Source organism: Silene latifolia, chromosome 1, assembly GCF_048544455.1.
Source record: "Silene latifolia isolate original U9 population chromosome 1, ASM4854445v1, whole genome shotgun sequence".
Taxonomy (NCBI): Eukaryota; Viridiplantae; Streptophyta; class Magnoliopsida; order Caryophyllales; family Caryophyllaceae; genus Silene; species Silene latifolia.
This window is the reverse complement of record NC_133526.1, coordinates 117,238,114-117,310,202: the sequence shown is the minus strand read 5'-3', so window position 1 is coordinate 117,310,202 and position 72,089 is coordinate 117,238,114. Positions and strand designations below refer to the sequence as shown.

At 41.3% G+C, this 72,089-nt stretch overlaps 4 protein-coding genes and 1 long non-coding RNA gene across 9 annotated transcripts in view; 2 read left to right on the top strand and 3 right to left on the bottom strand.

The window, feature by feature from the left end:
- The first annotated feature begins 36,672 nt into the window (after nt 1-36,672).
- LOC141608616 (uncharacterized) lies at nt 36,673-41,674 on the top strand. 2 transcript variants are annotated; one of them, XM_074427959.1, is made up of 9 exons: nt 36,673-36,943; nt 37,034-37,109; nt 37,631-37,710; nt 38,558-38,652; nt 38,725-38,907; nt 39,680-39,808; nt 39,985-40,071; nt 40,294-40,338; nt 41,220-41,674. In XM_074427959.1, exons 1-9 carry the CDS (start codon nt 36,829-36,831, stop codon nt 41,355-41,357), a joined length of 948 nt encoding a protein of 315 aa, XP_074284060.1. In that variant the 5' UTR covers nt 36,673-36,828; the 3' UTR covers nt 41,358-41,674. The 2 variants fall into 2 exon arrangements, with proteins under 2 accessions (XP_074284060.1, XP_074284066.1); XM_074427965.1 differs by having other exon boundaries at nt 36,676-36,943; nt 38,558-38,660; nt 38,751-38,907.
- A 94-nt stretch (nt 41,675-41,768) lies between these two features.
- On the bottom strand, nt 41,769-44,630 carry LOC141608630 (ubiquitin-like-conjugating enzyme ATG10). 3 transcript variants are annotated; one of them, XM_074427982.1, is made up of 6 exons: nt 44,292-44,630; nt 43,829-43,879; nt 43,661-43,744; nt 43,164-43,254; nt 42,903-43,000; nt 41,769-42,149 (listed from the first exon to the last, which is right to left on the bottom strand). In XM_074427982.1, the coding sequence occupies exons 1-6, from the start codon at nt 44,469-44,471 to the stop codon at nt 41,952-41,954; spliced, it is 702 nt and encodes a 233-aa protein (XP_074284083.1). In that variant the 5' UTR covers nt 44,472-44,630; the 3' UTR covers nt 41,769-41,951. The 3 variants fall into 3 exon arrangements, with proteins under 3 accessions (XP_074284083.1, XP_074284076.1, XP_074284089.1); XM_074427975.1 differs by having other exon boundaries at nt 43,661-43,879; nt 44,292-44,628; XM_074427988.1 differs by having other exon boundaries at nt 41,769-42,129; nt 43,661-43,879; nt 44,292-44,628.
- A 16,654-nt stretch (nt 44,631-61,284) lies between these two features.
- On the top strand, nt 61,285-65,146 carry LOC141601439 (uncharacterized). Its single transcript, XR_012524357.1, has 3 exons — nt 61,285-61,408; nt 62,181-62,238; nt 64,619-65,146. It is a non-coding gene; the product is annotated as an uncharacterized LOC141601439 (long non-coding RNA).
- A 755-nt stretch (nt 65,147-65,901) lies between these two features.
- LOC141608608 (rhodanese-like domain-containing protein 4A, chloroplastic) lies at nt 65,902-68,529 on the bottom strand. Of its 2 annotated transcripts, XM_074427950.1 has the most exons (3): nt 67,850-68,529; nt 67,250-67,352; nt 65,902-66,362 (listed from the first exon to the last, which is right to left on the bottom strand). In XM_074427950.1, the coding sequence occupies exons 1-3, from the start codon at nt 68,434-68,436 to the stop codon at nt 66,219-66,221; spliced, it is 834 nt and encodes a 277-aa protein (XP_074284051.1). In that variant the 5' UTR covers nt 68,437-68,529; the 3' UTR covers nt 65,902-66,218. The 2 variants fall into 2 exon arrangements, with proteins under 2 accessions (XP_074284051.1, XP_074284055.1); XM_074427954.1 differs by lacking the exon at nt 67,250-67,352.
- Nucleotides 68,530-71,264: 2,735 nt separating this feature from the next.
- Nucleotides 71,265-72,089, bottom strand: part of LOC141601341 (replication protein A 70 kDa DNA-binding subunit B-like) — a 1,146-nt gene continuing 321 nt past the window's right edge. The window contains exons 2-5 of the mRNA XM_074421636.1: nt 71,977-72,079; nt 71,770-71,894; nt 71,602-71,680; nt 71,265-71,530 (exon numbers count right to left, since the gene is read on the bottom strand). Coding sequence (XP_074277737.1) covers nt 71,338-71,530; nt 71,602-71,680; nt 71,770-71,894; nt 71,977-72,079 — 500 coding nt within the window. The 3' untranslated portion in view covers nt 71,265-71,337. The remainder of the gene's footprint in view (nt 71,531-71,601; nt 71,681-71,769; nt 71,895-71,976; nt 72,080-72,089) is intronic.

The window sequence follows — 72,089 nt, the reverse complement described above, 5'->3', positions numbered from 1 at the left end:
TAAGGGCCTCCGTAGAGCATCTTGATGCTCCAACATCTTAACTATATCGTCAACGTTCATGCACTCAGCTCTCGCATATAAAGCGGTTTTCTTTGGCGGCATCTTGAAACTATATATAAGAAAAGGGTAGATATAAACATAAATACTATAACTCAAAACACGAAAACAAACTGCTTTAACCCACTCAATCGAGTGCCAAAACCCACTCGATCGAGTGGACGCTACTCGATCGAGTGCCCCACGTACTCGATCGAGTACCGACGACTCGGACTCCAAAACGGACCTTCGATCTCTAACCTACTCGATCGAAGTGACAAGCCACTCGATCGAGTGCCCCCTACTCGATCGAGTGCCCCTATGTACTCGATCGAGTACCCAAAAACACGGTTCTGATCATAAAAACGTCAAATACCCACTCGATCGAGTCAGACTCACTCGATCGAGTACCTCACCCACTCGATCGAGTGCCCCACTCAATCGAGTCATCTTTGACTCGTGAATACTACCCGCATGTTATCTCACACACCTCAACATACTATGCATTCATTATTATCTCAACATTATAATTGCAACTACGCATGCAAATATACGCAATTCCTCATACAATTAACAAAATAATCTACTTCATGTTATCAAGTGACACATTATAAACAACCATCATGCTTCTTTTTTCAAATCAACATATAAACATACTTCACCGACTTTTCAACCAAAATTTCAATTCTCCACTCCCAGCATTCAATGATTCTCAACATATATCGTTACGTACTCATACAAACCAAAAGACAACACATACGACTCTGACATATACCCCCCATGTGACCGGTTCAAAATTTTAGGGCGAGTTCGCGACTTTAGGACGTCTCCCAAGCCTTTGCATTAGCTCCTACAATATTTACCCCGGGTTCATTTTATTTGACTCCCTATGTTCATTAGATTCATTAGTTACAGGTTTCAGGATCGTCGCTCTGATACCACTTTGTGACACCCCCATACTCCAAGTGCCTTACCAGGACCACTAAGGTATAAAGCTGTCACCATCTCGGTTTCCCGATGCAATGATAATCAAAAGACAATAAAGAAACAACATTTAAATAGTATAAAGTTTAAGTGAGTAAATACAATCCAAAACCAACTGCCAAAATACGATTTACATGATCTCAAAACAACTGTCTAAAAACTATCAAACTACAGCGAAAGACTCTATCATCTGACGGCGACACATCCCAGCTATCCCATGTATCTCGACTCATACCTGCTCAACAACTGCTCACCATCCCCGAATGGATCACCACAGTTTTTAAAACAATAAAACGGGTCGATACTAATCACACAATTTATATAACTCAACAAAACAACACACAACACAACTCAATCGTCACAGATATACTCCGAACTCCATCACCAACTCCACAATATTGACTACACACTAAAGTGTGTAGCCCGCTGAGTACCCATCGCAACAGGTTACTCCTCGCGCCGAGTGGGGGACCGCGGCCGTTCCCACCTAAGCCCCGCTCATCTCCATCGAGCGATAAACCCAAATCCACTAATGTGCACATCCTTTCGTATTGGGTTCCATGAAGGCGAATCATGGGCGTGAAGCCACCCCTCCAAGTGACTCCACTCAGCCCGGGGACGCACCCCGAAGAACACAGACAGATACAATCAATCACAACTACTAATCAACAATCAAACCCAACAACTGTCACAATACTCGTACGATAAAACTCAACAATCACAAAGAACAACCAACACATCATGTGACTAAACCGAGTAGGGAAACCCTACCGGAATGCAATACAATCGACAATCTCAACAATTTGTTATCAAAAAGCCTCCTCTACGAATCCTTCTCCTAACATATGATCACATAATTACTAACAATCATAAAAACTAACAAAACCCCCAAACCCCCAAATTAGGGTTTAAACAAACTTAATAAAATACTATAAAATCGGTACGTAGATCTTACCCTCGACGCAAGGATCACAAGAATGTAAAGGATGATGAATTCCGACCTCTCAAGCTCCGGGATTTGTCAATAATGCGAAAGATGCGGAGTACGTAGGTTGAAATCTCTTTTGAAGTAATCAGGTTTGATAAAAGTGTATTATGAAAGTGACGGAAAGGTTTATATACTAATTCGCATTATTAACAAAACCTGACAAAACATTACCCGTAAATCGAGCTACTCGATCGAGTAGCTGACGTACTTGATCGAGTGCCACTTACTCGATCGAGTACCCAAGATGCTCGATCGAGTATCCTCTGGTAACATTTCTTGTTTTAAAACCAAAACACCCTTACTCGATAGAGTAAGGCCCACTTGATAGAGTACCCAGAGACTCATAAAACCGTAGTATTACAGTCTTCCCTCCTTAAAAAGAACTTCGTCCCCGAAGTTCAAACCACAACAAAACAAAAACATACCACCACACTCCCGACACAACAACCAACATAAAAACATGCTACCAGCCAAACTTAACCCGACTTTAAACCACTACAAAACATACCGACACAACACAAAAAGGGTGTAAAAACTCTTTGCGATCATCTCCTACCCCCTAAAAGAAACAAGGTTACGTCCCCATAACCATACATACCTGATCAAAAAGGAAAGGGTAACGCTCTCTCATGGCCCCCTCTGCCTCCCATGTAGCTTCCTCTACCTCATGATTAGACCAAAGGATCTTAAGCAAAACTGTCTCACCACTCCTAGTCTTCCTAACCTTCCGGTCAAGAATCTGCTTAGGCACCTCAAGATAAGACAAGGACTCATCTAGCTCTATGCTCTCTACTTCTAACACATGTGACGGGTCACTCACATACATCCGCAGCTGAGATACATGAAACACATTATGCACTCTCTCCAACGCTTTTTGGTAAAGCCAAACGATAAGCAACCTCTCCAACCCGGTCTAAGATCTCATAAGGTCCTATGAACTTCTGACTCAACTTGCCTTTCTTCCCAAATCTCATAACCCCACGCATAGGAGACACTTTTAGAAGAACCTTGTCCCCAACCTGAAACTCTATATCCCGGCGATGTAGATCTGCATAACTCTTTTGCCTATCCTGAGCCGCTCTCATCCCTCTCCCGATCATCTTAATCTGCTCAACCATCTCATGTACCATCTCTGGTCCTAGAGCCATTGCCTCAGCACTGTCTTCCCAACAAATCGGGCTCCGACATCTCCTTCCATATAAAGCCTCAAACGGTGCCATGCAATACTGATGTGATAGCTGTTGTTGTAAGAAAACTCAATCAAATCTAATCTCTGTTCCCAGCTACCGCCAAAGTCCATCACACAAGCTCGTAACATATCCTCAAGAGTCTTGATTGTTCTCTCAGTCTGACCGTCTGTCGCAGGATGAAATGTTGTACTCATCTTCAATGTCGTTCCCAAAGATTCCTGCAACTCTTTCCAAAACCTTGAGATAAATCTCGCATCTCTGTCAGATACTATGTCCTTAGGCACTCCATGCAATCTCAACACATGCTTCCGATAAGCCAAAGCTAATTGTGCCTTGGTCCATGTATCTTTCATTGGTACAAAATGAGCTGACTTGGTCAGTCGATCCACTATTAACCATATCATGTTGTTACCCTGTTGACTCTTTGGCAAACCCACGATAAAATCCATAGAAATTGATACCCACTTCCACTCAAGTACCTCTAAAAACTGAATCTTACCTTGTTGTCATCATTTGTTCCCCTTTAACTCTCTGGCATGTCAAACAACGGGCCACAAACTCATCTGTCTCTTTCTTCATCCCAGGCCACCGGAACGTGTTCTTTAAATCCTTGTATAGCTTGTCACCACCTGGATGCACTGAATATGGTGTACAATGTGCCTCTGTCATGATTGTCTTTTTCAGCTCCTCATCATTAGGGACACACCACCTCCCATCAAACCTCAAACTACCATCCGAATGAATGGAGAATCTAGACATGTCCCTTTTCTACTCCAGCTCTCCACTCCACCATCTTAGGATCTAAAGCCTGTTTACCTCGATTATCATCATAAAGATTAGGTTGCTTTGTCAAATCTCCCATGGCATCCCCTCTCGCATCATATGTATCCCAAACTTCCCACCTCATCTCTCAACCTCATCAAAGATAAAGCTGTACACAAAGAATGTACACTCTTTCTGCTCAAGGCATCAGCAACAACATTGGCTTTCCCTTCATGGTAGATAATATCCATGTCATAATCGCCAATCAACTCCATCCACCTCCTCTGTCTCATGTTCAACTCCTTTTGAGTGAAGATGTACTTGAGACTCTTGTGATCAGAAAATACCTTAAAGGTCGCCCATAAAGGTAATGTCTTTAAATCTTGAGAGCAAACACCACTGCACCCAACTCTAGATCGTGTGTAGGATAATTCTCCTCATAAGGCTTCAATTGCCCAGAAGCATAGGCAATCACTTTACCGTTCTGCATCAACACACATCCCAACCCATTCTTTGAGGCATCTGTATAAACCTCAAAGTTCCCACTCCCTTCAGGCAATGCTAAGATAGGAGTTGTGGTCAAACGCTCCTTTAATGTTTGGAACGCCGTCTCACAACTCTCATCCCAACGAAACCTGTTCTCTTTCCTCATCAACGCTGTCATAGGTCTAGCAATCTTGGAGAAACGAACCGTCTGTAATATCTAGCTAAACCCAAGAAACTCCTGATCTCAGCAACATTCTTTGGTGCTTCCCACTTGGTCACTGCCTCAATCTTTGCCGGATCCACAGCTACCTCATCCTTAGAGATCACATGCCCCAGAAAAGCAACTCTCTATAACCATAACTCACACTTGGACAACTTAGCATATAACTCGTGTTCCCTCAAGGTTTGCAACACAATCCTCAGATGCTCCTCATGTTCCTCTTTAGTCTTGGAATAGACTAAGATATCATCAATGAACACCACCACAAACTTGTCCAAAAACTGGCTGAAGATTCTGTTCATCAAATCCATAAACACAGCCGGTGTATTAGATAACCCAAAAGGCATCACCACATAGTCATAATGGCCATACCTTGACGTGAAGGCTGTCTTTGGTATATCCACCTCCCTAATCTTCACCTGATGGTACCCCGACCTCAAATCAATCTTGGAAAAGACTGATGCACCACTCAACTGATCAAACAGGTCATCTATCCTTGGCAAAGGATACTTGTTCTTCACCGTCACTCGGTTCAGCTCCCTGTAATCTATACACAACCTCAAGCTCCCATCTTTCTTCTTCACAAAAAGAACTGGTGCTCCCCACGGTGATACACTAGGTCTAATGTATCCCTTCTCTATCAGATCATCTAACTGTTTCCTGAGCTCCTCCAACTCCTTAGGTCCCATCCGTTATGGTGCCTTAGAGATTGGCCCCGTCCCCGGTTTCAGCTCAACCGTGAAATCTATCTCCCTCTTCGGCGGCAACCCCGGAATCTCCTCTGGAAAGACATCTGAAAACTCACCCACCACTGGTATCTGATCAACTGTCGGACTCTCTATCCGGTCATCTCTCACATGGCACAAGATCAACGGGCACCCCTTCCTCAGATAAGACTTTAAGGTCACAGCTGCAATCAAATTAACTTTGGGTTTGACCACAAACCCACGATAAGACACACTAACGCCCTTAGGACCTCTCAAAGACACTTTCTTTTGATGACAGTCTATCTTAGCTTTGTACTTTCCTAACCAATCCATCCCGACTATCATCTCAAAACCGTATAAAGGAAACTCTAGTAAGTCTACAGGTAGATCAACTTGCCCAACTATCATAGATACATCCATATACAACCTCCCACATGTTACAGACTCTCCCGAAGGTATAAAGACTTTCTCACTTACAAACTCATATGCTCTCAACCCTAACTGTTTAACATGAATCGAAGATACAACGGCTGAGACGCCCCCGAATCAAACAAAACAAAGGTATGAATACCATTAACAAGAAAGGTACCAGTGATAACATGTGCGTCGTCCTCAGTTGCTTTCTTTTCTATCATATACAGCTTTCCACTGGTCTTCTGTCCACCTCCCTGGACAGTACTGGCTGAAGTAGTCGGCTTAGCACCCGACCCTTGATTGTTGTTGTTGTTCGTAACTGGTTTCTGATAAGAATTACCACCATTGCGGTTACCTCCACCCTGGTTGCTCTGACCTCCCCGGTTGTTCCATGACCCAGCTGGTCTGTTGCTCGCATAACTCTGTGCCGGACCCTGAGAATAGCTCCAATGAGCCGATCTCTGAAAAGCTCCCGGTACACTCGTGCACTCATGTATCTTGTGGCCTACACCGCCACAGCCAAAGCAAGTCATCCCCCAACTACTACTACCGCTCCCACGGCCACGCCCAAAGGAAGCCCCAGCATTGAACCCCGAACCAGAAGAAAACGCTCTAGTCTAATTGTGGTTGCCTTTCTTGTAATTAGATTGGCCACCACCCTCACACTCCGCCTTTCTTTTCTCACCTCCTCTCTCCCGGGTCATCTCCACCAACCTCTCAGCTCTCCCAGCCCTCTCATAAGCTTCCTTAACATCAGTAAGGATTCCCACGGGTAACTTTTCCATAATCCTGGGGGTCAACCCCTTCTCAAACCTCAGCGCTTGGTTCTCATCACTCAAACCCATGTCCTCAGCATACCTAGACTTCTCATTGAACTGCCGGTAATACTCAGCTACCGACATATTAGATGTCATCCTGAACCCATTAAACTCCTCCCTCAGCTTACTCCTCACATGCTCAGGTACAAACTCTCTCCTCATAGCTCTCTGAAACTCTTCCCATGGTATAGCAGGCAGACCCTGCTTCGCATACATCTCCCTAGCACCCACCTTCACCTTATCCCACCACTCACCATTCGCTTCCCTCAAGTAGAACGCAGCTTGTTCTACTTTCATCTCCTCAGGACAATGCACTAACTCCAGAATGTTCTCCATCTCACGGTGCCAATTGTCAAGAAGAATTGGCTCCCCGGTCCCCTTATACTCTTTTGGGTTAAACCTCGCTATGTATAGACTGATCTTAGAGTGATCAACCTCCTTATCTTTCCCCACTCTCTTAAGGGCCTCCGTAGAGCATCTTGATGCTCCAACATCTTAACTATATCGTCAACGTTCATGCACTCAGCTCTCGCATATAAAGCGGTTTTCTTTGGCGGCATCTTGAAACTATATATAAGAAAAGGGTAGATATAAACATAAATACTATAACTCAAAACACGAAAACAGCCTGCCCAGAACCCACTCAATCGAGTGCCAAAACCCACTCGATCGAGTGGACGCTACTCGATCGAGTGCCCCACGTACTCGATCGAGTACCCCGACTCCAGACCCAAAACAGACCTTCTGATCTCTAACCTACTCGATCGAGAGCTGACAAGCCACTCGATCGAGTGCCCCCTACTCGATCGAGTGCCCCTATGTACTCGATCGAGTACCCAAAAACACGGTTCTGATCATAAAAACGTCAAATACCCACTCGATCGAGTCAGACTCACTCGATCGAGTACCTCACCCACTCGATCGAGTGCCCCCACTCAATCGAGTCATGCTGACTCGTGAATACTACCCGCATGTTATCTCACACACCTCAACATACTATGCATTCATTATTATCTCAACATTATAATTGCAACTACGCATGCAAATATACGCAATTCCTCATACAATTAACAAAATAATCTACTTCATGTTATCAAGTGACACATTATAAACAACCATCATGCTTCTTTTTTCAAATCAACATATAAACATACTTCACCGACTTTTCAACCAAAATTTCAATTCTCCACTCCCAGCATTCAATGATTCTCAACATATATCGTTACGTACTCATACAAACCAAAAGACAACACATACGACTCTGACATATACCCCCCATGTGACCGGTTCAAAATTTTAGGGCGAGTTCGCGACTTTAGGACGTCTCCCAAGCCTTTGCATTAGCTCCTACAATATTTACCCCGGGTTCATTTTATTTGACTCCCTATGTTCATTAGATTCATTAGTTACAGGTTTCAGGATCGTCGCTCTGATACCACTTTGTGACACCCCCATACTCCAAGTGCCTTACCAGGACCACTAAGGTATAAAGCTGTCACCATCTCGGTTTCCCGATGCAATGATAATCAAAAGACAATAAAGAAACAACATTTAAATAGTATAAAGTTTAAGTGAGTAAATACAATCCAAAACCAAGCGCCAAAATACGATTTACATGATCTCAAAACAACTGTCTAAAAACTATCAAACTACAAAATAAAGACTCTATCATCGACGGCGACACATCCCGGCTATCCCATGTATCTCGACTCATACCGCTCAACAATCGCTCACCATCCCGAATGGATCACCACAGTTTTTAAAACAATAAAACGGGTCGATTACTAATCACACAATTTATATAACTCAACAAAACAACACACAACACAACTCAATCGTCACAGATATACTCCGAACTCCATCACCAACTCACAAATCGACTACACACTAAAGTGTGTAGCCTGCCAGAGTACCCATCGCAACAGGTTACTCCTCGCCGCCAGTGGGGGACCGCAGCCGTTCCCACCTAAGCCCCGCTCATCTCCATCGAGCGATAAACCCAAATCCACTAATGTGCACATCCCTTCTGTATTGGGTTCCACAGAAGGCGAATCATGGGCGTGAAGCCACTCCCGCAAGTGACTCCACTCAGCCAGGGACGCACCCCGAAGAACACAGACAGATACAATCAATCACAACTACTAATCAAAGCAATCAAACCCAACAATGTCACAATACTCAAATGCGATAAAACTCAACAATCACAAAGCACAACCAACACATCATGTGACTAATACTGAGTAGGGAAACCCTACCTGGAATGCAATACAATCAGACAATCTCAACAGCTGTTATCAAAAAGCCTCCTCTACGAATCCTTCTCCTAACATATGATCACATAATTACTAACAATCATAAAAACTAACAAAACCCCCAAACCCCCAAATTAGGGTTTAAACAAACTTAATAAAATACTATAAAATCGGTACGTAGATCTTACCCTCGACGCAAGGATCACAAGAATGTAAAGGATGATGAATTCCGACCTCTCAAGCTCCGGGATTTGTCAATAATGCGAAAGATGCGGAGTACGTAGGTTGAAATCTCTTTTGAAGTAATCAGGTTTGATAAAAGTGTATTATGAAAGTGACGGAAAGGTTTATATACTAATTCGCATTATTAACAAAACCTGACAAAACATTACCCGTAAATCGAGCTACTCGATCGAGTAGCTGACGTACTTGATCGAGTGCCACTTACTCGATCGAGTACCCAAGATGCTCGATCGAGTATCCTACAGGCAGAACACTGTTTTAAAAACCAAAACACCCTTACTCGATAGAGTAAGGCCCACTTGATAGAGTACCCAGAGACTCATAAAACCGTAGTATTACAGTCTTCCCTCCTTAAAAAGAACTTCGTCCCCGAAGTTCAAACCACAACAAAACAAAAACATACCACCACACTCCCGACACAACAACCAACATAAAAACATGCTACCAGCCAAACTTAACCCGACTTTAAACCACTACAAAACATACCGACACAACACAAAAAGGGTGTAAAAACTCTTTGCGATCATCTCCTACCCCCTAAAAGAAACAAGGTTACGTCCCCATAACCATACATACCGATCAAAAGGAAAGGGTAACGCTCTCTCATGGCCCCCTCGCCTCCCATGTAGCTTCCTCTACCTCATGATTAGACCAAAGGATCTTAAGCAAAACTGTCTCACCACTCCTAGTCTTCCTAACCTTAGGTCAAGAATCGCTTAGGCACCTCAAGATAAGACAAGGACTCATCTAGCTCTATGCTCTCTACTTCTAACACATGTGACGGGTCACTCACATACATCCGCAGCTGAGATACATGAAACACATTATGCACTCTCTCCAACGCTTTTGGTAAAGCCAAACGATAAGCAACCTCTCCAACCCGGTCTAAGATCTCATAAGGTCCTATGAACTTTTGACTCAACTTGCCTTTCTTCCCAAATCTCATAACCCCACGCATAGGAGACACTTTCAGAAGAACCTTGTCCCCAACTTGAAACTCTATATCCCGGCGATGTAGATCTGCATAACTCTTTTGCCTATCCTGAGCCGCTCTCATCCTCTCTCGATCATCTTAATCGCTCAACCATCTCATGTACCATCTCTGGTCCTAGAGCCATTGCCTCAAAGATCTTTGTCTTCCCAACAAATCGGGCTCGACATCTCCTTCCATATAAAGCCTCAAACGGTGCCATGCAATCGATGTGATTTTGTTGTTGTAAGAAAACTCAATCAAATCTAATCTCTACTCCCAGCTACCACCAAAATCCATCACACAAGCTCGTAACATATCCTCAAGAGTCTTGATTGTTCTCTCAGTTTGACCGTCTGTCGCAGGATGAAATGTTGTACTCATCTTCAATGTCGTTCCCAAAGATTCCTGCAACTCTTTCCAAAACCTTGAGATAAATCTCGCATCTCATCGGATACTATGTCCTTAGGCACTCCATGCAATCTCAACACATGCTTCCGATAAGCCAAAGCTAATTGTGCCTTGGTCCATGTATCTTTCATTGGTACAAAATGAGCTGACTTGGTCAGTCGATCCACTATTAACCATATCATGTTGTTACCCTGTTGACTCTTTGGCAAACCCACGATAAAATCCATAGAAATTGATACCCACTTCCACTCAAGTACCTCTAAAAACTGAATCTTACCTTGTTGTCATCGCTGTTCCCCTTTAACTCTCTGGCATGTCAAACAACGGGCCACAAACTCATCTGTCTCTTTCTTCATCCCAGGCCACCGGAACGTGTTCTTTAAATCCTTGTATAGCTTGTCACCACCTGGATGCACTGAATATGGTGTACAATGTGCCTCTGTCATGATTGTCTTTTTCAGCTCCTCATCATTAGGGACACACCACCTCCCATCAAACCTCAAACTACCATCTGAATGAATGGAGAATCTAGACACTGTCCCTTTCTCTACTCCAGCTCTCCACTCCACCATCTTAGGATCTAAAGCCTGTTTACCTCGATTATCATCATAAAGATTAGGTTGCACTGTCAAATCTCCCATGGCATCCCCTCTCTGCATCATATGTATCCCAAACTTCCCCACCTCATCTCTCAATCTCATCAAAGATAAAGCTGTACACAAAGAATGTACACTCTTCCTGCTCAAGGCATCAGCAACAACATTGGCTTTCCCTTCATGGTAGATAATATCCATGTCATAATCGCCAATCAGCTCCATCCACCTCCTCTGTCTCATGTTCAACTCCTTTTGAGTGAAGATGTACTTGAGACTCTTGTGATCAGAAAATACCTTAAAGGTCGCCCCATAAAGGTAATGTCTTTAAATCTTGAGAGCAAACACCACTGCACCCAACTCTAGATCGTGTGTAGGATAATTCTCCTCATAAGGCTTCAATTGCCCAGAAGCATAGGCAATCACTTTACCGTTCTGCATCAACACACATCCCAACCCATTCTTTGAGGCATCTGTATAAACCTCAAAGTTCTCACTCCCTTCAGGCAATGCTAAGATAGGAGTTGTGGTCAAACGCTCCTTTAATGTTTGGAACGCCGTCTCACAACTCTCATCCCAACGAAACCTGTTCTCTTTCCTCATCAACGCTGTCATAGGTCTAGCAATCTTGGAGAAACGAACCGTCTGTAATATCTAGCTAAACCCAAGAAACTCCTGATCTCAGCAACATTCTTTGGTGCTTCCCACTTGGTCACTGCCTCAATCTTTGCCGGATCCTGACTACCTCATCCTTAGAGATCACATGCCCCAGAAAAGCAACTCTCTATAACCATAACTCACACTTGGACAACTTAGCATATAACTCGTGTTCCCTCAAGGTTTGCAACACAATCCTCAGATGCTCCTCATGTTCCTCTTTAGTCTTGGAATAGACTAAGATATCATCAATGAACACCACCACAAACTTGTCCAAAACTGGGTCAAGATTCTGTTCATCAAATCCATAAACACGTAGGTGTATTAGATAACCCAAAAGGCATCACCACATAGTCATAATGGCCATACCTTGACGTGAAGGCTGTCTTTGGTATATCCACCTCCCTAATCTTCACCTGATGGTACCCCGACCTCAAATCAATCTTGGAAAAGACTGATGCACCACTCAACTGATCAAACAGGTCATCTATCCTTGGCAAAGGATACTTGTTCTTCACCGTCACTCGGTTCAGCTCCCTGTAATCTATACACAACCTCAAGCTCCCATCTTTCTTCTTCACAAAAAGAACTGGTGCTCCCCACGGTGATACACTAGGTCTAATGTATCCCTTCTCTATCGATCATCTAATCTGTTTCGAGCTCCTCCAACTCCTTAGGTCCCATCCGTTATGGTGCCTTAGAGATTGGCCCCGTCCCCGGTTTCAGCTCAACCGTGAAATCTATCTCCCTCTTCGGCGGCAACCCCGGAATCTCCTCTGGAAAGACATCTGAAAACTCACCCACCACTGGTATCTGATCAACTGTCGGACTCTCTATCCGGTCATCTCTCACATGGCACAAGATCAACGGGCACCCCTTCCTCAGATAAGACTTTAAGGTCACAGCTGCAATCAAATTAACTTTGGGTTTGACCACAAACCCACGATAAGACACACTAACGCCCTTAGGACCTCTCAAAGACACTTTCTTTTGATGACAGTCTATCTTAGCTTTGTACTTTCCTAACCAATCCATCCCGACTATCATCTCAAAACCGTATAAAGGAAACTCTAGTAAGTCTACAGGTAGATCAACTTGCCCAACTATCATAGATACATCCATATACAACCTCCCACATGTTACAGACTCTCCCGAAGGTATAAAGACTTTCTCACTTACAAACTCATATGCTCTCAACCCTAACTGTTTAACATGAATCGAAGATACAACGGCCGAGACGCCCGAATCAAACAAAACAAAGGTATGAATACCATTAACAAGAAAGGTACCAGTGATAACATGTGCGTCGTCCTCAGTTGCTTTCTTTTCTATCATATACTGACTTTCCATGGTCTTTGTCCACCTCCTGGACAAGATCTTGGGCAAGTAGTCGGCTTAGCACCCGACCCTTGATTGTTGTTGTTGTTAGAATCGGTTTTCGATAAGAATTACCACCATTGCGGTTACCTCCACCTGGTTGCTCGACCTCCCGGTTGTTCCATGACCCAGTGGTCATTGCTCGCATAACTCGTCGGACCACGAGAATAGCTCCAATGAGCCGATCTCTCGAAAAGCTCCGGTACACTCGTGCACTCATGTATCTTGTGGCCTACACCGCCACACGGCCCAAAGCAAGTCATCCCCCAACTACTACTACCGCTCCCACGGCCACGCCCAAAGGAAGCCCCAGCACTGAACCCCGAACCAGAAGAAAACGCTCTAGTCTAATTGTGGTTGCCTTTCTTGTAATTAGATTGGCCACCACCCTCACACTCCGCCTTTCTTTTCTCACCTCCTCTCTCCCGGGTCATCTCCACCAACCTCTCAGCTCTCCCAGCCCTCTCATAAGCTTCCTTAACATCAGTAAGGATTCCCACGGGTAACTTTTCCATAATCCTGGGGGTCAACCCCTTCTCAAACCTCAGCGCTTGGTTCTCATCACTCAAACCCATGTCCTCAAAGCATACCTAGACTTCTCATTGAACTCGCTAGGTAATACTCGCTCTACCGACATATTAGATGTCATCCTGAACCCATTAAACTCTCTCCTCACTTACTCCTCACATGCTCGGTACAAACTCTCTCCTCATAGCTCTCTGAAACTCTTCCCATGGTATAGCAGGCAGACCCTGCTTCGCATACATCTCCCTAGCACCCACCTTCACCTTATCCCACCACTCACCATTCGCTTCCCTCAAGTAGAACGCAGCTTGTTCTACTTTCATCTCCTCAGGACAATGCACTAACTCCAGAATGTTCTCCATCTCACGGTGCCAATTGTCAAGAAGAATTGGCTCCCCGGTCCCCTTATACTCTTTTGGGTTAAACCTCGCTATGTATAGACTGATCTTAGAGTGATCAACCTCCTTATCTTTCCCCACTCTCTTAAGGGCCTCCGTAGAGCATCTTGATGCTCCAACATCTTAACTATATCGTCAACGTTCATGCACTCAGCTCTCGCATATAAAGCGGTTTTCTTTGGCGGCATCTTGAAACTATATATAAGAAAAGGGTAGATATAAACATAAATACTATAACTCAAAACACGAAAACAGCCTGCCCAGAACCCACTCAATCGAGTGCCAAAACCCACTCGATCGAGTGGACGCTACTCGATCGAGTGCCCCACGTACTCGATCGAGTACCCCGACTCCAGACCCAAAACAGACCTTCTGATCTCTAACCTACTCGATCGAGCTGACAAGCCACTCGATCGAGTGCCCCCTACTCGATCGAGTGCCCCTATGTACTCGATCGAGTACCCAAAAACACGGTTCTGATCATAAAAACGTCAAATACCCACTCGATCGAGTCAGACTCACTCGATCGAGTACCTCACCCACTCGATCGAGTGCCCCCACTCAATCGAGTCATGCTGACTCGTGAATACTACCCGCATGTTATCTCACACACCTCAACATACTATGCATTCATTATTATCTCAACATTATAATTGCAACTACGCATGCAAATATACGCAATTCCTCATACAATTAACAAAATAATCTACTTCATGTTATCAAGTGACACATTATAAACAACCATCATGCTTCTTTTTTCAAATCAACATATAAACATACTTCACCGACTTTTCAACCAAAATTTCAATTCTCCACTCCCAGCATTCAATGATTCTCAACATATATCGTTACGTACTCATACAAACCAAAAGACAACACATACGACTCTGACATATACCCCCCATGTGACCGGTTCAAAATTTTAGGGCGAGTTCGCGACTTTAGGACGTCTCCCAAGCCTTTGCATTAGCTCCTACAATATTTACCCCGGGTTCATTTTATTTGACTCCCTATGTTCATTAGATTCATTAGTTACAGGTTTCAGGATCGTCGCTCTGATACCACTTTGTGACACCCCCATACTCCAAGTGCCTTACCAGGACCACTAAGGTATAAAGCTGTCACCATCTCGGTTTCCCGATGCAATGATAATCAAAAGACAATAAAGAAACAACATTTAAATAGTATAAAGTTTAAGTGAGTAAATACAATCCAAAACCAACTGCCAAAATACGATTTACATGATCTCAAAACAACTGTCTAAAAACTATCAAACTACAGCGAAAGACTCTATCATCTGACGGCGACACATCCCAGCTATCCCATGTATCTCGACTCATACCTGCTCAACAACTGCTCACCATCCCCGAATGGATCACCACAGTTTTTAAAACAATAAAACGGGGTCAGTACTAATCACACAATTTATATAACTCAACAAAACAACACACAACACAGCTCAATCGTCACAGATATACTCCGAACTCCATCACCAACTCCACAATACTGACTACACACTAAAGTGTGTAGCCCTGCCAGAGTACCCATCGCAACAGGTTACTCCTCGCCGCCAGTGGGGGACCGCAGCCGTTCCCACCTAAGCCCCGCTCATCTCCATCGAGCGATAAACCCAAATCCACTAATGTGCACATCCCTTCTGTATTGGGTTCCACAGAAGGCGAATCATGGGCGTGAAGCCACTCCCGCAAGTGACTCCACTCAGCCAGGGACGCACCCCGAAGAACACAGACAGATACAATCAATCACAACTACTAATCAGCAATCAAACCCAACAACTGTCACAATACTCGTACGATAAAACTCAACAATCACAAAGCACAACCAACACATCATGTGACTAATACTGAGTAGGGAAACCCTACCTGGAATGCAATACAATCAGACAATCTCAACAGCTGTTATCAAAAAGCCTCCTCTACGAATCCTTCTCCTAACATATGATCACATAATTACTAACAATCATAAAAACTAACAAAACCCCCAAACCCCCAAATTAGGGTTTAAACAAACTTAATAAAATACTATAAAATCGGTACGTAGATCTTACCCTCGACGCAAGGATCACAAGAATGTAAAGGATGATGAATTCCGACCTCTCAAGCTCCGGGATTTGTCAATAATGCGAAAGATGCGGAGTACGTAGGTTGAAATCTCTTTTGAAGTAATCAGGTTTGATAAAAGTGTATTATGAAAGTGACGGAAAGGTTTATATACTAATTCGCATTATTAACAAAACCTGACAAAACATTACCCGTAAATCGAGCTACTCGATCGAGTAGCTGACGTACTTGATCGAGTGCCACTTACTCGATCGAGTACCCAAGATGCTCGATCGAGTATCCTACAGGCAGAACACTGTTTTAAAAACCAAAACACCCTTACTCGATAGAGTAAGGCCCACTTGATAGAGTACCCAGAGACTCATAAAACCGTAGTATTACAGTCTTCCCTCCTTAAAAAGAACTTCGTCCCCGAAGTTCAAACCACAACAAAACAAAAACATACCACCACACTCCCGACACAACAACCAACATAAAAACATGCTACCAGCCAAACTTAACCCGACTTTAAACCACTACAAAACATACCGACACAACACAAAAAGGGTGTAAAAACTCTTTGCGATCATCTCCTACCCCCTAAAAGAAACAAGGTTACGTCCCCATAACCATACATACCTGATCAAAAAGGAAAGGGTAACGCTCTCTCATGGCCCCCTCTGCCTCCCATGTAGCTTCCTCTACCTCATGATTAGACCAAAGGATCTTAAGCAAAACTGTCTCACCACTCCTAGTCTTCCTAACCTTCCGGTCAAGAATCTGCTTAGGCACCTCAAGATAAGACAAGGACTCATCTAGCTCTATGCTCTCTACTTCTAACACATGTGACGGGTCACTCACATACATCCGCAGCTGAGATACATGAAACACATTATGCACTCTCTCCAACGCAGCTGGTAAAGCCAAACGATAAGCAACCTCTCCAACCCGGTCTAAGATCTCATAAGGTCCTATGAACTTCTGACTCAACTTGCCTTTCTTCCCAAATCTCATAACCCCACGCATAGGAGACACTTTTAGAAGAACCTTGTCCCCAACCTGAAACTCTATATCCCGGCGATGTAGATCTGCATAACTCTTTTGCCTATCCTGAGCCGCTCTCATCCTCTCCCTGATCATCTTAATCTGCTCAACCATCTCATGTACCATCTCTGGTCCTAGAGCCATTGCCTCAGCACTGTCTTCCCAACAAATCGGGCTCCGACATCTCCTTCCATATAAAGCCTCAAACGGTGCCATGCAATACTGATGTGATAGCTGTTGTTGTAAGAAAACTCAATCAAATCTAATCTCTACTCCCAGCTACCACCAAAATCCATCACACAAGCTCGTAACATATCCTCAAGAGTCTTGATTGTTCTCTCAGTTTGACCGTCTGTCGCAGGATGAAATGTTGTACTCATCTTCAATGTCGTTCCCAAAGATTCCTGCAACTCTTTCCAAAACCTTGAGATAAATCTCGCATCTCTGTCAGATACTATGTCCTTAGGCACTCCATGCAATCTCAACACATGCTTCCGATAAGCCAAAGCTAATTGTGCCTTGGTCCATGTATCTTTCATTGGTACAAAATGAGCTGACTTGGTCAGTCGATCCACTATTAACCATATCATGTTGTTACCCTGTTGACTCTTTGGCAAACCCACGATAAAATCCATAGAAATTGATACCCACTTCCACTCAAGTACCTCTAAAAACTGAATCTTACCTTGTTGTCATCGCTGTTCCCCTTTAACTCTCTGGCATGTCAAACAACGGGCCACAAACTCATCTGTCTCTTTCTTCATCCCAGGCCACCGGAACGTGTTCTTTAAATCCTTGTATAGCTTGTCACCACCTGGATGCACTGAATATGGTGTACAATGTGCCTCTGTCATGATTGTCTTTTTCAGCTCCTCATCATTAGGGACACACCACCTCCCATCAAACCTCAAACTACCATCTGAATGAATGGAGAATCTAGACACTGTCCCTTTCTCTACTCCAGCTCTCCACTCCACCATCTTAGGATCTAAAGCCTGTTTACCTCGATTATCATCATAAAGATTAGGTTGCACTGTCAAATCTCCCATGGCATCCCCTCTCTGCATCATATGTATCCCAAACTTCCCCACCTCATCTCTCAATCTCATCAAAGATAAAGCTGTACACAAAGAATGTACACTCTTCCTGCTCAAGGCATCAGCAACAACATTGGCTTTCCCTTCATGGTAGATAATATCCATGTCATAATCGCCAATCAGCTCCATCCACCTCCTCTGTCTCATGTTCAACTCCTTTTGAGTGAAGATGTACTTGAGACTCTTGTGATCAGAAAATACCTTAAAGGTCGCCCCATAAAGGTAATGTCTTTAAATCTTGAGAGCAAACACCACTGCACCCAACTCTAGATCGTGTGTAGGATAATTCTCCTCATAAGGCTTCAATTGCCCAGAAGCATAGGCAATCACTTTACCGTTCTGCATCAACACACATCCCAACCCATTCTTTGAGGCATCTGTATAAACCTCAAAGTTCCCACTCCCTTCAGGCAATGCTAAGATAGGAGTTGTGGTCAAACGCTCCTTTAATGTTTGGAACGCCGTCTCACAACTCTCATCCCAACGAAACCTGTTCTCTTTCCTCATCAACGCTGTCATAGGTCTAGCAATCTTGGAGAAACGAACCGTCTGTAATATCTAGCTAAACCCAAGAAACTCCTGATCTCAGCAACATTCTTTGGTGCTTCCCACTTGGTCCGCCTCAATCTTTGCTTGGGATCCCACTACTACCTCATCCTTAGAGATCACATGCCCCAGAAAAGCAACTCTCTATAACCATAACTCACACTTGGACAACTTAGCATATAACTCGTGTTCCCTCAAGGTTTGCAACACAATCCTCAGATGCTCCTCATGTTCCTCTTTAGTCTTGGAATAGACTAAGATATCATCAATGAACACCACCACAAACTTGTCCAAAAACTGGCTGAAGATTCTGTTCATCAAATCCATAAACACAGCCGGTGTATTAGATAACCCAAAAGGCATCACCACATAGTCATAATGGCCATACCTTGACGTGAAGGCTGTCTTTGGTATATCCACCTCCCTAATCTTCACCTGATGGTACCCCGACCTCAAATCAATCTTGGAAAAGACTGATGCACCACTCAACTGATCAAACAGGTCATCTATCCTTGGCAAAGGATACTTGTTCTTCACCGTCACTCGGTTCAGCTCCCTGTAATCTATACACAACCTCAAGCTCCCATCTTTCTTCTTCACAAAAAGAACTGGTGCTCCCCACGGTGATACACTAGGTCTAATGTATCCCTTCTCTATCAGATCATCTAACTGTTTCCTGAGCTCCTCCAACTCCTTAGGTCCCATCCGTTATGGTGCCTTAGAGATTGGCCCCGTCCCCGGTTTCAGCTCAACCGTGAAATCTATCTCCCTCTTCGGCGGCAACCCCGGAATCTCCTCTGGAAAGACATCTGAAAACTCACCCACCACTGGTATCTGATCAACTGTCGGACTCTCTATCCGGTCATCTCTCACATGGCACAAGATCAACAACGGGCACCCCTTCCTCAAGATAAGACTTTAAGGTCACAGCTGCAATCAAATTAACTTTGGGTTTGACCACAAACCCACGATAAGACACACTAACGCCCTTAGGACCTCTCAAAGACACTTTCTTTTGATGACAGTCTATCTTAGCTTTGTACTTTCCTAACCAATCCATCCCGACTATCATCTCAAAACCGTATAAAGGAAACTCTAGTAAGTCTACAGGTAGATCAACTTGCCCAACTATCATAGATACATCCATATACAACCTCCCACATGTTACAGACTCTCCCGAAGGTATAAAGACTTTCTCACTTACAAACTCATATGCTCTCAACCCTAACTGTTTAACATGAATCGAAGATACAACGGCTGAGACGCCCCCGAATCAAACAAAACAAAGGTATGAATACCATTAACAAGAAAGGTACCAGTGATAACATGTGCGTCGTCCTCAGTTGCTTTCTTTTCTATCATATACAGCTTTCCACTGGTCTTCTGTCCACCTCCCCTGGACAGTACTGGCTGAAGTAGTCGGCTTAGCACCCGACCCTTGATTGTTGTTGTTGTTCGTAACTGGTTTCTGATAAGAATTACCACCATTGCGGTTACCTCCACCCTGGTTGCTCTGACCTCCCCGGTTGTTCCATGACCCAGCTGGTCTGTTGCTCGCATAACTCTGTGCCGGACCCTGAGAATAGCTCCAATGAGCCGATCTCTGAAAAGCTCCCGGTACACTCGTGCACTCATGTATCTTGTGGCCTACACCGCCACAGCCAAAGCAAGTCATCCCCCAACTACTACTACCGCTCCCACGGCCACGCCCAAAGGAAGCCCCAGCATTGAACCCCGAACCAGAAGAAAACGCTCTAGTCTAATTGTGGTTGCCTTTCTTGTAATTAGATTGGCCACCACCCTCACACTCCGCCTTTCTTTTCTCACCTCCTCTCTCCCGGGTCATCTCCACCAACCTCTCAGCTCTCCCAGCCCTCTCATAAGCTTCCTTAACATCAGTAAGGATTCCCACGGGTAACTTTTCCATAATCCTGGGGGTCAACCCCTTCTCAAACCTCAGCGCTTGGTTCTCATCACTCAAACCCATGTCCTCAGCATACCTAGACTTCTCATTGAACTGCCGGTAATACTCAGCTACCGACATATTAGATGTCATCCTGAACCCATTAAACTCCTCCCTCAGCTTACTCCTCACATGCTCAGGTACAAACTCTCTCCTCATAGCTCTCTGAAACTCTTCCCATGGTATAGCAGGCAGACCCTGCTTCGCATACATCTCCCTAGCACCCACCTTCACCTTATCCCACCACTCACCATTCGCTTCCCTCAAGTAGAACGCAGCTTGTTCTACTTTCATCTCCTCAGGACAATGCACTAACTCCAGAATGTTCTCCATCTCACGGTGCCAATTGTCAAGAAGAATTGGCTCCCCGGTCCCCTTATACTCTTTTGGGTTAAACCTCGCTATGTATAGACTGATCTTAGAGTGATCAACCTCCTTATCTTTCCCCACTCTCTTAAGGGCCTCCGTAGAGCATCTTGATGCTCCAACATCTTAACTATATCGTCAACGTTCATGCACTCAGCTCTCGCATATAAAGCGGTTTTCTTTGGCGGCATCTTGAAACTATATATAAGAAAAGGGTAGATATAAACATAAATACTATAACTCAAAACACGAAAAACAAATTTGCCGGAACCCACTCAATCGAGTGCCAAAACCCACTCGATCGAGTGGACGCTACTCGATCGAGTGCCCCACGTACTCGATCGAGTACCCCGACTCCAGACCCAAAACAGACCTTCTGATCTCTAACCTACTCGATCGAGCTGACAAGCCACTCGATCGAGTGCCCCCTACTCGATCGAGTGCCCCTATGTACTCGATCGAGTACCCAAAAACACGGTTCGATCATAAAAACGTCAAATACCCACTCGATCGAGTCGGACTCACTCGATCGAGTACCTCACCCACTCGATCGAGTGCCCCACTCAATCGAGTCATGCTGACTCGTGAATACTACCCGCATGTTATCTCACACACCTCAACATACTATGCATTCATTATTATCTCAACATTATAATTGCAACTACGCATGCAAATATACGCAATTCCTCATACAATTAACAAAATAATCTACTTCATGTTATCAAGTGACACATTATAAACAACCATCATGCTTCTTTTTTCAAATCAACATATAAACATACTTCACCGACTTTTCAACCAAAATTTCAATTCTCCACTCCAAAGCATTCAATGATTCTCAACATATATCGTTACGTACTCATACAAACCAAAAGACAACACATACGACTCGACATATACCCCCATATGACCGGTTCAAAATTTTAGGCGAGTTCGCGACTTTAGGACGTCTCCCAAGCCTTTGCATTAGCTCCTACAATATTTACCCCGGGTTCATTTTATTTGACTCCCTATGTTCATTAGATTCATTAGTTACAGGTTTTAGGATCGTCGCTCTGATACCACTTTGTGACACCCCATACTCCAAGTGCCTTACCGGGACCACTAAGGTATAAAGTGTCACCATCTCGGTTTCCGATGCAATGATAATCAAAAGACAATAAAGAAACAACATTTAAATAGTATAAAGTTTAAGTGAGTAAATACAATCCAAAACCAATCGCCAAAATACGGTTTACATGATCTCAAAACAACTGTCTAAAAACTATCAAACTACAAATGAAAGACTCTATCATCGACGGCGACACATCCCAGCTATCCCATGTATCTCGACTCATACCTGCTCAACAACTGCTCACCATCCCCGAATGGATCACCACAGTTTTTAAAACAATAAAACGGGGTCAGTACTAATCACACAATTTATATAACTCAACAAAACAACACACAACACAGCTCAATCGTCACAGATATACTCCGAACTCCATCACCAACTCCACAATACTGACTACACACTAAAGTGTGTAGCCCTGCCAGAGTACCCATCGCAACAGGTTACTCCTCGCCGCCAGTGGGGGACCGCAGCCGTTCCCACCTAAGCCCCGCTCATCTCCATCGAGCGATAAACCCAAATCCACTAATGTGCACATCCCTTCTGTAGTGGGTTCCACAGAAGGCGAATCATGGGCGTGAAGCCACTCCCGCAAGTGACTCCACTCAGCCAGGGACGCACCCCGAAGAACACAGACGGATACAATCAATCACAACTACTAATCAGCAATCAAACCCAACAACTGTCACAATACTTGTACGATAAAACTCAACAATCACAAAGCACAACCAACACATCATGTGACTAATACTGAGTAGGGAAACCCTACCTGGAATACAATACAATCAGACGATCTCAATAGCTGTTATCAAAAAGCCTCCTCTACGAATCCTCCTCCTAACATATGATCACATAATTACTAACAATCATAAAAACTAACAAAACCTCCAAACCCCCAAATTAGGGTTTAAACAAACTTAATAAAATACTATAAAATCGGTACTTAGATCTTACCCTCGACGCAAGGATCACAAGAATGTAAAGGATGATGAATTCCGACCTCTCAAGCTCCGGGATTTGTCAACAATGCAAAAGATGCGAAGTACGTAGGTTGAAATCTCTTTTGAAGTAATCAGGTTTGATAAATGTGTATTATGAAAGTGACGGAAAGGTTTATATACTAATTCGCATTATTAACAAAACCCGATAAAACATTACCCGTAAACCGAGCTACTCGATCGAGTAGCTGACGTACTCGATCGAGTGCCACTTACTCGATCGAGTACCCAAGATGCTCGATCGAGTATCCTACAGGCAGAACACTGTTTTAAAAACCAAAACACCCTTACTCGACAAAGTAAGGCCCACTCTATAGAGTACCCAGAGACTCATAAAATCGTAGTATTACACTATATCTGGTGATTTTGAAAATTACTTTTTAGTTTTATTTTTCGGCGAGTAATATCGGTGGGAACCGGCTAAGGTAAGGAGTTCAGATTGGATAGTTGATTGGCAGATTTCAAAATCAAAGGAAGGAGAATTAGGGTCTGTGATTTAAGAATTCGAAATTTTGGGGATTCGTGCCGTCGTGGTGAACTTCTCTCATCCCCAATCTTCATCTGCTTCTATCGACGGCAAACGGATCACGACCGGCGACTCTGTCATACTTGATCAGTCACTGTAGGTGATTTGGGTGCGGAATACAGGAGAGGTGAGATGCGAGATAGGGACGACAACGGTGGTGGTCTCTCTGCTAACATCTTAACAACGGCGGTTTATGCCGGAGCTCGGTGTCGGCGATGGTGGTGGTTGCCGGATTCTGGTAATGGTGGTAGATGGGGATGAATGGGATTTAGGTTTTGGTAGTGTGATGTTTACAATGGGGTTTGTATGTCGTAGTGTTTAATAAAAGGTAGTAGTTAGTTCGTTCTCACCGTTCACATATCTACCATTAGATTAGACAAATATGAACGGCCATGATTAAAATTAAAACATCCTATATGTACACGCAGCCCACTCTTTCCCCCCCATAATTTCATAATTTACACTCGCCACTTCCACCTAGAGCTCCCAAACACCGGAGCTCCGACAAGACTCTCGTCGGAGAATCTCGCCACCCCGCCATATGATCGCCGGAGCTCTGACCAAGCCCATAGTCATCGTCCCCTTTTGTATTCCCCTCCCTATCATTGTACCAAAACAATCGTGCCACTGGCGCCGTCACACCGACGATAACAACTCCGGGAGGCCATCTTATTATTTCTCAGAAGGTAATTTTCTCGAAGCATTGCTCAGAGAGCTTGAACTTGTAGGTTTGTTGTCATTTAACGCTCAATCCTTGGAATCCCATTTTGTGTATCATATGATCGATCGATTGTACTAATCGATTGAATCATTAACTATTGGCTGACGAAGTGGTAGACTATTGAATGTTTTAAATTTAGTCGATTTTGCAAGTTTCGTGGAGAGATCCATGGTGGCTCCTGCAGTCGTGCGTCACTGCGTTTGTTCACAGATTTAATATCGGGGAAAGAGTAACGACGGCGATGCTCCTGTGGGTCTGTGTCTATCCGCCTTCAAGGCACTTTATCCCCGTGCTCGTCTCTTACTTGTTAGCTCAGTTGCTATAACAAAATACAAAAAATGTGATTGTGGCATGGAATTGCTCATCGTGGATGAACAAACAACTGATCATAGTACTTGGAATCTTAGATATATGAAATTGGAAGGGCAGGTACCTGATAGGCTGCTTGTGTATTTGAGATATTGGTTTAAGGATAAATATTTGGGAGTAGGAAGTTGATCAGTAGTGGGCACACTGAGTTCGAAACAAGCATACAAAACCACCTCATATAGAAAAAATGGTACGCAAGATAGCAAAAAGAAAGTGTATCTAGGATAGAATAAAGCGTATATAAAATTTCGGTAAAAAGTGTTCCTAAAATGGAAAAAAGTGTATTTTTTTTTGTAAAATGTATAAAAAATCAAGGTAAAAATGATTCTAGTATAGAAAAAAATGCATATAGAATTTCGGTAAGAGTGTACCTAGAGTAGAAAAAAGTGTATCTACATTTTTAAAAAGTGTATATAGAATTCACGAGAAAAACGTATCTACAATAATATAAAGTGTAGATACATTAGAATACATATTAGGTATACTATTGACTATCGTAGGTACACTTTTTACTCGAATTCTACACATTTTTTAAGAATGTAGATACACTTTTTTCTACCGTAAGTATTACACTTTTACTTGAATTTTATATACACTTTTTAAGAATGAAGATATACTTTAATCTATCCAAGTTACATTTTTTTACTAAATTCTATACACTTTTGATGTATCCGATAGTATTATAATTAATGCATCTAATAGCCCCATTCCTTGCTCTCCTTACTCATCACATTAACACAGTGAAATCATTACCAGGTCATAGCTCCAACAATCGCCCAACATAGTTTGAACAAATAAACTCGCTTTATCATGAGAATTATAATTAACTTGACAATAACATGATAGTACCTATAGTAATGATGACAAAAAAATATTGAATTACATACACAATTTGCATTATCATCAGCTAACCGGCCATAGTGATCAGACCATACACCATATTGACCATAATGATCAGACCATACATCATGAATATATAACTAAGCACCTCAAACGGAATAAAATACCGAGCATTCCCATTTCAATCAAATAATGCAGCAAGTTAGTTTAATTCATCAAATGGTCCAACTTAATCAAACAACTCATGCGTTGATACACCATTCTCGTCGTCAACCCACTCATATCACCACCGCCGTCGATCGTGTCGTGTCTGGTCAATAACAGTGAATCCAATTCGAAATTTCCTAATGTTGTGTCGTGCACCACGAAGTAAATAGTTGTTGTCACGTTGGCAATTGTTGGATGTCGGAGTTCCGTGGGGTGTGCTTCACCTCCGGCATGGTCAGGGCGAGGATGAGGATTATGTCAGAATGAGGAGAAGATGAGGCGATAGTGTAGTTAGTTCAGCGCCAATAAAAGGCCGACGAGGTTAGTTTGTACCGTCGAATGGAGCAACCAAGGATGTCGACGACGGCGGGATCTGCGTGGCAGACGAAGGAGAAGGTCGTCGCCGGCAGTGGTCTAGAATGTTTTGACGAGTGATGAATCAGGGATGAAGGAGGTTAGGTGAAGTGGTTGGTGATAATTGAGGAGAAGTCGTAACCAGGGGTTTGGTCTTTTAATTGTTATAAAAAGAGAGAGAATCTTTAATTAATAGTGTTTCACTAGTTCACGAAGTGATCGTTTTCATAGGATCATATATATATATATAGGTGGGATCGGTGGTAAGAACATTCGATGGTGAAGCGAAACGGTTAACGACTCACCTATAACAAAATTAATCACAATACGCAATAAATTATTCCAGCCTCCAAAGTCCAAAGTAACAGCCCCCGATAAATTATCATCAAACCAAAGCTCACTTAGATTAAACCCAATAACACAGCCTACCACCAAATCACATTCATCCATCGCCATCAGCAACCACCGTCGTCGACATCACCGGCAACCATCGTCACCGTCGACATCACCCGGAACACTCCACCATCGCCATCTCTCTATCGACATATCCACTACTCCTATATCTCAGTGGTACCGTCGCTGGTGGATCTCCGACAGGCTCGCACCGCGTCGGCACCACCCACGACGGCTAAACTTACGACTGTTCTTTCTCTTTCTACCTCGCCATCCCCACCATCACCATCCTTAACCAATCACCAAGTAGCAACCCACCGTCAATCAACAACACCCACGCACCTTCACGCCACCATGGGCGACCACCATGAAGCGGACTTGAAGAGCTTGAGCCATTTGGGTTCAGACTTGGGTGGCTCGAATGGTATTCGAACATCGGCGGAAACGAAAGTGATTCTCGAGTCATAGCAGGTCCATTGCGAATTGAGTGATTGCCTGATTGGTGATAAGAATTAGAAAGTGTGGGCAACTGTGAGTGTAATTTGTTGATTAAGGACATTAATAGAGTTGTTTAACTAATAATTTGAAGCTTTAAATGGCTATCTGAAAATCGGGGAGTGTGGGTGAAGTCAACGAAGATGAAGGCAGTGATTTGTAATGTTTTGGTAAGATGACTAGTGAATGTTTGGATTTAGAAGCGGCAACTACAATAAAGATTGGGGAAAATGTACCTAGAATTGAGAAAAATGTATCTATATGGTTATAAACTGTATATAGGATTTATGTTAAAAAAAACGTATTTATGATAATATATAATGTATTTGAGATATAAAAAAATGTATCTACACGGTAAAAAAAATGTATCTAGAATTATGTAAGAAAATGTGTATATACCGTAAAAAAATGTATCTAGAATTATATGAAAAAGTGTATCTATCATAGGTCAAAGTGTATATATATGTGATTTGGTAAAAAAAAAAAAAAAAGGTATCTAACATATATTTCAATGTATCTACTTCGTTACCGCACTAGATACATTGAAACATATATGTAAGAAACACTTTTTTTTAACCAAATCTCACATACGAGTACATTTTAGACTATAGTAGATACGCTTTTTACCTAAATTCTATACTCGTTTTTTAAGAAAGTAGATACACTTTTTCCTATTTTAGTTAAACTTTTTACCTAAATTCTATATACATTTGTTTATATCCTAGATACACTTTTTACCTTAATTCTATATACACCGTTTAGGAATGCAGATACACTTTTTTCTATCGTAAGTACACTTTTTACCCGAATACTATATACACTTTTTAAGAATATAGATACACTTTTTTCTATCCTAGGTACACTTTCTACGATATTTTTAATATATGACATATATAACACGACTATTATAAGTACACTTTTTACATGAATCTAAGATACATTTTATGTGGTTCTCTTTACTATGTACATATTTCCTGTTTTATTAAAAAAACCCACCTAAATACACGTTTATTGTAGTCATCAAATGAAGGTCTCTTAAATAAAACAAATTCACTCAAATCTAGGTCAAAGGTTGACTTGAGTCCTTGACCAGTTGACCCAGTAACTCTCCTCCTCACCATAATAAGTTTCATTGAATTGATAACAACTCAAACATAAGCTTTTTTTTGGTCTCACAAAGCGCGCACTCGCATTACAATAAGGGGGATTTGAACCTGGGACCTATTGTCCACAATACCTCCGTCTTAACCACTAGACTAAGACATCCTTGGTAACTCAAACATAAGCTGTAGCAAGGCATACTCGCTGCCACCACTAACCGCTGCCACCAGGAATCGAACAGACTCGACAACCACTTATGCCAGACGTCGCCAGAGCATAACCGTCGACCAGACCAGATGACGGCGCAACTCTGACGAGAAAACCTTCCTAATTGAACCAACCACACAACCACACAACCACACAATCAATCTAGCAATTGAATCAAGACAACAATGGCTTGTCGCCACGGCACCAAATTAGAATTAAAACTAACAAATAAACACAAATGATTCCACGTAAATTCAATATACATTTTTTATGTAACACAAACGCTACTGTCGAGTGCCGAACAACCTTAAACGATTCATCCTTCCATCATTATTTATCATTATTCTTACCTGATCTTCAAAGTTTTCGTACGCCATTTGCCCATAACAATGATTCCTCCAACCCTCAATTTAATTAATTACTTACCTAAACTAATTAAAAAAATGCAAATGAAGGAGATCAAATTTAGTACATTCTCGCTTTTCTGATTTTAAAATCGTTGAGCCCTACCTTTCAGTTTTTCCGCCAAATCAACCTGATTCGTTATCGCCGTTTAGATGCGTTATCACCGTTAATACGGCGCCGTTAATCATACTTCGCTTTCTTCTGATCGCCTATGCTCTATTTTCTGCAAAATCTAACCCGAACACCCAGTTTTTTCAATTTGTGTGATTTTGATTGATTTTGTTGAATCTTGTGATTTCAGCAGACTCTCCTTTCCTCAAACTTTAAATTACTTCGCCGTCATCACAACCACCGCATAAACAACGTGATCTCGAAAGATGATCGGATTCATGCCGCCTGTACCACCGTGATTTCGAGTGAAAACGGACAGTTAGGGACTTGTGCCGCTGTTGGTGGTGCCGACGTGGTGTTGAACTCCGGGTAGGGACGGTGGTGGCCCGAGTGGCGGAGGGTGGAGGAGTGAGTGATGGGTGGTGTGGGTCGAATGAATTATGTGATGCTGTTGAGTGAGTTTATAGAATTGATAACCTTTGATTTATTTTAATCGAATGGTTATATTATATGGTTAGTACGTTCTCACCGAATGATCGTTCTCACCGGATCCTAAATCTATATATATATATATATATATATATATATATATATATATATATATATATATATATATATATATATATATATATATATATATTCGGGATCCATGAGTAACCATCAAGATAATGAATCTGTGAGAACCATTCATAGCTCTTAGATCTTAGACGAATGAAGAGCTGAGATTAAACTTTATTTTCCAACCGTCTCCCTCAATTTTCTATCACTGTACGTTTTACTCCTACCCTCTCCTCCTTCATCACACTTTTTCTTCCGCCACAACTCTTATTCTCTACGATTTCGAGCACCATTACTGTGATTTCGACCAACTTAGTCCGTGCATCCGACTTCAGTTTTGCTTCCTTCTTCGTTCTCGCTGATTTCATCATTGATTTTTCTGATTTCAAGCCTATTAAAATTTAGGTAAATCCTCAATTTTCCCAATTTCTTTCTTATTCCGCAATTTTTATGATTTTAATAATTCAAATTAGTTGATTATAATTGCATTTCTGAATTTTAATTTTTTCTTTTTTTTTTTTGTTACTTTCAAATGTCGTTCGATTCAAGTTACCTGCATTTTATCGAAGATCTTGTTGTTTCTTCTTTAATTGAAGAATATCGTCATAATCGTGCTTCATTCAAGTAAGTTTTTTAATTTCGTAAGCTAATTAATTATTCTCAGAGTTTATTCCAGTTCATTTCCATAATACCAGTTCTTGTGTCAATCGGAATAGTTGCTTTGTGTGTATGAGGATATGAGCTGACTATTGACTCTAACTTGAAGGCGATATATAGGTTGAAAATTTTGTGTTAAGACTTCGGTTTTTGAGCTATATGCTAATTTTAATGATTTTAATGTTGAAGAAGTTGATGTGGCCGGTGTATTAGGTGCATTGCTTGATAAATAGATGGCTAGTGTATATAAGGATATTAGCTGACTATTGACTTGAGCTTGAAGATGATATATATCTTGAAAATATCGTAATTGTACTTTAGTGTTTGAGTTGTTGAGTCTAGGATTTTAATGTTGAAGAGGTTGAGTACTTCTGATATTAGGAAGCCTGATAATTCCAAGATCGAAAAGAATAATGTCAATCGACCCAAGAAGCCAGTTAATTCTAGTGCAAATCAAGTAGCTCCAAAAGCGATTTCAAAGACTAGTGAGACTGCAAAATCCGGCACACAATACTACTGATTCAACAGAAAACAAACATAGTACTTATAGTGATAGTAAACCTCAGTGGTTGGGTGCAGTGGAAAAATGAGAACCGAAAAAAAAAGCCAACTAGTGAAACCAGTGGACGTTAGCGAGGGTGATGAGTTTGTTGATTATAAAGACAGACAAAAGATTCAGGAATCAAATGATTCTCAGGCGGGAACCAATCTAGAGACTGAGATTGAGAGTGCTGCCCCAGGTCTTATTGTGATGAAAAAGAAGCCTGTTGAAATCCCTGAGAATCAAATGTCAACCAACCCTGCAGATATTGGTAGAAGATACAGTTGCTTTGTTGTTGAAACATAAACGTGTACTGTATGATGTTGATGAGAAAACAAATTTATCTATAGTTTCTGTCCAAAAAATTCTATATCGACGTGGTCTCAGCCCTAATCCAAGCATATACCTGAACCCAAACCTGACTAATCCAAACCAAACCGATCTGAATGACCCAATTTGATAGGTACAGTTTTGATGAATGACTCAATCTATCCACCATTTTAGGATGTGTTTCGGGTGTCTTTTGGTCTTGAGGCTATTCAAATGACTTTTCCGAAAACGTGTTTAAGGTAGGATTAGCCAACCTCGCGGTAGCGGAGACCTCAGGGTTGGCTAATCCTACCCTAAACCCCTTTTTCGGCGTTATGTGCATGAAATAATGTTCTATGTGCATAGATTAGGTGTCTGTGTGCATGAAATAAGGTTCTATGTGCATTAAAAATTTCTTCAGTTAAATTAGTTGGTTATATTATGATACTAATTATTGTTGGTTAAGGACATTAATTTTAATTCTATGTGCATGGAATAAGGTTATAGGTGCATGAAATAGGGTTCTATGTGCATGACAGAAGGTTCTATGTGCATTGAAAAGTTCTTCAGTTGCATCAGTTGGTTAGATTATGATACTAATTACTGTTGGTTAAGGACATTAATTTTAATTCTATGTGCATGAAATAAGGTTCTACGTGCATGAAATAGGGTTCTATGTGCATGAAATAAGGTTCTATGTGCATTAAAAAGTTCTTCAGTTATATCAGTTGGTTATATTATGATACTAATTACTGTTGGTTAAGGCTATTAATTTTAATTCTATGTGCATGAAATAAGGTTCTATGTGCATGAAATAAAGTTCTATGTGCATTAAATAAAGAAAATGCTTGTGAAGGAGATTTAATGAATTTACCGGCCTTTCAAGGCATTTTGGTATATCTATTACATATTTTACTAATATGTGAGAAACATTTCAGTGTAGTTATGTCGGTTATTTAGACGGCCATTATCATATGATACGCCCGTTATTTCATTCTCATATTTTTTTTAGCGTATTCTAAAGGCTATTAGCTCAATGGTAGAGCAATGTGCAAATTTTGCACAAAGGTATGGGTTCGAATCCCATATAGCCTATTAAATAAAATCTCATGCTTGCAACTTGTCAAGATGCAAGCGGTACTATACAACTAATATTAAATAGGCCATAATCATACTTTGGGCAATGAGGATCAGGTTGTAATTAGACTCGCATGTGAAGCAATAACGTCATGGAGGCAGTGTAGAATTGTTGATCAGAATTTCAGAGAGTAGCTTATGCTCTTATGCATAAATCTATGACTATATTCCAGGGTTGGTAAGTATTGCAGTCCCTCGGTTTCATGCACATAGAATTAAAATTAATAAACTTGGTTTAGGCTCTGATCTCTCCCTTATTCTCCTCTCCTTCGGCTTCTGCATTTCCAGGGTTGGTAAGTATTGCAGTCCTTCGGTTCTATCCCATTCACTGTATTTTTCGGTCCAATTCACTATATTTTTCACACTTCCCTTCACATAATTTAGTTAAAAGTTGTGAATTGGATTGAACAAAGGGAGTATTACTAACAAGATTTATTTTTTAATGTTTATTGTGGTTGAAAGTTCATTCCAAAACCTTTAAAATTAAACTGTAACAAGATAAGCTTTTTATTTTCTGACTGTTTACAATGATTGTGATATTTTTTATTTTGCAAATTATTTACCTGTTTTTTGTATGTATACACTCGGATAGATGTGGTGATGGTTCTTGTTGTGTTGCGTCTTTTGATTCATTGCTTTGATGTTTGGATAAATATGATGAAGCCTGTTCTGCCCTTAATTTTTTTAGGAGGATAAATGTTTGGCAATCGTTGTCCCGAGTTATGGAGTAAAAATTATCTAAACTGTGTACTAGTTGGAGAGCAGAATCCAGGGATAAATCCTGTAGCAAGTCTTAAGTAAGGTAGTCTTACCTGGAATCAGCACAAACTTGTATGTGCCGGAGAGAACTTTTGACTTGGATACTTAAAATCGCCTCCAAACCTTAACTCTTCACCATGGTGGCATCATTCTATTGGAGCGTCTTACCCACATTTTGCTCCATCGTGTTTCCCTTGTATGTGGTTGGAGTTATATAATGAAGATATCTTTAAAAGGTTTGGTGTAATTTCATGGGATTTTGCCTCTGATCTTAGTAGCCTGAATAGTTTGTGTTCGCACACTGGCAGTGTTTTGGATTAAGCTTGTTTACTTTGATCCTAAGTTCTGGCTGTCTTTCTCATAGCAGATGTCACTGAAGTGCAGCGTGAACTTGAGCTTATATACAGAGGGTGAAGGTATCTACAAGTCTGGATGGAAAAGTATTGAACAGTTTTTCATCACTGACACCAGCTCGGTTCAGATTCTTGCGGTTTATTTTATCCTCTTTCAAATGGTGCCTACAACTCTGGAAAGGGAAGTCCCCGAAATTACCCAGGTTAAGGACGAAAAGCCCGGTTTTTTGTGTAAATTTTAGAGAAATAACCCAGCAAGTTCAATATCATGGTGCCTACTGCCTATAAGTCAATGAGATTTAACATTTTGTAGCAGTAATAATCAATAGGATCAGGTTGTAATTAGACTCGCATGTGAAGCAATAACGTCACGGAGGCAGTGTAATAGCTTTGTTGATCATAATTTCAGAGAGTAGCTTATGCTCTTATGCATAAAATCTATGACCATATTCCCGTCTTTGGCGATCTCAATGTAAAAAAAAACACTAGTACTTCCTACCAATGTAGGAGTTGAACCCACATCTTGTGCATTGCACAATGCTCTACCATTTGAGCTAATTGGCTTACGAAATAAGTAAAATCCTCATTCCCAGTCCTCACCAACAAACAATGCTCTACCATTTGAGCTAATTGGCTTACGAAATAAGTAAAATCCTCATTCCCAGTCCTCACCAACAAAAAAGCCAGCGGCTCTAACAATCAATTTTTGAATCTACAGGTGATCCTTTTGAATAAAAGTTTAAAACCCACCTATAAAACCCTTTCGGACGGATAATGAATGTAATTACGGAGTAAAATCTACACGGACTGGGGTTACAGCAGAAAAGGGCTATATATACACATTTTCCACTTCATACAACTAAAAAGAATGAAACTCCAAGAGCTTGAAGTATATTACCATGTTCAACTATCAGCTCCCTCGATCAACTTTCTCAATTCTACCGACTATGAAACATATAGAATTTTCATCAGTCTATACAACTAGAATGTGTTAAAAAAATGTTTTTTAAAAGTCAACCGACAAATTTAACGAATCTGACAATTACAAACCTACACAAACTACAAACTCTTACACATATAGGCCAACATATGAATGATAACTTCCTCATCTTGTCATGCTACTTGAACCATGATCGATCCAATGTAACAAGAAGTCGAGAAGTCATAGCCCCCCTCATGGCAAGCTGTAGCTAGGCAAGTGCATCCAGAATACTTGATTCTGCAAATAAGTCATTCTGGTCGAGAATGAGGTTGGTCTTTCGGGAGTCAGGACAGAATGGTTAAGGTCAATCAGAGAATTGCATCCAGTCAGGCATATTATATCTTGTGACTTGAGTCGGAGTGCGAGGGTTTGGTAAACCTTCATCATTTTCTGAAGTTCTAGCTTAAAAGTAGACCAGGGAATTGCATCCAGTCGGGCATAAAACATGAAATATAACAACAATTCTAGATAGTCAGGCATCGCAAAATGTATCAGGTGAAGCCGATTAACAAACACAAAAACGATTCACACGGTATAGGCACTTCCCAAAAACACATATTTCATTAACAACACCCATGTCTCTAACTAAATTAATGAACTTAATCAATGCTACAAAAAGATCTAGACTACCGAATTCACGAAATTAAACTCCCAATTTCATCATTTCAACCAATTGAGTTCCCAATTTCAAACTCGAATTTCAATTGTGTGTCTGTTGCTGGTGAACGGATATACATCACCGTTCAATTTCAATTATGTAGCCCAGTTATATGTATATAAACTCGAATCAACAATTCGTTAACCCTAATATGTTGACGAATTAACAAATTCGAAAAACATAAACTCGAAATTCAAGGAAATTAATTGAGAAATCAAACAAACCTCATCGAATTTTGATGAACGGTGAAGGATAGTACGATTTGCGTCTCCATTGATGAAGAAAGCAACTGAATATTGAAGCTTGTTCTTTAATTAGAGGAAGCAGTAAGGTGTTTAGGGAGAGAAAAATAAATCTATACAATATAATTAAAATGCTAGCTAATGCAATAAATTTTAATCCATGTCACTAATGCATTAAATTTTATTCCATGTCACATTTTTTTCAATTAATTTTTTTTTGAGGAAATTCAATTAATTTGTATTTATTAGTATTTCATTATAGATTATTTGATGAGTGACAATACAACATTGATGGATAATTCTTACTACAAAAAATATACATCGTATGATAATGTATTTAGTGACCCACCAAAGAAAGAAGAGTAAAAGCCAATTTGAAGAGGGTTTGTGAATTATTAATCCTTTTCTTTAAAAAAAAATAACGGAAAATTCACGTGGTACCCTCGGACTTTGTCATTTTTCATGTGGTACCCAACTTTTTAAGTTTGTGCACGTGATATCCTTGAGATTTGATTTCCAAGCACAACGTGCCCTTTTTACCGTTTTTAAAATTTTCAATTGAGCATAAGTCATAAACCAGAAATCGGAATTGACTAATTTATTTTCCAAATTGATGACCTCTTCGAGATCTACAGATTGATAAAACGAAAATGGTCATTCGAAAATTTAAAATCGAAGATATGGTTGATTTGAGATTTTCGATAAGAAAAAACCGTATAAAATGTCGGTGGACAATTTTTTTTTCTCAAAGTATATTATGGCGAAATAATCATTTTAGAAAAAAAAGATTTTGCCGAATCTGAATTCCGGTCTAGGAGTTATGCTCATTTGAATTTTTTTATAGCAACAAAAAGGATATGTTGTGCATAAAAATCAAACATGAGGGGGGGGGGGGTGTATTATGTACACAAACTTAAAATATTGGGTACCATGTGCAAAGTGGTAAAGTTTAGGGGTACCACGTGAATTTTACGAAAAAATAAAGATCACATGAACACCGAAAAACTTAGACTCTCTATGATAATACCGTTTTTTTTTTACAATAAGACCAAAAAAGCTAAAGTAAAAAAGAGTCAAGATGACAACAAATAAATAAGTAAAAATAGCAAAAAGGAGATGGTGTCAAATACCGTTAACATAACTGCAATGGCCCCATCAACATCACGCTACCAAATTATGGCCTGAGCAACAAGAATGTGAAACATGGCACTGAAGCCGAATGAATATCCACTATCACTAAATACACAACAAACCAAAAGCGAATTACACTTTGACGATAGAGCGTTAAAAAAATAGAAAAAAGTCAACCCCGTGAATTTCACGGGTCACAAAACTAGTTTGAAGATAAAAAGTGTACTGGTTAAACGAAGGGTTAGGGGGTAGGACGAAAGATCGACACTTTATTTGTCTAAGATCTCATGGTTATGAGTGGTTCTCACAGTTCTCATTATATTAGTGATTCTCACCGGATCCCGACCCTATATATAGATAGATAGATAGATGGATAAGATAGCTAACCCGACCCAAACCCAATCTCAATCTGGTTATCTCGTTTCTCACATCTAGGTTTATATCCTTGGAATCAGATGGTTTTGGTTTGGGATAAAACATGAATCGCATCCTGTCGAGTCTTGATTTTTTTTTGTGCAGCTGATAAGTAGAAAGGGCAAGGAGAGTGAGGTGAAGAATGGCGCTGCAAAGTATGAAGCTTCCATTAACAAAATACTATTCATCAGCATTTCAAACTATTTATCACTCTACCCTTCTCTTCTTTCCTGCCTTTAAACTTTCCTCTTCTTCAGGTACTCTTTTCTTTTATTATTATTTTCGAATTAATCGTATTATTTTGTACGGGTGATTGATTGTTGGACGATTTATTACTCCCACACCAGTCAGATTGTTCAGAAGTCACATGGATTTTTCAATCAGAGGTTTTTCTGCATTACCCAAAATTTCTATACCAAAAAAGTAAGCTTTTCATCCCTTTTATATTGCATCACTTTCGTCGCTCTTCTTTAGTTTTGTCTTTCCGTCCCGGTCTTCATTTCTGTAATGCGTATGGTTTACCTTACCTTGGAGTTTATGTATGCGTGAATCATACATTGATGCGCATAACAAATTGAGTTACAAATTACGCATGTTTCAGCTCGGTATCCGTAAGAGTCAAAACTGACCTTGTGGCTCTTCACAGCCAAACAAAAACAAACAGTATACTGGGCCCATAGAATTCTCTCTAGTGTCCTGTCATTTAGCGAATACTAGGAATGTGCCTATGCTTTCCAAGCCCATTAGGCATCCTGTATTTCGGTCGACCATGTATCCTTCATTCCTTCTTTAGGTTTCATGTTCTTCGTCTATTTTATGGTTGAGATGAGTTCCATCTATCCTTGTTTCACATACAATTGCTTGAGATGAGTTCTCCCTTTATTTTAGGAACCTAAATAATCCTTTTTTTTTTTTTGGGCTCTATTTTCTTGTACATATATAAGGAAGAAGAGACTGGATGAGGTGTGCTTGGAGAGATTTCAGCAATATAGCAAAACTTTTATACAGTCATGGATTATACAAGGTATTATGCTCGGGCAATAATTTAAGGGCTGATGATGTGGACAACACTCTAGTCGCTTTGTTTTCTTTTTCATTTAGAAGTATGAAGTATCGGCTTGAATTGTTGTCGGGCTTGTCTTCTGTTTTCTAGTGGAAAAAGATTCAGCTGATGATTTTTAATTGAGATTCTGAGCTTCGAGAAGGGACACTAGAATCTGCTTGCCATCTATTGTTCCAAACTTCCAATACTGTATTATGTGGATGACAAAGTGTTTATAGGATATGTTTACATTTGTTATGCTCAGCATTATAACCTGTGAAATTTTACTTTTGGCAAGAGTTCTGACTGGTAATTGTTTTGGCTCAGTGACTCACATGCATTATAATAATCCTGGAGTCGTGAACATACATGTACTCGGTAAATATTATGTAAATTGTAAACAAATCTAGCATAGAAAGTTGAAACACACCTCTTTTCCTGCTCTTTTCTTGGTTATGTCTGCAAATAAAATGGCATTGAGTTTGAAACATTTGACTGATGATCGACTCAAAACTTGTTCATTTCCTGGAAATTCCAGGCTAGTACTGCCTCTATTCCTGATCAACCCATTTCGGCAACGTAAAAGATAATTCTGCCCCAGACCAACCCATGTGGGAATGTGGTGCCACATTTATGGTAGGGGTGTAGAAGTAATTTGACTAATTTCATTGCAAAAATACTAGACTTGCACTTACTCCTGAAACTCCATTCCGTAAGCAAATGTGAACTACTTAATGGAACGTAGAACGTATTATTTACAGAGAATACGACTGTCCAGGTTACCTTTACATGAAAGCTTTTAAAATTTTAACATACTTTTCTGTCACAGGTAAAGTATATGTGAATGGTAAACAGGTGATTAAAGCTGGAACTCCTATTTCAGATAAAGCCGTGGTGGAGATCAAAGCTGAAACTCCAAAATACGTATGTAGGTGATTACTCTGAAATGAGAACCCTTTTGCTCTTTACACTGCTATCTCAAGCATATAAATTCAGAAGCATATGTTAAACTTGTGCACCAGAGCAGGATACAAGTTGGAAGCTGCTATTGAGCAGTTAGAAGTCGATGTTGCCGGGAAAATTGCTCTTGATTCGGGGTTGTCTACTGGAGGATTCACTGATTGCCTCCTTCAGCATGGCGCTGCTTACGTGTATGGAGTTGATGTAGGCTATGGCCAGGTATTTCATATGTATTTGTTAAAACATAAACCTGTAATTGGGACCAATTTAATCATTCGTTGTAGCAGTTAGTCAGCCTCTTAGAGGCTGACTCACATTTAGAAATTGCTAGTCATTCACTTTATAAGGGCTGGATTAGAACGGTCTCAAGAAAAAGATCGTGTGAGACCGTCTCTTTTGAGAATTTGTGTTCTGTACAGGTGAAATTAGCTACCCTAAAAAAATTAGATTTATCGGCTACTAGCTTTGTGTAGAGCTGTTGTAATCGAGTATGTTTTCAATAGTTTATAAGACTTAGGGCTCGCATGGAATGAAGGAAACAATTAGTGAGGTAATGTTTTAAGGGAAATAATTAGCGGAGAATATAGTCCAGGAAGTAATATGTTCCTTATTTGCAAGTTTGGAATGTTGAAGAGAATTATTACTTCAGTAATCTATTTTCGGGTTTGGTTAAAATTGTAATTAGTGCATTAGGTATAACATGAATTCATATTTGTTCAATATAGAGAGTAATGCAGTACGCCAGTAATAGTTACCCATGGGGGAGGGTGGGTAATACATTATCCCTGATTCCTTGTAAAGGAGTAATGAGTTGCCTAGAATCCTAGATGAATAATCACCCCCATACCAAACTCACTAAAATGACCCAAAATTATTACTCCCTTAATTTTTCCACATTTTCCCCCTAAATCCAAGCAAGCCCTTAGAAATTTGTTTGTGACACTTTATATCGTTTGTAAACTATGAGTAATGCCTACTGAAATTTCCCTAGGTAGCAGATAAAATTCGTCGAGATGAGCGTGTTTGTGTTATGGATCGGACAAATTTAAGACATTTACCTGGGCTTCCTCAACAAGTTGATTTGGTGACTCTTGATCTTTCTTTCATTTCCATACTGAAGGTAAGTTCATGATATAACTATTTCCAGCTGTAGACATTGATACATGATTTACTTTGCTTTGCAGTGATGTATTTCGAGTTTATGGCTGATATGTATTTTGATGTTGATCATCATAATTGTTTGGCAATTGGCAATTTGGCATCAAGATATGACATCCTTATCTTTGTGTTATATAGGTGATGCCTGCAGTAGTGAAAGTAATGAAGGAGCAGTCCACATTGGTTACTCTTGTGAAACCCCAGTTTGAAGCAAGGAGATTTCAGGTTCCACAGTTTCACATTTCCACAACTGTTTGCCTTCTATTTCTGAGTAGGAGCATTCTTTACATGATAGCAACACTTGTTTATTTGAAAAAAACTGCAAGTTACACAATCCTCAGCTTCTATGTATGTATAATAGGAAGAGACAGGAAAATATGTATAAAAACAATTGTTTCACATGATAAATCTTCGATTTATGCTGAAGTGTTTATGTTTCTTCTGCAGGTTGGAGGTGGTGGTATTGTTAGAGATCCAGAGGTTCATCAAGAGGTAATAACTAGCACTACCTCCATCCCATTTATATTACCCCTTGACTTTGGTACTCAACTTTGATTTCAAGTTTATCACAATATAATTGTGTTACAACCTCACAAAAAAAGGAAAATAAGTAACATGAAAATAGTTGTTTGGAGATATCAGTGGTGTGTTGATCATTAAAGTCAGTAAGGGAATATATAGACTGGATGCTTAGAGTATTATGCTTAGTTTAAAAAGCGTGCCTCGAGTACGCCTAAGGCGCGCCTTGGATGAGGCACTAGCCAAAACACCTTGTTGCATTTTAGTTGCGCCTTTTAGACGAGGCTCACTTAACAAGACTAGCTATTATGGACTTTCCATATCTTTTTCATCTAGATCTTTAATTATGTCATTTCTTTTCCCATCATCCCTAGCTTTTTCTCATTTACATGTTTAGCCAACATGAAAACTCCTAAAAAAGGTATTGCTGCCCAAAATTTTATTTGGAAAATACAAATTTGTCACTAAAAATAGGCGCCTTGCATCCAAAAGGTGTGCGGCTTCGGCGCTTTTCGCCTCGGCCTCTTATCACTGAGATGCGCCTTGTGCCTCTTCAAACTATGGTATTATAGTGTCTACTGTCTACTCCTTGATACTTTCAGCTTATGTTGGAGATGTTCAGGGGAATTCTGGGTTAAATTAGCATTTTCCTGTGATATTGAATCCCAAAGGATTGATAAAATTGGGGATTCTTTTCATTCTCTTCATCTAATTGCAGTCTTATCCTGAAAACTGTCACTAGTTTATGTGTTTAACTTTCATCTAGCCTTGTTTCAAAAGGAATTGATATCACTTTGCTGCCCCTGCACGTCTGCAAGTGCTAAAGGTGGCCCCTTGGTTGTTTTTCGGTGCAGGTTTTAGAAAAAATTGTTAAAGGGGTAGAAAGTTTTGGATTTGAAAGCAAAGGATCGATCGAGTCCCCATTGAAGGGAGCCGAGGGTAATACTGAGTTTTTGGTTCGCTTTGAGCGGATTACGGAGAAAGTGGTCTAATCTTATATGTTGATATCATGCAATGCTCTCATTGGTTCTTCATGAACTGGACAAGAGCAGCAACATTTGGGTTAGGTTTCATGAGTTGATTATAACAACTCGACATGAAGATTATATCTTTAGAATAACGGGAGGATGGGTTTGACATCATCAATTACTGCACTGCCCCGTTTTCATAGTAATATGAATCATTTATAGGTCGGTTTTTGTAGAAAGATGGTAGCGTTTGTAGCTGCACAATGGAGGGTGTGTATTATTGTAATCTTCACATGACAATTCTTCAGACAAACACTTTAGCCTGCAAATGTTTGTGGTTCTTTGCTGTGTTTGATTAATAGCAGTACTTTCTTTAATTGTTAAGGCACTTTTAGTACTATCATACTGCAAATAACTATGCAGAGGGAACAGTCGGAACAGAAGAAACATTTCTATACAGTAGGAACAATCTAAACAAAAGAATCCTTTCTTCCTTCCAAATTCCAACTAACGGTAAACAGATACAACCAGAAGAGATGAAGGATTCACGAGGTGATTCCCTAAAGCATTCCAAATTTTGTCTTCTACAGTGTGTTAATGGATTTGCACAACATGAAGCTACATTTGACGAGGAGTTGCTATCTCAAGTGGAATTTTAAGACCAACAACCTGGCTAACGACAGAGAACCATGAAATCAAGTAGCGTTCTGGTGTGTCTTCAGCTTTCGATAGACAAGTATTGACTAGGAGTTTCATCAGTTCGTTCGTCCCACATGGATGCAGGGTGTACCATGGTCTGTTCAGATACGGATGTTCCTGCAATTTCAGTAGTTAAACTCTAGAGTAGCTCAATGAGCATCAATCTCAGAACTTCAATTCAAACAATGCAGTTTTCATTTTGTATAAAAGGGTCTTTTTTTTTCTTTTTTTTTTTTTTAAACATGCATGGCATTAAATATGGCAGGTCACAAAATTTTGGAATTGAGATATCGCATATGTAACATAACTAGTCACGGACTCTCCTACAGTTTCAAAAATCTCAAACACTAGATCACAGATTCACAGCTCATCAAGCATCAATCTGAGTACTTAAGGGTGTGTTTGGATAGCAAAAGTGGAGGGAAAGGGAGGGGAGGGAGAAGGAGGGAAGAGAAAGGGATGGAAGGGAAGGGGAGGGAGAATGGAGGAGGTCATTTTCCCTCCAAATCTTGCCTTTGTTGGAGAGGAAATAATTTGGCTTGGAGGGTGGAAGTGGAGGGATTCATTTTCCCTCCCCTTAAAATCCCTCCACCTCCATTTTGCTAACCAAACAAAGGATTTATCATCCCTTCCTTTCCCTCCCCTCTGTTTCCCTCCAAATCCTCCTATCCAAACAGACCCTAAGTCAATCTTACCAAGCATCTACATTCAAATTAACTCAAGTTTTTCTCTTCTTGAACTGTTGAGTGATATATACAAATAAGATCAAACAGGCCTATACGATCACGTCGATCAGTATACGCATTACAGCATAATTAGGATTAAGATCAGCATTGTTGCTGCATACAACTTGTAGTATGAAAGATTTACCAGTTGAGTTATGAAGGTCCATTTTGACTCTGTTAGCACTTTGGCAGAGTTGGCTGGAAGATCCCTTTCAATTTGATTTAACATCAAAGGTTGTCCATCTGCATGACAAGAATGGCATACAATTTAGGTTAACAACAGTACATCATCAAGCAACAAACTTTCTCATACAACCGACCAAAATATGAAGCTAAACATTGTGTACAGGAGGGGAAATTTAATATTGTGTTTTGACATTTGCAAGTTTGCCTTCTGGACTCGTACCAGAACAATATCCTCGGAAATATAGCACTGGTATTCGATAGGAGTTGCTGTACAGAATATGAAAGTCGTAGTAATGCACTTCATGAGTATCCTGGAGACCATGAACCAGAAACACATTACATAATTCTCAGTTGTTGCAGCAAATTATCTGAGCTATCTGCCAATCCTACATCTGAAATTATTATGTGCATGACAGAGGTTTTCATATGCAAGGGATAGCAAATCTTGTCCCAAATACCAAAATTTATTGGAAAAATAAAATAAAATTTGCTATCCTGAATTTCAGATAATAAAGAGAAAACTTGTGCAATTGTAATGTTTATGCCAATATACATGGCCACTTGGAGTAATGATTATAAATTGAGATATCGTGATGCTAGTTCCAAGTTCGAACAAAACTTCCTCTCGTTATACCCACTGATCCACCTTTAAATCACATATTAGACCAAAAAAACCTACAAAATTTGCTATCCATATTTCAGAATATATTGTTATACCAGCATATCCTCTCTTGCACAAGTTTCACTCTCAAAGTAGTTAAGCTGCTCCATCCCAGCATCGCTGACCATGTTGCCATCTATCTGCATAACAAGTAAAACTAATACGGAGTAATAATCAGAAGCAAAGAGAAACACAAGAGCATCAGTCATTCGTGTAAAACATACATTATTAGACCTGAAAATGCACATTTTCTCGATTGAAAGGTACCCATCTACCTGCAAATAATGCCAGCTGGAATCAAAAGAGCAACCAGGAAGCAACTTCCAAAACAATTTGAATAAACAGGGAAAAGGATCGTCACATTGTCACAAGTAAATCCATTCATTCATTCAATAATACAGAAGATAAATCTTTGATGCTAAGTCACAAATTTTGTATACCAACATCCTCTAAAGCTGTAATCTATAGTGAAGCATATATTCAGTGCAATATAACAGTGAATTAATCAAGTGACAAGTAACTTTTTGTGAATAAGAAGAGCAAGAGAATCCCACAAAAAAAAAAAAAAAAAGATAAATGAAAGCAGAAATAGTATGCAATCAGCAAGATTTACCTGTAAAAAAACCACAAGTTTTAATATAAAATTTTAATCAAAAGTAAACAAATAAGTGAGACGGAAAAAGTTACTTGATGGTCGGAAAAGAAGGTTGGGTTAGAGGAAGAAAGCCAGGAGCAAGGAGGGAGATGATGACTGTAACAAAATGAGTTCCATTTAAGAGCAAAAGCATGAGCTCCTTGAGTAAATTGTGCAGGGCTAATTGTACCATCTGATTTTAATAAACCCTCTTCTGAACTTTCTGATAACATTATGTATGTAATCCTGATAACTAGACAAGAAAGATTAACGTAGCGAATCTATAATTGGATTGTCAAACCAAATTACTTGAAATCGCGAATATCACTTTAACCTATTCTAGATTTCTAGCTAATCTTGTTATTGCTGCAATAATTACAAGATTAATTTCCTATACTTAATTAAATATTGCTTCAGCATTAAACGAATACCAAAAGCCAAAAGGGATTAGGAATGGCAATGGACCGGATCTGGGTAGGGTCATCTGGGTAGGGTCCAATAGGATCCAGATCCATATCCGCCACACCAACGTTAGATCCATATCCGACCCATATCCAGCGGATCCAAATTTTCCAGACCCATATCTAGATCCATTTTCAAAAAAGTGGATCCATATCTAACCCATATCCACGGGGTCCGAAAAATTAGGATCCATATCCTATCCATCAAGATCCGGATCCGCGGATCTGGATAGCGTCCAGGATCCATTGCCATCTCTAAAAGGGACAATGCTAAACAGGGTCAACTTACTACGTATAATTTTCCAAGCCTTTATGAATTTTGGAATTTAGGGTTTCAAATGGGGATTTATGGAAATTCAGAAATGGATCTGTGTTCGTGTGAAACAAGATTAGTACCTTGGAGGCCGTAACTACCCTCCTACATTTTGTGATCTACCATTAAATGCAAGGGTTCGAGCTACGGTTATAGATGCGTAATCTAATAAATAGCGCTAAATTACTTATAATAATTTAGCGCTCAACAATGAATTGTATAATTCTCAAACTTAAACACGGAAATTCCCAACGATACTTATATATCAAGAAGAAGATTCCAATAACACAACATCAACTAGAGTTTTCACAAGAGTACTTGTGGATGCTAAATTACAAACTAAGGGATAGATGGTTGATTACCTCCATGATCGGATGGGCTCGTCGTGCTAACTTCTACTTCTAATGCTAATTTACGCTACGCCTAAGAGACTAATTTAAGGATAGACTAAGTTGTAGTTGTTATTGTTTGAGTTGTCGTTTGGTTGAATGAAATGCCTCCTTATATAGGCATCATTCGGCTTCTTGGAAACTACTCCTTAGTGGGAGGTGGTTAGTAAACTGCCGAGTCTTCTTTAAGCTTCATACAGGCGCTTATCATGCCTCTTAGCCCAGCGTTCTTCCTTTTAAACTTCTTGGTCTTCATGGACTCCGTTTGTCTTCGATCTTGGATTGACTTGAATTAGACCCAGTAACTTTATTCTTTAGTTCTCAGGCCCACATACCCTTAAAATAATAAATTTAGTACCCTAACTAAATTAGGCGCCAACAAATAGCTCCCCAGCGTTCGAAGGTTTTTATTCAAAAGAAAACCTTCGGACGCTGAAAACTTCTCAGGTTATGCGCCTTACCTTAGGCTTATTATGCCAAAAATCGCACTGCTTTATCCACTTATACCATGCTCTACAAACCCCAGAGCAAACCACCAAATTCTTCCATCCTAGTTTAGGAAAAATTTACAGAATCATCATAGACTCATCAAACCCTATCATGAACAAAAGGATTTGACCCTTCGTCATTCTGGCAAGGCCTCGGGCAGTCATTTTCAAACAGATCCCTTGCACACTTTCTTGAAGGATTTGTCATAATGTCTATCAGTTAATACTGAAAGAGAAAAAGAAAAGATGAACATCTCACCCAAAGGATGTCATATTTATAATACTTTAAGGAACTTAACTGTTTATAATGTTTGAAATGTGAACAACTGCTCCACCTCTTCACTTCCCGTTCTTTTCGATTTCTTCAAGTAATTCGGTTTCCAAAAAGAAACCTTTGGAATAATAAATAATTTCCAATCATTACATTAAATGAAAGAATCTATCTTATAGACGCATTTATTCCGTCTGGGCTATATTAATTAACTCCCATAAGCGCCCTCAGCGTCAGGGTTTTATAGTTCTTGACTTTCTGAAGTCGACCAATCTCCTGAAATTGATTGTTGCACTTCATCATCATCTTCATCAGAACTATCAATTACAATTGGAGATGACTCACTGTCTCCTGCTGGTGCCTTATCCCGGAATTCTCCGTGAAAGAGCTTCCTTTCCTCAAAATTTGAGAAACCCAGACAACCGCAATTTACGATTACATCTAGTTCATTCCTCGTGGTTACCATCCTCCATGGCTGTATATGGTGCGGTCTATGAGTTAAACTCAACTCATATGTAATACTCCGTATTTTATAATTATGTAATAATATTATATCGCATTTACACGAATTATGTTTGAGACAGAATAATAAAATAATAATAATTATTATGAGATAGTAATGATAATAATTTTTTTTGGTTACACGAAGCGGGGAAACCCATAATATACGTAAACTATACCCACCTTATATACTCCCACCTCACCTTATATACCCTTATCCACCCATCAACCCTATCCAAACACAATCTCATAATCCACCAAAATCCTAGAGAGAAAGAAGAGAGAAAAGGGAGAAATAGGAAGATGGAGATTTTATCCCTCCGCCTCGAGTTCGTAAGGTATGACCGTCTCACTAGTTTTATATTATTTTATTTAACCCGCCTCGACCTTGACCCGCCATAGACCGCCGTTGACCACCCAAATTAAGGGTTTGACCGAGTTAATATACATGTTTGTAGCTGTTTTGTGCGACGGTCTTAAGACGAATTTTTGACCCACCTTTTGTGACTATGTTGGGCTGACCTTGGGTGGGTTTTGTCGAGGGATGAGTGGGGGTTGTAGTGGTGGTCATGGGTGGTGGAATGGATGGCCGTAGGTGGTCGAAAACAGTGGGTTTAAGGGGCCATACGGGTTGACTCTGTGGGTTGTGTTTGTTGTTGTTGTGGTGGATGTCGGTTGTTATGGCGGGTGTTGCCAGGGTTGTAGGCTGGTGGTTGGGCCCACCGTGGACAAGGGATGTCACGGTGGTGGCGGTCTTGGTGGTGTTTTGTGTGTGGGGTGCGGGTTGTGTCGGGTGTGTGTGGGTGTTATAGTTACGGTTGTGTGGTGGTGGTTGGTACGATGATTGGTGGTGGTGATGGTGGTTGGGCAGGCCGGGAATAGGGTGGTTGTGGTGGCTAGGGTGAGGTGGTACACGGTGGGGTATAGTGGTAGTATGGACCAAGTCTTGTGACAGGTTTTGGGTAGTTTTGAAACATGTTTTGTTTAATTAATTAATTCGTATTTAATTTAATTAGATTAGTTAGTAATTAAAATATACTTAATTAATTATAGGTGACAGTTTTTGTGGAAGATTATTTTATTCTGATTTCTAGTGGAGATTTGCTAAAAGGTAGGTTTATCCTACTCAGTTCGATAATGTGTTTAATTGTTAAATGAGTCGTTTGTCATTTAATTGCGTTGGATGAATCTGTAATTGGCATATGATACAGTATCTTGCATATTTGTGTTATTTTATATGTTGGAGGGCGTGATTGGTTGTTTGTTGTTGTGGAGACGGAAGGCGGTTGGGAGACCGTCTTCCGCTAGAGTCGCCTCTTGAGTTTTCCCGCTCCAAGAGGGATGTGCACATTAATGACTTGACTCTTAGAGGGACGCGTGTGGATGAGGCACGATGTCTGGCAGGGACCCGAGTCGCTCTTGGGCCCGGTACCACCGACGTGTTCGGAGTACCTTGTGTGAGTGTGGTGTCGTGGACGTGTTCCTGGCACCATTGGTTGTGGGTACGCCTGGGCGTGTCCCGGTACCGGCGTGACGGTTGGATAATTGTGTGTCATTCATATCATGGTCATATTATTGACTCACGCACTTGAGTCGTGTCACACTTTCTTTTATCGTTACTGACGTTTGTGTGTCTGTGTAATTGTCACCTATCTTTGGGTGGCCTGTGTCGATCCATATGATATTCTTTGGTCATATGGAGAACAGGTTAAGTACAGGTTTGTTTGTTGACGTGATCGGGATTCGGACCGCGCTACGGACTTTGGAGTCGAGTACATAGTCACTAGGTAGATGGCATAGCCATAGACTCATAGACGAGTTGTATTTCATTTATTAGTTTACAGTTGTAATAAATAAACTTGTTATTTATTTAATAAAGTTTCTTAATTGTAATTTCGATTTCACTACCTCGGGAAACCGAGATGGTAACACTCCAATTATCTTGGCCGGATAGTTGGGGTGTTACAAAGTGGTATCAGAGCGACAGTTTTGGAACCTAAACCAATGAACCAAAATAAACATAGGTGTGTCTAATAAAATTAACCCGACATGAGTACAATAGGAGGTCGGTTTTGGGTGAGAAGGATCCCTCATTTCAAAACTAGATCCTATTGTTTCGGTTGGTCACTACGTGGGTGGTTACGAGTCGGGAAACGTAAATTGAAATGTTGCATGAATTATACTTGTGTTATAGTTTTGTTAAGCATCTTGTATGATATAGAAGTTGTGTGGTAAATGATAACATATTATAGTTGAAATAATGGAATTGAAATGTTTACTTGAGTGAGATATATGTGATACAAGTAGAGGAATGTTTCACATGAAATGTATTTATTTGTATAAGTATTGCGTTTTTGAATATGATGAGTTTGAAGCCGTAAATTACATAGTGGATAGGATCCTTGCATGAAATAATTGTTCATATGATATGTGATAACGTGTTTTAGTTGGATGAAAGTAATGATACGTGTGTCATGTTTTGAGAATGGTTGTTACGTTTGGTGTGTGAGGGGCACTAGCCCCGTTCTTTCGCATTTTTCATACCATATATATGTTTGAATTTCGCTAATGCCATAGTAGGATATGATTAGTAGTAATTGTTAGTAAAATAACCGCTAGTATAAGCATAATAATTCTTAGTCGGAAATTGCAAACCAAAGAGAGGCACCCAGTCGAGTGCGAGCTAGTACTCGACCGAGTGAACCCTACCACTCGACCGAGTGGACCAATTTCCAGGAACTTTCAAGTTTCTAGAAGTGAGTCACTCAACCGAGTGGAGTGGCACTCGACCGAGTGGACTCAGCACTCGACCGAGTGCCAGTTCTGGGATGTGAATTTCTCAAAAAAAAAAAAAAAAAAAAAAAAAAAAAAACCGTGTTATTACCTTATTTTTATATCCTCTTCATCATTTCTCGTAACAAAAAGTACCCAAATTAATTTTAAAATTTTTCCAAGGCTCCATTGTTGATGTTATTGTTTGGACTTAAATTTTCTACCCTATCTTATTCTCTTAATTCTTGTTAATTAAACAACTTAAGTGATTTTCTCATTGTCCTTAATTTTTCCCAATTTGCTTTCGTTTAAATCCACGCTATTCCCTTCAAATTTGTCAATTAATTCCATGTTTTGTTAATTCATGACATTAATCACCTTTTTCGTCATTTATGATGTGAAATATGAAGTTTTCATGTTGAATTTTACCCAAATTTTTTTTATGAACTCGAAAGTATATGTTCTTGAGTCGATAATTTGATTTTGCATTTATTGCTTGGTTAATGGTTTAGCAAGGACCAAAGTTTAGTTGTTATTGCTAATTTTGTCGTACATTTCAAATTTTGTCTTGAAAATTTTGAAACTTTAAGGTTCATTCTTAAACTTTGATTTGTTTGCGTTTGAAACTTAGTTTAATTAACCAAGGAGGCTATCATCCTTGGTAGTAACGGCATATATCATTTAGAATCAAGATTTCATTTTCAAGATGTTCCCCAAAAATCTTTTAAGATTTCATTTTAAAAATGAATAATTTTGATGTGGTTTTATACACTCCGTTTATTTTGTCTAATTATGTTGTAAAGATTCAAATGTGGCTTAATGATGTGAGGTATGGTCTTAAAATTTTAAAAATTTCGTTTTAAAGTTTTCTTGATTTAATTGAGAAATAAGACTTCAATTTTGTTAATAAATACATTGCCTTAATTCGAGAATCTCATCTTAAAATTTTGCTAAATTTTTTTGTACCATAGGGTATATGATTAAATTTTACATCTTCATATTTAGATAAGGTTCCTTGCTTCATAGTGTTGCAATTTTGTTGATAATGTGTTGTTTTGTTTATGCATGAGTCACTGCTTAGCTTACCTTGCGGATTGTATGATTTTGATGAGTGAAGACGTATAGACTTGTGATTGAGAGGATGTGAGACGGGAGTGAATTGGCTAGCTCATTAGGATAAGGAGCAAAATACTAATAATGTGCGATGCGTCAGTGTGGCATCTTGAGGGTTATGAATGGGAAACAAGTGTTTTATTGGAATTGAGGTAAAATTTAGTAAGTGATGTGGATTTGAGTCAAGTAGAGAAGTACATGTATATTGTTATGAGTGGTAAGTCATGGAATGAATACTATTGATATAAACCTTGAATGTTGGTTAAGTAGTATAGTAAGTACTGTGGGTAAAAGAACATTGAACGGAAATGAGTCGTATGTGAGCGTATGTCTCGTTGCCTAGACGTATTGATACATTTAAAAGATTTAGGTGAAGCATTGAAGTGCGGAATTATGTATAGTCATCGAGTTTAAGAGTTTGGGGAATGTATTTCGTGAGATAAAGTTGTAGATGTAACATCGCCAAGTTGATTATGGGTATAAGTTTGAGAGTGAAACATGTAATGCACGTAGGTTAAATAGTGTTGTTAAGCTAGTTGATTTTTGATGTTGTATAGGGTAACTGTTTAATTTAAGTATGCATGCACGACGAGAGAGAGAGAGTAGTTGGTGAGATTTTGGCCTAGCGGTGTTAGTATAGATGTTGCTTGTAAAGTTGCCTCCCAATCATCAATTCAAGTAAAGCATTCGTGGTTACATCGTGAGCTTGTTGCAGTATTTGGTTGAGTTGAAATGTTGTTATTGTCTTAGGTGGTATTAATAGTTAATACCATATTTTATCATGTTTTGTTTTAGTTGGGTTATTATAATAATGGCTATAAGGCCGTACGTTTGTTTTAATTATTTTATTTGATGGTGTGTTAGTCACCATCGGAGTCTATTAACGTTTGTGTGATGAAATAGGGAAGTTTGGAACCGAGTTTGAGAATGAAAACCTCATGCCCAGGTGACACTCAACCGAGTGCACCATGTACTCGACCGAGTGGTCGCCTACTCGGCCGAGTGGCCTCCTACACTCGACCGAGTGGTCTACTTTGACCCCTGTTTTGTCGATACTCGACCTAATATTGAGTGTATACCCTTATTTTCACAATTTATAATGGTTGGTTTGTGTCGGATGAACATGTTGATCCCATATAGATGAGATCTTCTGAATTGTTTGCATTATGTGACTTTTGAGTGAAATTTAAATGAAAGTTGTCAATTTACATGTGTAATTGGACGACAATAATGATGTGATAATTTTGTTTGATGTGTGTTAGTTGACATGTTTTTGTTTTTTTTTGTGTAAAAGTAAGATGAAACAAGCAAATTATGTGTCGCATAGTGGCCATTTGCATGTTTATGATTGTGGTCCTCCGTATAAGCGGAAGTGTTTGATGGGGCATATTCTGCACCGCTGACCAAGTCAACACACTGAGCAAGGTCAAAGATATCCACAGCAAGTCAACGACTTAGACTGCCTAGCCGATGCAGCCCATCGGCCTGCTAGCCAGGGTCTCGGCATGACAGCTCGCCAGCCGGGACACATATCCGCGTACTCACATCCAAGACCCTCGGCCGGCCTGCCGTAGGTCCATCGGCCGAGGGTAGAACGGTCTTTCCACCTGATAAGCCACTTGGCCACTTGGCCACTACGTGCCAAGAGGTGAAAGCCTATAAATACTCCTCAACCTTCATTGAGGAAAGGATCCCACAACTAAACCTAAATACACTATTCATCTGGTAATATCTCCCTTATCTCTCTACAATACATACCTAGCCAAGTAACACAACTTAATCCTTTGAGTTTGCTGACTTGAGCGTCGGAGTGAGTACGCTTGGCACAAAGCCAAGCCCTCAGTTCGTTCATTGTTGCAGGAAAAGCCGAGAGGAACGATAAGGATAAGAAGAATCCAACCAAAGACATTATTCTACAAGCCACGGGTGGTAACGATACTTGCTCTGGAATTACACCCGGAACAATTGGCGCCGTCTGTGGGGAAAGACACTAGAAGCTAGTCACATTCATTCCCAAACACAAAAAAAAAACCCAACAAAAACCCACCCAAAAAGCTAAGAAAATGTCGAAACAACAAGATGCGTCGAATCGATTTAAACCGCATTTTACCAAGATGATACTTTCAACAATTCTCGAGTCATATGCCCTCCACCGGCGGTGTAATCCAACCGGAGTTCGGGATGCCATCAATACCCGACACGCCGCGCCCAACCAGGTCACCATCATGGGACATGTGGTTGACGTAGCAAAGCTGAAAATGCTCCTAGACCTAATTAGTAATACGCCTGCTCACACTGTCACGCCGACAAGAGCGGCGGAAACTGTCCGGGAGACCAGGGTCCAAAATGTGACTCCGAGAAACTTGAACGGAGCACTAGGAGAAGCTGACCCAGCCAAGTCGCCGGGGGAGCCCAAAGTGGGCGCGGTAGACCTAAGTCCTTCCCGCACTCGTGGGAGGACAGCGTCCCCGCCGCACGAACGAGGCTCACCCCGAAGAAGCCAGAGGAGTCCGACTCAGCAGAGTTGGAGAAGAAGTCCGAGTCGAAGAAGGAGCCCCTCCCGCTACGGGGGGAGGAGCCAGGTTAGGGACGCGAGGAGCCGATCGCCGCGTGCCGTTCGACACGTGGTTAGGCAGCCCCTCAACACCTACGTCCTGGAAGTCCCGGTGCCGAATAAGCTCAAGCTGCCACCTCTGTCATACAAAGGAGATGGTGACCCAGTCGACCACGCTGAGGCCTTCGAGTCTTACATGTCGGTATGGGAGCAGCCCGATGAGGTCTGGTGCCGAATTTTCCCAACAACTTTGCATGGGATGGCTCAGAGCTGGTACAAAGGGCTTCCTGATGGCTCGGTGTACTATTACGCCGACCTGAAGGGCGCTTTCCTAGCCCAGTACTCCTGCAATAAGAGAAGGGCCGTAGAGACATCTGACCTCCTGACTATCAGACAGGAGGGGGGCGAGTCTCTCCGGAGCTACGTAAAGAGGTTCGATGGAAAGGTCCAGCAGATTCGAGAGATTAATCCCGAGCTGGCGGCCTTCGCACTGATGAAGGGCCTCCCAAGGGGAGCCTTAAAAAACGAGCTCATCAAGAGCGGGGGGCCTGGGCCTGGACGCCGCCAAGAAAGTTGGCCGACCAAGCCATCAAAGTGGAAGACTACCACAAGACCTGGGAAGATCCCCGCGAAGCCGAGCACTCAGAAAAGAAGAATCACAGGCAGGACAGTCAGGACGAAGGACGCCGCGACAACAACGGCTCGCGGTCCGATGGAAAACGCCGTGAGAATAACAGATCACGGTCGGACAGATCCGACCGGAAGCAAGACTCGGCAGGCGCCGGGTGGAATTCAGGAACGTACCACTAGAGGCGGTATAGTGAAAAAACCCCTCTCGTCGTATCAGCCGCCGAAGTCTTCGCCCTGAGCAAAAACGAGGGCCAGAAGTGGGAGAGACCCCCCAAGCCAAAAAGTGACGGTGACGCGAGCCAGTACTGTGAATACCACGGCCACACCGGCCATTTAACCAACGACTGCCGCCATCTGAAGAATGCCATAGAGGAGCTGATCCGGAAGGGAAGCCTCGGTAAATACGTTGCAAAAGGCCAAAAGACTGACGCCGGCGGTTCAGATAGGAAGTCCGTCTTCGAGCGGATAGGCGTGATTCATGTTGTCATCGGGGGCGACGAGAACGGAGGGTCCGCTCATGGGCACAAGCGGCACCTAAACGAGCTATATCAGGCCATCAACTTCGTGCCCAACTCAAGGATCCCCTCTGCAAGCATCCCCGATATGACTATCGGAAGAAAGGACTACGAAGGGGTCGTCGCCCCTCACAGCGACCCGCTTGTAGTCAATTTGGACATATCCAACCACCTGGTCAAGAGGTGCCTGATCGACACAGGTGCGTACACGAACATCATGTTTAGAGAGTGCTTTCTCGGCCTCGGCTTGAAGATCAAGGACTTAAGCCCCTGCACCAACCCCCTATACAGCTTCTCTGGGGCCGGCCTGGTGCCGCTGGGATCAATTAGACTCCCGGTGATGTTCGGCGAAAAGAACGCGGCTAAAAACATCCTAGCTGAGTTCGTCGTCATCGACGGCTCGTCCGCTTACAACGTTTTCATAGGCCGAGTCACCCTGAGCGAGGCTGACGCAGTGATGTCTATCCGGGCCCTAACACTGATGTATGTCTCGGACCGGGGGGAAGCGCATAAGCTCGTCTCCAAAGACGAGAAGGATGAGGTGGTCAACGTCCAGATAGCTGCCCGAGGTTGCAACATGCAATCCCTCAAAGAGGCGAAGAAGTCCGAAAAAGGAAAAAGCCCGTCCTTACAGCAGGGGGGCGACCTCATGGATACGACTAGTGGCTGATTTGGGGGATGTGCCTGTGATGAGCCGTTAGGGCATTGGTAATCTTGTAAAATTTTATGTAGCTACGGAGGTGTCCAAGATAGCTGTGGACACCCCAACGCATATGTTTACCTAGTGAAAAACCATCCACGCCTTCCATCAAAGCAAAATTTTTCCCATCAGTCTATATCAAGAAATAGACGCCGGCTCACACTGTCATACCGACAAGAGCGGCAGTCTTCATCAAGAAATTAGCGCCGTCGCAGTCACCCCAAGTAGTAGACGCCACGGCAGTCACCCCAAGAGGTTTGACGCCGTCGCAGTCACTCCAAGTGGTAGACGCCACGTAACACGCTACCAAGAAACAGACGCCGGCTCATACTGTCATACCGACAAGAGCGGCAGTCTTCATCAAGAAATTAGCGCCGTCGCAGTCACCCCAAGTAGTAGACGCCACTAGCCACCCCAAGAGGTTTGACGCCGTCGCAGATCACTCCAAGTGGTAGACGCCACGTAACACGCTACCAAGAAACAGACGCCGGCTCATACTGTCATACCGACAAGAGCGGCAGTCTTCATCAAGAAATTAGCGCCGTCGCAGTCACCCCAAGTAGTAGACGCCACGGCAGTCACCCCAAGAGGTTTGACGCCGTCGCAGTCACTCCAAGTGGTAGACGCCACGTAACACGCTACCAAGAAACAGACGCCGGCTCATACTGTCATGCCGACAAGAGCGGCAGTCTTCATCAAGAAATTAGCGCCGTCGCAGTCACCCCAAGTAGTAGACGCCACGGCAGTCACCCCAAGAGGTTTGACGCCGTCGCAGTCACTCCAAGTGGTAGACGCCACGTAACACGCTACCAAGAAACAGACGCCGGCTCATACTGTCATGCCGACAAGAGCGGCAGTCTTCATCAAGAAATTGGCGCCGTCGCAGTCACCCCAAGTAGTAGACGCCACGGCAGTCACCCCAAGAGGTTTGACGCCGTCGCCGTCACTCCAAGTGGTAGACGCCACGTAACACGCTACCAAGAAACAGACGCCGGCTCACACTGTCATACCGACAAGAGCGGCAATCTCTGTCAAGAAACCAACGCCGGCTCACACTGTCAACCCGACAAGAGCGACAATCACCCTCGTAAGGCGGATACCACGACGGTAGCGGCCATCGCACACTACACTCGCAAAAACAGACGAAGTGTCTTGGAAGCGTTGAAACACAGTTGAGATACGCACTCTAAAACGGCCACGGCCAAGCCGAGGCGGAAATAAAAGGGGCGCTCAATTAGGAATACAGGAAGACAATTCTGACAAAGATGGGATAAAGACCTCGGCCAAGCCGAAGGCGAAAGAAACGAACCATTATTAGAAGATAAGTTACAAAATTACAAGTGAAAAGAATACAGACGACGGCCGTCCCCGTAGGGATAAGCCGAAACACAACCTACCGAGATTGTACAAAAAAAGAAGTCAAAAACTACCACTATGTTCATGTATCAAGAGACAGCGGGGAGGAAGGGCTGAGTAATTGGCCCCGGACGGTGAAGCAGATCTCTTTGTAAACTTGTTCTCATCAAGCGCAAAGACGTGGTAGCATAGTGATGTGAGAGTCAAACAGATCTGCTGTAAACTTGTTCTCATCAAGCCGCATCTTCTTCAGCAGGCAACCCAGCAGCTTTTCTAGCAGCCTCAGCCTTGGCCTCAGCATCCTCAGCTGCCCTCATCCTTTCGGCTTCTTCTTTAGCCACCCTAGCCCTCTCAGCAAGAGCTGCTTTCTCCGCGGCCGCCTCCCTCTCCATCTTCGCTTTCACCGCCTCCTTGGCCTTCTCCGCCGCGGCATTCACCTTAGCCTCGAGCTTGTCATCGAGCAAAGACGTCGAACCCGCCCCACGGGAAGGAACCATCAAGAGGGAAAAGCTCCCGATAACTTCCCTAGCAAAGCATCTTGGCCAAATCCGGAACTCGGCGCACGACTTGGGAAGCATGTCGGTTTGCAGCATCTCAATGTCCGCCTCCTTTTGCTTAATGATGGCATCTCGCCCGAACCACCTCCGCCCGAGCCTTAAACAGTCCCGGGACTCGTTCCTCGCTTGAGGTAGAGGTCGGCGCGCCCCGAGCGAGCTCACATTTCCTCGGCGATTCGCAGCTTGGCGGCCCGCGGCCTCGGCTTTAGCCCTCTCAAGAAGGACCTCCTTTTCAGCGTCCTCCCTAAGTTTTCTCTCGGCCAAGAGCGCCTTCTCGCTTCTCCCTAAGCCTCTCGCTCATTGAGGAGACCCAACTTCGCCGATGCACCACCCGCTTAGTAGCATTACGCTCATGGACAGCCCGAGCCACGGCCTTCTCTTGCTCCATGAGACGAGCACCGGTAACCACGTTCCACCTCGCCAGCTCCCTAATAAGCTTCGTGCCCTCCTCTATAAGCTCGGAGACGGAAGCCTTCTGGGATGAAGGGACGGTGGTGGCAACTTGGCCACTAGCCTGCGGCTGGGAGACGAAAGCCTTCTGGGATGAAGGGTTGACGGTGGTGCCTTGATCACCAACCTGTGCAGAGGACTCCACCGCCTGCTGCCCAACGTGAGCAATAGCCGACTGCGGCTGGTCTGCAGGAGTTCAATTAAAACATCAGTATCAACATTGACTTATCAGAAACACCTAATGGTTCGGCTAAATTTAGGCCACAAGCCAGATAGGTACCATGTTTGGGCTTCTTGGCCGGAGGAGGCACTTCCTTGCCCGCGGTAGAAGCTGTTCTCTTCCTCCTACAGATAAGAGGAGATCCCTCCGCATCAGAGTCCCCCTCATCGGGAATTTCAACAACCTCCACCTTCTTAGGGGAGGGGACGGGAGTTGGAACCGGTGTCGGCGCTGTCGCCGCTGAAGGCGTTGTTTTCCGCGTCCGACGCACCACACCGCTAACAACCCTCGCCTGCGCCTCCTCCTTGCTCAAGACCTTTGGCCGCTGTTCCATAAGATCATTCGGCGACATCCTGCGGTCATGGGCTGGAGCCTTGGGATGCAAGTTGGCAACGGTTTTATCTTTGTGCAGCCCCATTCTCCGAAGAAGATCCTCAGATAGGTCCGGTCCAAAGTGGTCTACGAAAGAAAAAAAGCAAGAGTCAAGTAGAAGAAATGAATCGAAATTCGAAAATAAAGAAACATTGAGAGCGGCGGAGGGCCTCACACCGACCCCACTCACCCCGTGCTAGGGCCGGTATGAGGCCGACATAGCAAAGCGGCTCATCCTGAAGAATGATCTGCGTCGGGGGAATCCATCTTTTCGGCATCCCACGCTTGTCCACCTCAAAGAGCCTCATTGCCAGCCTCTCATCCTCCGTAAGAGGGACCCTGCTAGCATCCATTTTAAGATGCTTCCGAGTGACCCATCTGTCATGCTCCGCCCTAGTCTCACACCGCAAATTAACCTGGTCTTTGGAAGGAAGGGGCAGCGGATAGTCATTCGGCACTTTAACATACACCCACCGACCTTGCCAGTCCTTGCAAGAAGAAGGTTTGTCAGCAGAGACATAACCCTGCTCCGTCTGTACACTGTACCATCCAACACGGCCAGAGAGTGACTGTTTGAGATGATGGAGTCGGCGGAATAAATTCACCGTCGGAGCCTCTCCCTTAAAAAGACAAAGCCAGACAAAACCAATTATGGTCCTCATGGCCAGCGGGTGCAGTTGGGCAACAAAGAACGTTCATGGCTCTAATTATGGCCATAACGCACCCGTTCAATGAAACCGGAGCCCGTACTCCAAATGCCGGTATACGCCAAGTCTGACCCGACGGAGGGCAAGCATACGGCTCGACCCTCCTCGGGGATAACAATTTCGTATCCCCTACCAAAGAAAAATGATCCTCGAGAAGTTTCCACGGAACAACGGGCAAGCTTACGGGACCAAGTACGGTCAAGGTGGATCTTACAGACATAGCCGTGATCCATGACGATCTTGTCTCCCCTCACTAAGACGAGACCTTTCCGCATCATCACCAAAATCATCACCAAGATCACCAAAAGAGTCGGAATCCTCCCATTCCTCCAGAATTTGAGGATCAACTTGAGAGAAGGAGACCTAGGGCCCCGACGCGGGTTTACTAGGTCCAAGATGAGAAGACATGATTCACAACAAATTACTAGCAAGAAAAAATAAGAAGTTTGCTTGTTTACCTTAAAGAAAAACACTCGCCGGATCAAATACTCCGAAGATTAAGAAGAAGAAAACCTTTGAAAGTTTGAAGAAATGAAGATTTTGGTGAAAATTTTCGAAAATAAAATGGAGGCCAAAATCACGGAGTAACTGCCCTATTTATAGAGAAAAGCCCATGAAGAAGGACCAATCAGGGCACAGCCCATGAAGCGTCAACCAATCAGCGAACACACACGTGTCAAGCATGCAACCGCGGAATGTCAATCGTCGCAACAGTTGAATGTCAATCAATGCAACAGTGACCAAACGTCTTCAACACGCCTATTCACATCTCTTCGACTGTTCATCTCCCTCAAACAAATTCCTAGGTATCTAGTATCCGCCGGCTACCGGTCGACCAAGCCATGGAGTACCAGCCGGGGGCAATCAAAGTCAACCGGCACTCTCAGCCCTGGTCTCGGCCAGCGTCATGTTCTTTTTCCACATCGGATACCCCTTTACGCATCCATGTGGAGGGGGGATATGGTATATGGTGCGGCCTAACAAGAGCCACGCCGATACACAAGAAGACACCGATACAGAAAGATTTTCGAAATTTACTCTGCAGAATATACGCTCAGCATACATCGAAGCCCATACCACGGCATAGACTACGCTGGGGGCAAATTGATGGGGCATATTTCGCACCGTGACGACCAAGTCAACACACCGAGCAAGGTCAAAGATATCCACAAGAAGTCAACGACTTAGATCGCTTAGCCGATGCAGCCCATCGGCATCTACCGCTAGCCAGTGGTCTCGGCATGATGACTCGCCACCGGGACACATATCCGCGTACTCACATCCAAGACCCTCGGCCGGCTGCCGTAGGTCCATCGGCCGAGGGTAGAACGGTCTTTCCACCTGATAAGCCACTTGGCCACTTGGCCACTACGTGCCAAGAGGTGAAAGCCTATAAATACTCCTCAACCTTCATTGAGGAAAGGATCCCACAACTAAACCTAAATACACTATTCATCTGGTAATATCTCCCTTATCTCTCTACAATACATACCTAGCCAAGTAACACAACTTAATCCTTTGAGTTTGCTGACTTGAGCGTCGGAGTGAGTACGCTTGGCACAAAGCCAAGCCCTCAGTTCGTTCATTGTTGCAGGAAAAGCCGAGAGGAACGATAAGGATAAGAAGAATCCAACCAAAGACATTATTCTACAAGCCACGGGTGGTAAAGATACTTGCTCTGGAATTACACCCGGAACAGTGTTGATAATGGATGGGAACGGATATGGAGACACGTGTGAGATCACGTGGTGGATTTGACGCGGTATATGCGTGGTCCAAAAATGGGAATGTCGAACATGGTTGAGTCACATTACGAGTAATTTTTGCATTAATTGATTGTTTTCTAGAGTCCGCGTATCCGTGATTGTTGTGCATACCTGTGAAGGTATGGGATTTGACATGATATAGATATGTAATAATAATTGAACTAGACCCCGTGATAGATACGTACATATGTATATAACCAATAGGAATTGGGAATTATTTATGGAATTATAGATTGGAACCATGGGTTTGACCTGGTGCTTGACCTTTGAGAGGCTCGTAGGGGTACCCGTAGAGAGACTTCTAGAGAGGTTTCTAGATTGGGATTATAGCAATGGCATAACACGATACGAGATTTGATAATGGATTTGCAATAGGTAAGAGAGTGTGTTGAACCTAAAACATAGTCATTTGTGGAATTTAGTAACGAGCGTTTGAGACCGTAGTTTGAGGATTGATAGTCGAACTTCGAGACGAAGTTCTCTTTTAGGGAGAGTAGATGTAATAATTCGGGAATTCAGGAAAGAGAAAGTACAGAACGTGAGGAATTAGTGAGAATTGAGTGAAGAACTTTGGATGAATGTGATGTTTAGAAAGAGCGTATACGGGTGATAGACGTGTAAGGTGCGAGAGAATGCATGAGATTTGGGGAAGGAGAGAGTGAGGTGAACTTAGGGGACAAAATTCTTTTTAAGGGGGGAAGATTGTAATACTCCGTATTTTATAATTATATAATAATATTATATCGCATTTATAAGAATTATGTATGAGACAGAATAATAAAATAATAATAATAATTATTATGAGATGGTAATGATAAGAATTTTTCTTTTTGGTTACACGAAGCGGGGAAACCCATAATATACGTATACTATACCCACCTTATATACCCCCACCTCACCTTATATACCCTTATCCACCCATCAACCCTATCCAAACACAATCTCACAATATCCACCAAAATCCTAGAGAGAAAGAACAGAGAAAAGGGAGAAAATGAAGATGAAGATTTTGTCCCTCCGCCTCGAGTTCGTAAGGTAAGACCGTCTCACTAGTTTTTATATTATTTTATTTAACCCGCCTCAACCTTGACCCGCCATAGACCGCCGTTGACCACCCATTGACCCCGTTGACCACCCAAATTAAGGGTTTGACCGAGTTAATATACATGTTTATAGCTGTTTTGTGCGACGGTCTTAAGACGAATTTTTGACCCACCTTTTGTGACTGTCTTGGGCTGACCTTGCGTGGGTTTTGTCGAGGTATGAGTGGGGGTTGTAGTGGTGGTCATGGGTGGCGGAATGGATGGTCGTAGTTGGTCGAAAATAGTGGGTTTAAGGGGCCATACGGGTTGACTCTGTGGCTTGTGTTTGTTGTTGTTGTTGTGGTGGATGTCGGTTGTTATGGTGGGTGTTATCGGGGTTGTAGGCTGGTGGTTGGAACCACTGTGGTCAGGGGATACCACGGTGGTGGTGGCCACAGTGGTGGCGGTCTTGGTGGTGTTTTGTGTGTGGGGTGCGGGGTACGGGGTGCGGGTTGTGTCGGGTATGTGTGGGTGTTATAGTTACGGTTGTGTGGTGGTGGTTGGTACGATGATTGGTGGTGGTGATGGTGGTTGGGCAGGCCGGGAATAGGGTGGTTGTGGTGGCTAGGGTGAGGTGGTACACGGTGGGGTACGGTGGTCGGTAGTATGGAACGAGTCTTTTGACGGGTTTTGGGTAGTTTTGAAACGGGTTTTGTTTAATTAATTGATTCGTATTTAATTTAATTAAATTAGTTAGTAATTAAAATATACTTAATTAATTATAGGTGACAGTTTTTGTGGAAGATTATTTTATTCGGATTGCTTATGGAGATTTGCTAAAAGGTAGGTTTATCCTACTCAGTTCGATAATGTGTTTAATTGTTAAATGAGTCGTTTGTCATTTAATTGCGTTGGATGAATCTGTAATTGGCATATGATACGGTATCTTGCATAGTTGTGTTATTTTATATGTTGGAGGGCGTGATTGGTTGTTTGTTGTTGTGGCGACGGAAGGCGGTTAGGAGACCGTCTTCCGCTTGAGTTGTCTCTTGGAGTTTTCCCGCTCCAAGAGGGATGTGCACATTAATGACTTGAGTCTTGGAGGGACGCGTGCGGGTGAGGCACGACGTCTGGCAGGGGACCCGAGTCCCTCTTGGGCCCGGTACCACCGACGTGTTCGGAGTACCTTATGTAAGTATGGTGTCGTGGACGTGTTCCTGACACCAATGGTTGTGGGTACGCCTAGGCGTGTCCCGGTACCATCGTGACGGTTGGATAATTGTGTGTCATTCATATCATGGTCATATTGTTGACTCACGCACTTGAGTCGTGTCACACTTTCTTTTATCATTACTGACGTTTGTGTGTCTGTGTAATTGTCACCTATCTTTGGGTGGCCTGTGTCGATCCATATGATATTCTTTGGTCATATGGGGAATAGGTTAAGTACAGGTTTGTTTGTTGACGTGATCGGGATTCGAACCGCGCTACGAACTTTGGAGTCGAGTACATAGTCACTAGGTAGATGGCATAGTCATAGACTCATAGACTAGTTGTATTTCATTTTAATAGTTTACAGTTGTAATAACTAAACTTGTTATTTATTTAATAAAGTTTCTTAATTGTAATTCCGATTTCACTGCATCGGGAAACCGAGATAGTAACGCTCCAATTATCTTGGCCGGATAATTGGGGTGTTACAAAGTGGTATCAGAGCGACAATTTTGGAACCTAAACCAATGAACCAAAATGAACATAGATGTGTCTAATAAAATGAACCCGACATGAGTACAATGGGAGGTCGGTTTTGGGTGAGAAGGATCCCTCATTTCAAAACTAGATCCTATTGTTTCGGTTGGTCACTACTTGGGTGGTTACGAGTCGGGAAACGTAAATTTAAATGTTGAATGAATTGTACTTGTGTTATAGTTTTGTTAAGCATCTTGTATGATATAGAAGTTGTGTGGTAAATGATAACATATTATAGTTGAAATAATGGTTTTGAAATGTTTACTTGAGTGAGATATATGTGATACAAGTAGAGGAATTTTTCACATGAAATGCATTTATTTGTATAAGCATTGCGTTTTTGAATATGATGAGTTTGAAGCCGTAAATTGCATAGTGGATAGGATCCTTGCATAATATAATTGTTCATATGATATGTGGTAACGTGTTTTAGTTGGATGAAAGTAATGATACGCGTGTCATGTTTTGAGAATGGTTGTTACGGTTGGTGTGTGAGGGGTACCAGCCCCGTTCTTTCGCATTTTCCATACCATATATATGTCTGAATTTCGCTAATGCCATAGTAGGATGTGATTAGTAGTAATTGTTAGTAAAATAACCGCTAGTATAAACATAGTAATTCTTAGTCGGAAATTGCAAACCAAAGAGAGGTACCCAGCCGAGTGTGAGCTAGTACTCGACCGAGTACCAGTCACTCGACCGAGTGAACCCTACCACTCGACCGAGTGGACCAATTTCCAGAAACTTTCAAGTTTCTGGAAGGGAGTGGCACTCGACCGAGTGGAGTGGCACTCGACCGAGTGGACTCAGCACTCGACCGAGTGGACTCGGCACTTGACCGAGTGCCAGTTATGGGCTGTGAATTTCTCAAAAAAAAAAAAAATTGTGTTATTACCTTATTTTTACATCCTCTTCATCATTTCTCGTAACAAAAAGTACCCAAATTAATTTTAAAATTTTTCCAAGGCTCCATTGTTGATGTTATTGTTTGGACTTAAATTTTCTACCCCATCTTATTCTCTTAATTCTTGTTAATTAAACAACTTGAGTGGTTTTCTCATTGTCCTTAATTTTTCCCAATTTGGTTTCGTTTAAATCCACGCTATTCCCTTCAAATTTGTCAATTAATTCCATGTTTTGTTAATTCATGATATTAATCACCTTTTTCGTCATTTATGATGTGAAATATGAAGTTTTCAGGTTGAATTTTACCCAATTTTTTTTTTATGAACGATAATTTTTCCCCAATTTTTTTTTTCATATTGACATTAATCACCTTTTACCCAAATTTTTAATTCATGACTGAGAATTTAAGATTGATCAAAGACTCAATGTACTAAGAACATACCAAAATAGGAAAAGCAAAATATTGATTGAACATTCCAAAAAAGAATACGTAAATTATTGACTGAGAATTTAAGATTGATCTCCCATGATGCTGTGATGATTTCGAGTTTTCTTTGACATGAAACAGATTCGAAGATTGGATTGATTGTCCTCAAAGCATTCATCTCAGCTATTATAGTAAAACATTGTTGACACCTTTAATGATCGTGATAAGCATCAATGTTCATAGACTCACGAACTACTTTTCCCAAGGAGAATGCTGCAGTTTACTAACTCGACTAAAAAGGAGGAACGAGTGTAGTCTACGAAACGTGGAGAGGAGCAAAGGTACTCGTAACAACAGGAACAGGAAGATGAAGCAAGGGCAGGTGAGCATGAAAACAAACAAGAGAGATGAAATACTCGAGACTTTGGCGATGAAAGATCATGCCGTTGATGAGAATGATAGCATATGTGGATGTTCTCAGACATTTGTTTTCCCTGATGCTGTTTAGTCTTTAGCCGGGTTGTGTTAGATCATTTTCATTTTTGCGCTGGAGAAAAAAAACCTAAAAACATGTCCAGTGCGCAGATGGTGTTCTATTTTTTGCTTAGTCTATGACTTTCAATCAGATGAGCGACACTTGCAATATGACACGACGAAGATTTAAACTTATACCAGTGATGGTTTCAGTAACTTTATACAATGCTTCCAATCATGTACACAGTTAGACCTGTCAAACGGGTCGGGCGGGTCGGGTCCCGGGTCGGGTCATACGGGTCGGGTCAGAATACGGGTTGGGTCAAATACGGGTCGGGTCAGATACGGGTCGGGACATACGGGTCACGGGTCGGGTTAGGGTAAGAATACGGGTCAAGAAATAATTTTTAACGCCTTTTTTAAACGACTTTTTTAATTAAAAAAATATTTTTTTTAAAAATTAAATATATTTTAAATTATTATTTTAGTCATATTCATCATATACAATAACTATATTGATATAATTATTAAAATAAAGTTTTTTTAATAATTATTTTATTATTAAATATTATAAAAGTTATATAAAATTGACTTTTTAGTTGAATTTTTAATTTTAAGTAATAAAAAAATAATTTTTTAACTATATTTTCAAATATAATATATAAATAATAATATTTTTAATAAAATTCATGATTTTCCCTTGACCCAACGGGTCGACCCGTTCGGGTCGGGTCTCGACCCTAAAATAACGGGTCATTTCGGGTTCTGGTCAAACGGGTCGCGGGTCGAGAAAACCGGGTTTGTAACCCTAAGAAAACGGGTCGGGTCGGGTCGGGTTTACGGGTCGGGTCGAGTTTTGACAGGTCTATCTACACTCCATATCTAACAATGATAAAAATGGGAAGTAGTTGGGAGTACCACCCTTTGTGCTCTGACTCAAACATGTATGATACTGCCGAAAATGGAAGCCCTGACAATTATTTCAAAACTTGTTAATTTTACAAGTAATACAGTACTGTATGTCTATTAAATTTCCACCAAACTCTTGATAGAGGCTAATCCTTGTATTTCGACAATGGAAAACAACATTACGGTATCGCGTTCCTCTTTGTAATCCTTGTATTTCGACACAAAAAGGCCAAGTAAACTAAAACTACCCCTCCATTTCGCAGCCCCCCTAAAGCCACTGAATTAATGTTTTTCTCACCACATGTATAAATGTATGTAGCAAAGGCAAAGGCAAAAGATAAAAGAAAATGCCTTCAGTTCATAGTATATCAGAACCCGCAGCAGAGACTTGCTCCGTATTTGGCTGACTCGCAGCACCATTCTCTTTATGTTGCGGTGACTTTTGAGCTTTCTTCCTTCGGAAAACGTGCACGGCCGGTGGAAGGAATTCTTCCTGAATTTCCTGCAAATTGAGAAAACCCAAGGAAGTCGGTTAATAATCTGAGAAAATAACAAATCAGCTCCTAAACATTATATTAGATAGAGTAATTTAATAATTACACCCTTTTATAAAGCACTTTTCTAAAATTACTCCCTTATGAAAACTTTTTAATAATTTACTCCCATAAAATGTTCTCAGGTTAAAAATTGCACCCAAATGGACTTTCCGGTGAAAAGTCATATTTTATGACCGTTTTGCCCCTGCCTTTTCCTTTCTTCTTTTATTTTCTTCAAACAGAGCTCTCAAAAACGCAGCAACAAGGCTCTTCATCGTCCCAAATTTCTGGGTAATTGGGGTAATATCGTTAGCTTCTGAGGTGGAAGGGTGGTTGTCAATGGGGATGGGGTTGTGGGTCCGGGTGTGAGAGGTGGTTGTCGGAGGTGAGGCAGAGGGTATGTTGGTCGGGTTTGGGTTGTTGATGAAGGTAGATGGAGATGGAGGCAGGGAGATGGGGAAAGGGTTTGTTGGGTATTGGATTTGTTAAAGAGCAGGTGGTGGTCAGGGGACGGCGGCGGCGGCATGGCAGTGAGATGTGGTAGGTTGGCTGGCTGTTGGTTGTGGTCGGATCGAGCGATGAGGGCGGCGGATGTTGGAGGTCTGCCGAGGAGATGTAAAAGGGTATATATGGGTATTTTGGTCATAAATTTAGGCGCTAAAACTGAAAATTTGAAAAGTGACGGAATAAGTCACCGGAAAGTCCATTTGGGTGCAATTTTTGACCTGAGAACATTTTATGTGAGTAAATTATTAAAAAGTTTTCATAAGGGAGTAATTTTAGAAAAGTGGTTTATAAAAAGGTGTAATTATTAAATTACTCTATTAGATAAGAAGTTAGAAAGAAAAAAAACCTGCCAACCCTTTTTGCCTCTGACACCACCCTTGATTGCATAAGCCTCTTTAAATCCATTTTTGAACAATAATTCGGCCACTTTCATTGAATTACCATCGAAACTACCTTACAGACAGAGACACATTTTTAAGCAATGGTCACAAATATTAGAAGAAAGCTTACCTGAGAAAAGAAAATAATACTCCCATAGTTTCCATTGATTATTTACATGAGAGGAAATTGGAAGATACAAAGCAAACTGATAGAAAAAAAATGTGAAAAGATGTAAAAGAAATTGAAGGACTTCCTTCATCACACTGCCTTCAAGCATGATAGAACCAGAAGACAGCGCCCTCCCACATGAATCGGTTACATATGAGACACCAATTTGACTGGACTACATAGAACGGCACTAATTTCTCTCCATGTTAGATGCTTGGACACCATCAATTCTCCCTTATGAGACAATAAGCAGATTTTTTCATAAGCAGATTTCAACTGTACCACCTCACATGAACTATAATTTAATCCATGGACATTACACACATAAAAAGCAAACAAATGATTGGGACGGATGGATGGAGTATTTAGATACGGAATCAAATAGAGGAAGACTCACTTATCCAAAATGCAAACAACAGTGTTCTGAGGGTCCACAAAATTAGACTCAACTTTGTTAAGAAATCCAGCTTGATCAGATTCATTAAAAGGGAGCTGAAGCACGCGCTTGTTAAAAATCTTCAAATTAGGAGAAGCAAGAAAACCCACACTCTTATCATCTCTAATGTCCAAAAGTTGAGCACTTGAATCATCCCTTAACTTCTTAAAAGCATCAAGTGCAGATATGAACTTGTACTTATTAAGGTATTCTTGCAATAAGGGAAGACCAATTAACCAAATGAAAGTAACCCCAGCTACAAAATAAGGATACTTGTTGAAAAACTCATCAATTGTAACCAAAGTTGTTTCAAGGTTTATTTTTTGTGAAGATGGGTCTTCAATTTCAGCTGCTAAAGAGGGTAAACTTGATGAACAAGACAGAAATCCCATTAAAATTGGGAAAGAAAGGTGGGATTTTAAAGCGGTTACATTGGATGAAATTTGATTTGAAGATGTAGAAAGTGGGATTTGAAGCGGATTTTCAAGAGCTTTGTTGGGTTTTAGAAGAGGTGAAGAAGAGGAGAGGCAGAGAGAAAGAGACGCCATTGGAGAGAGAGAGAGAGAGAGATGGCAGTTGTAGAATGGAGCAGGGAAGACCACTGATTAACGTCCAACTATATCCCCTTTGCAAATGCGCATACTTTTATGGGAATCAAGCCACCGATTAAAGTCTTAAGCCCAGCTGCCGGACCCCTTCATTATGCGGATGGTCAAATAAGGCTTTACCAGACTAGTTGGAAAGCCGCGTGCTACGCACGCGGCATCCAACTCTTATCGACGATAATAAATGGAAACGATTTCTGTAGTAGTGAAAGAACATATTATTTAACAGTATTTGTACAATATTTAGACGGTATTTGTACAAGAAAACACGTACATATATTACAAACGAAACTAATTCGTTGATTTATTGCGGATAGGTCTTTCTACGAGCTAGTAAACACAAATTGGTTGTAGGTAATGTTATCTTACCATAGACTAAGTATATTTTTATATAAGATAGTAGCTGTATATTTTAAGTTAATCATCTTTCACCACATTGACAGCAAACTCAACGGATGTATCATGTACTTCATTGTTTGGAATTGCATCATGTTCAACCTCGGACCATTGGGAATTATATGTAGTTGCTGGGAAAACGAAGCTCTTCTCATATCGATGGGCCAAACACCTTGCGTTAAGATAGCGATATCTCATATCTCGATCAGTTCCGATAAAGGTTGCAGGAACTATGATAGAGCGACATCCAACATTTGAACTACGTGTTTTATCCGCCGTTGATTTCAACTGCATTATTTCCTAGCTACATATACAACAAGTATATCAGCAATGTAAAGATATGAAAGGTAAAAAACAATATGCAGTACCACGAAATAATATTTTAATATAATATTGATAAGAAATAATATGTGAATACAAATAGAATATATTGGTAGAAATGTAGGGAAAGTTGGACCTTAGTTGAGTAATTAAAAAAAGTTGTAAGAGAAAAAAGAAATTGGTAACTCTGTATCTAATAATTTTTACCATAAATAAAAATTTCGATTGTTACAAATTTTAACTTAGAAGAACTGTTTTCCTCTATTGTGTGTTGTGTAGTTTTCGAAAGTTGTCTAATATTAGTAGGTAGTTTATTTCTCAATTGTTAAGGTCGTTAGGTATTCATACTTTATAAGTTGAAAAAAATAGAGACAAGACATCAATAAGAAAAAAATATTGAATCATTCACTCATGTAAACTATCTTATTTATATATATATATGTTTTTTTTAACAAGTACACGTAACCTGTCACTATTATATATATTTTAAAAAAACACATACTTTTTCACTCTTACATTGTAAAAGTACATGCTAGCATAAACAGGGAAATTGTGGAGTTGGTATGTACGCGAGAGGTACGGCGCAAACGACCAAGCCACAACTTATTTATTACATATACACCAAAGCGCCAGCGGCTTTCTGTACATAAGAGGTACTTCACAAACAAACAGGTTACCAACGCATCATCCACAACCATTAGGACTTTTGTGGTTCTACTTAGCTAAAAGTCCATGAGGTTATTAAAGTCCTGCTCAAGTAAATTGAACTTATGTTGCAGTTCCTGTAGGGCATAGTAGTTATAATCAAGAACCTCAAATTTATAGATATCACGTAGAAAAGTAATTGCTTGACGTGCGCAATTCTGTTGTGACGGGCCAATAAGTCTTGAAGGGGTTCCAATAAACGTGACTGTATTTGGAGGGTTGCCAACATCTCTAATCTTGACATCTGCTCTAAGTTCATCGTTTGTAACAGCGTGGATTCCAAATTCTGCCGGTGGTAGATTGACTTGTTTAAGCATGTCATTAAGTATAATTTTCAAATTGGTTTCCAAAGTTTTGTTAGGTGTTTCCATCGATCCTGATAAGAAAAATATGTTAGTTGTTTGATTGTATATGTATTTATGGAGAAAAAGGCGACAAATAAACAGACTTATGTACAATGAACAAAGTTGTACTCATATTAACACAACATAAGCTATAGTACACTCTACTTTAAGCATCATACAACATATGATTTTTAAGTTAACAAACACGTAGAAGCACTCCTATGATACACGTACCAGTAAACGTTGCTTATCTACATAAACAACCGCAAACAACTACCTACTTGCACATTTGAAAAACTCACACATGTGCTTTATTACATATTTTACACAGATAGTGTGGGCGGTTGTCTTATGTACATCGCTTTTATACATTCCTAGCCTTTTAACAACATTCTCTCATACAACAACTACTTGCTTTTCTTATTAAGCTTTTGCGCACGCCAACGAATCTGTTTAGTGGTATCGCCAAGCATGTATGCTACCATCTTTATAGCAAATACCTCGCCACGTATCATTAGCATTAACTCGTCAATAAGGGCTCTTCGCTGCTGCAGTCATGAAAAGAAATATCTATTTTGTTATCGCTTTTTCGTCTTTGCATTTGAAGTAGCAGGTTAATATTCGCAAAGGTTAAAAAACAAACCTCTGGAACAACTTTAATGAGTTTGTCGGTAGTTGTCTGTAGAAGTTTTTCGGCAAGAAGGTCAAATAGAGTAATGTTTGTAGTTCCACTCTCATCTTCAAAAACTACATGTAGTATGCATCTGGAAAACAACAAATCAGTTTAGCCCTAAACTGATTAAGGGCAGCAACCTGAAGCGCATTTGTACAAAAAATGCTTGCAGCTCACCTTGGAACCGATGTTGCCATATGTGGTGTTGTTGATGCACTACAGGAAAACCGTGTCCCTAATGGAACTGTAGTTTTTTTATTGCAGACATTACATGAGGTGTAAAGCAAACTATCGGGATTAGTGATTTTTTGTACTTTCCCTTCGATCCAGGCAGTAGTGCCTTCCTGAGGGGGCAAAAAGGAAATTTTTATGTAATATTAGTAGATAAGCGGAATAGGAGATATCCTATAGTTTTAGTAATATATAAAGGCTTACTTCCATATCCATAAGGGAACTAATAGCAATACGCACTTCTTGCCCTTTGTCAGACACAATTTTTTTTCCGGAGCTTTCTCCAATTTTTTTTCCAGAGCTTTCTCCTGTATTCTGCCGTAGACCTGCTCTGACCAACTCGAGCGCAGATATGTTTTCATGAACCCTATATGAGAAAGAGAATTGGAAATTATATGCTAATAAACGGTTATGGCCTAAAGAAGTACTTGTACCTACCAAACACGCATTGCATCCGCTTCTGGAAGTATGCTGTTGAGACTGATACTGGAGTATGGTGAGGTATTCCAACTTCCTTCTGCAGTCGACCACAAGGACATTTTTTTTATTTTTAGAAATACGTACAGAAAGATATGTGTCCAGAAAAAATTTAAATAGAAAATCTACCACCAAATTTGTCTGCCCTAACTCTGGTGATATGAACAACTGGCATTGAATTGACAACCGGTTCAAACACCGCAACTTCGTTTAAGAGGGGTTCATGCCAAACTGTTAACGGTACTGGTCTCATACTGTGGCATGTTAAAAAACGTTAGTGTGAAATTAGATCAATACACAAAGACGTATATTTAGGGATAAAAAAAAAATTCATACTGTTGATCAGTAATGATTAGATCACGAACATCAAACTCAGCCTCTTGTTTCATCGATCGCACTTTTCTTTCTGCGTACATTGCTAAGACAACAGCAATGATGTCTGCAGGTGC

Bases quoted from the DNA above. Each gene is read 5' to 3' on its own strand.
- LOC141608616 (XM_074427959.1), top strand. From the start codon at position 36,829: ATGGCGCTGCAAAGTATGAAGCTTCCATTAACAAAATACTATTCATCA. The intron at 36,944-37,033 runs GTACTCTTTTCT...CTCCCACACCAG, and splicing joins TAAACTTTCCTCTTCTTCAG to TCAGATTGTTCAGAAGTCAC. The intron at 37,711-38,557 runs GTATTATGCTCG...TTTCTGTCACAG, and splicing joins ACAGTCATGGATTATACAAG to GTAAAGTATATGTGAATGGT.
- LOC141608630 (XM_074427975.1), bottom strand. From the start codon at position 44,471: ATGTTATCAGAAAGTTCAGAAGAGGGTTTATTAAAATCAGATGGTACA. The intron at 43,255-43,660 runs GTATAACAATAT...CATGGTCTCCAG, and splicing joins GTGCAAGAGAGGATATGCTG to GATACTCATGAAGTGCATTA. The intron at 43,001-43,163 runs GTACGAGTCCAG...CTTGTCATGCAG, and splicing joins TTTCCGAGGATATTGTTCTG to ATGGACAACCTTTGATGTTA.
- LOC141608608 (XM_074427950.1), bottom strand. From the start codon at position 68,436: ATGGCGTCTCTTTCTCTCTGCCTCTCCTCTTCTTCACCTCTTCTAAAA. The intron at 67,353-67,849 runs GTGAGTCTTCCT...TCTGTAAGGTAG, and splicing joins GTTGTTTGCATTTTGGATAA to TTTCGATGGTAATTCAATGA. The intron at 66,363-67,249 runs GTTTTTTTTCTT...CTCAATTTGCAG, and splicing joins GAGGCAAAAAGGGTTGGCAG to GAAATTCAGGAAGAATTCCT.